This window comes from Xyrauchen texanus, chromosome 2, assembly GCF_025860055.1.
Source record: "Xyrauchen texanus isolate HMW12.3.18 chromosome 2, RBS_HiC_50CHRs, whole genome shotgun sequence".
Taxonomy (NCBI): domain Eukaryota; kingdom Metazoa; phylum Chordata; class Actinopteri; order Cypriniformes; family Catostomidae; genus Xyrauchen; species Xyrauchen texanus.
Window position 1 is genome coordinate 37,568,946 of NC_068277.1, and position 60,948 is coordinate 37,629,893.

At 40.5% G+C, this 60,948-nt stretch overlaps 2 protein-coding genes across 2 annotated transcripts; both read right to left on the minus strand.

The window, feature by feature from the left end:
- Nucleotides 1-34,601: 34,601 nt before the first annotated feature.
- LOC127661038 (CD59 glycoprotein-like) lies at nucleotides 34,602-37,624 on the minus strand. Its single transcript, XM_052151588.1, has 4 exons — nucleotides 37,562-37,624; nucleotides 35,702-35,776; nucleotides 35,484-35,585; nucleotides 34,602-35,369 (listed from the first exon to the last, which is right to left on the minus strand). The coding sequence occupies exons 2-4, from the start codon at nucleotides 35,754-35,756 to the stop codon at nucleotides 35,176-35,178; spliced, it is 351 nt and encodes a 116-aa protein (XP_052007548.1). The 5' UTR covers nucleotides 35,757-35,776; nucleotides 37,562-37,624; the 3' UTR covers nucleotides 34,602-35,175.
- Nucleotides 37,625-38,867: 1,243 nt separating this feature from the next.
- On the minus strand, nucleotides 38,868-60,614 carry fbxo3 (F-box protein 3). The gene is made up of 11 exons (XM_052151988.1): nucleotides 60,505-60,614; nucleotides 59,801-59,890; nucleotides 59,489-59,652; nucleotides 59,192-59,306; nucleotides 56,813-57,017; nucleotides 56,434-56,479; nucleotides 56,231-56,315; nucleotides 55,988-56,110; nucleotides 42,996-43,111; nucleotides 41,140-41,330; nucleotides 38,868-41,008 (listed from the first exon to the last, which is right to left on the minus strand). The coding sequence occupies exons 1-11, from the start codon at nucleotides 60,594-60,596 to the stop codon at nucleotides 40,880-40,882; spliced, it is 1,356 nt and encodes a 451-aa protein (XP_052007948.1). The 5' UTR covers nucleotides 60,597-60,614; the 3' UTR covers nucleotides 38,868-40,879.
- Between the last annotated feature and the right edge of the window lie 334 nt (nucleotides 60,615-60,948).

Sequence of the window (60,948 nt, forward strand, 5' to 3'; positions counted from 1 at the left end):
TCTGAATGTATGGCCAAAAAGGTAATATATGAGATTTGGGGGGCTCTTATTTTGGAAGACAACATCAGATTGTCTTGAAACATTGTAGTTCACACCTTGAGAAGGTGTCCTCCCACCTGAGGTAAAATTGGTCTGTGGAAGCTAGGACTTTTATTTTTATGATTTTCTGAATGTGTACACAAAACATCTAATATGTAAATTTTGGGGGCTCTTATTTTGGAATTCAACATCAGAATGTCCTGAAACATTGTAGTTCACACCTTGAGAAGGTGTCCTCCCCACCTGAGGTACAATTGGTCTGTGGAAGCTAGGACTTTTATTTTTATGTTTTTCTGAATGTGTACACAAAACATCTAATATGTAAGTTTTGGGGGCTCTTATTTTGGAATTCAACATCAGAATGTCCTGAAACATTGTAGTTCACACCTTGAGAAGGTGTCCTCCCCACCTGAGGTGAAATTGGTCTGTGGAAACTAGGACTTTTATTTTTATGATTTTCTGAATGTGTAAACAAAACATCTAATATTCGAGTTTGGGGGCTCTTATTTTGGAATTCAACATCAGAATGTCCTGAAACATTGTAGTTCACACCTTGAGAAGGTGTCCTCCCCATCTGAGGTGAAATTGGTCTGTGGAAACTAGGACTTTTATTTTTATGATGTTCTGAATGTGTAAACAAAACATCTAATATATCGAGTTTGGGGGCTCTTATTTTGGAATTCAACATCAGAATGTCCTGAAACATTGTAGTTCACACCTTGAGAAGGTGTCCTCCCCACCTGAGGTGAAATTGGTCTGTGGAAACTAGGACTTTTATTTTTATGATGTTCTGAATGTGTAAACAAAACATCTAATATTCGAGTTTGGGGGCTCTTATTTTGGAATTCAACATCAGAATGTCCTGAAACATTGTAGTTCACACCTTGAGAAGGTGTCCTCCCCATCTGAGGTGAAATTGGTCTGTGGAAACTAGGACTTTTATTTTTATGATTTTCTGAATGTATGGCCAAAAAAGGTAATATATGAGATTTGGGGGGCTCTTATTTTGGAAGACAACATCAGATTGTCTTGAAACATTGTAGTTCACACCTTGAGAAGGTGTCCTCCCCACCTGAGGTAAAATTGGTCTGTGGAAGCAAGGACTTTTATTTTTATGATTTTCTGAATGTGTACACAAAACATCTAATATGTAAATTTTGGGGGGCTCTTATTTTGGAATTCAACATCAGAATGTCCTGAAACATTGTAGTTCACATCTTGAGAAGGTGTCCTCCCCACCTGAGGTACAATTGGTCTGTGGAAGCTAGGACTTTTATTTTTATGTTTTTCTGAATGTGTACACAAAACATCTAATATGTAATTTTGGGGGGCTCTTATTTTGGAATTCAACATCAGAATGTCCTGAAACATTGTAGTTCACACCTTGAGAAAGTGTCCTCCCCATCTGAGGTGAAATTGGTCTGTGGAAACTAGGACTTTTATTTTTATGATTTTCTGAATGTGTAAACAAAACATCTAATATTCGAGTTTGGGGGGCTCTTATTTTGGAATTCAACATCAGAATGTCCTGAAACATTGTAGTTCACACCTTGAGAAGGTGTCCTCCCCATCTGAGGTGAAATTGGTCTGTGGAAACTAGGACTTTTATTTTTATGATTTTCTGAATGTATGGCCAAAAAAGGTAATATATGAGTTTTGTGGGGGCTCTTATTTTGGAAGACAACATCAGATTGTCTTGAAACATTGTAGTTCACACCTTGAGAAGGTGTCCTCCCCATATGAGGTGAAATTGGTCTGTGGAAGCTAGGACTTTTATTTTTATGATTTTCTGAATGTGTAAACAAAACATCTAATATTCGAGTTTGGGGGGCTCTTATTTTGGAATTCAACATCAGAATGTCTTGAAACATTGTAGTTCACACCTTGAGAAGGTGTCCTCCCCACCTGAGGTAAAATTGGTCTGTGGAAGCTAGGACTTTTATTTTTATGATTTTCTGAATGTATGGACAAAAAGGTAATATACTGAGTTTTGGGGGGCTCTTATTTTGGAATACAACATCAGAATGTCCTGAAACATTGTAGTTCACACCTTGAGAAGGTGTCCTCCCACCTGAGGTAAAATTGGTCTGTGGAAGCTAGGACTTTTATTTTTATGTTTTTCTGAATGTGTACACAAAAATCTAATATGTAAGTTTTGGGGGGCTCTTATTTTGGAATTCAACATCAGAATGTCCTGAAACATTGTAGTTCACACCTTGAGAAGGTGTCCTCCCCACCTGAGGTGAAATTGGTCTGTGGAAACTAGGACTTTTATTTTTATGATTTTCTGAATGTGTAAACAAAACATCTAATATTCGAGTTTGGGGGGCTCTTATTTTGGAATTCAACATCAGAATGTCCTGAAACATTGTAGTTCACACCTTGAGAAAGTGTCCTCCCCATCTGAGGTGAAATTGGTCTGTGGAAACTAGGACTTTTATTTTTATGATGTTCTGAATGTGTAAACAAAACATCTAATATTCGAGTTTGGGGGGCTCTTATTTTGGAATTCAACATCAGAATGTCCTGAAACATTGTAGTTCACACCTTGAGAAGGTGTCCTCCCCATCTGAGGTGAAATTGGTCTGTGGAAACTAGGACTTTTATTTTTATGATTTTCTGAATGTATGGCCAAAAAGGTAATATATGAGATTTGGGGGGCTCTTATTTTGGAAGACAACATCAGATTGTCTTGAAACATTGTAGTTCACACCTTGAGAAGGTGTCCTCCCCACCTGAGGTGAAATTGGTCTGTGGAAACTAGGACTTTTATTTTTATGATGTTCTGAATGTGTAAACAAAACATCTAATATTCGAGTTTGGGGGCTCTTATTTTGGAATTCAACATCAGAATGTCCTGAAACATTGTAGTTCACACCTTGAGAAGGTGTCCTCCCCATCTGAGGTGAAATTGGTCTGTGGAAACTAGGACTTTTATTTTTATGATTTTCTGAATGTATGGCCAAAAAGGTAATATATGAGATTTGGGGGGCTCTTATTTTGGAAGACAACATCAGATTGTCTTGAAACATTGTAGTTCACACCTTGAGAAGGTGTCCTCCCCACCTGAGGTGAAATTGGTCTGTGGAAACTAGGACTTTTATTTTTATGATGTTCTGAATGTGTAAACAAAACATCTAATATTCGAGTTTGGGGGCTCTTATTTTGGAATTCAACATCAGAATGTCCTGAAACATTGTAGTTCACACCTTGAGAAGGTGTCCTCCCCATCTGAGGTGAAATTGGTCTGTGGAAACTAGGACTTTTATTTTTATGATTTTCTGAATGTATGGCCAAAAAGGTAATATATGAGATTTGGGGGGCTCTTATTTTGGAAGACAACATCAGATTGTCTTGAAACATTGTAGTTCACACCTTGAGAAGGTGTCCTCCCCACCTGAGGTAAAATTGGTCTGTGGAAGCAAGGACTTTTATTTTTATGATTTTCTGAATGTGTACACAAAACATCTAATATGTAAATTTTGGGGGGCTCTTATTTTGGAATTCAACATCAGAATGTCCTGAAACATTGTAGTTCACACCTTGAGAAGGTGTCCTCCCCACCTGAGGTACAATTGGTCTGTGGAAGCTAGGACTTTTATTTTTATGTTTTTCTGAATGTGTACACAAAACATCTAATATGTAATTTTGGGGGGCTCTTATTTTGGAATTCAACATCAGAATGTCCTGAAACATTGTAGTTCACACCTTGAGAAGGTGTCCTCCCCACCTGAGGTGAAATTGGTCTGTGGAAACTAGGACTTTTATTTTTATGATTTTCTGAATGTGTAAACAAAACATCTAATATTCGAGTTTGGGGGGCTCTTATTTTGGAATTCAACATCAGAATGTCTTGAAACATTGTAGTTCACACCTTGAGAAGGTGTCCTCCCCACCTGAGGTAAAATTGGTCTGTGGAAGCTAGGACTTTTATTTTTATGATTTTCTGAATGTATGGACAAAAAAGGTAATATACGAGTTTTGGGGGGCTCTTATTTTGGAATACAACATCAGAATGTCCTGAAACATTGTAGTTCACACCTTGAGAAGGTGTCCTCCCCACCTGAGGTAAAATTGGTCTGTGGAAGCTAGGACTTTTATTTTTATGTTTTTCTGAATGTGTACACAAAAATCTAATATGTAAGTTTTGGGGGGCTCTTATTTTGGAATTCAACATCAGAATGTCCTGAAACATTGTAGTTCACACCTTGAGAAGGTGTCCTCCCCACCTGAGGTGAAATTGGTCTGTGGAAGCTAGGACTTTTATTTTTATGATTTTCTGAATGTGTAAACAAAACATCTAATATTCGAGTTTGGGGGGCTCTAATTTTGGAATTCAACATCAGAATGTCCTGAAACATTGTAGTTCACACCTTGCGAAAGTGTCCTCCCCATCTGAGGTGAAATTGGTCTGTGGAAACTAGGACTTTTATTTTTATGATTTTCTGAATGTGTAAACAAAACATCTAATATTCGAGTTTGGGGGGGCTCTTATTTTGGAATTCAACATCAGAATGTCTTGAAACATTGTAGTTCACACCTTGAGAAGGTGTCCTCCCCACCTGAGGTAAAATTGGTCTGTGGAAGCTAGGACTTTTATTTTTATGATTTTCTGAATGTGTAAACAAAACATCTAATATTCGAGTTTGGGGGGCTCTTATTTTAGAATTCAACATCAGAATGTCCTGAAACATTGTAGTTCACACCTTGAGAAAGTGTCCTCCCCATCTGAGGTGAAATTGGTCTGTGGAAACTAGGACTTTTATTTTTGTGATTTTCTGAATGTGTAAACAAAACATCTAATATTCGAGTTTGGGGGGCTCTTATTTTGGAATTCAACATCAGAATGTCCTGAAACATTGTAGTTCACACCTTGAGAAGGTGTCCTCCCCATCTGAGGTGAAATTGGTCTGTGGAAACTAGGACTTTTATTTTTATGATTTTCTGAATGTATGGCCAAAAAAGGTAATATATGAGTTTTGTGGGGGCTCTTATTTTGGAAGACAACATCAGATTGTCTTGAAACATTGTAGTTCACACCTTGAGAAGGTGTCCTCCCCATATGAGGTGAAATTGGTCTGTGGAAGCTAGGACTTTTATTTTTATGATTTTCTGAATGTGTACACAAAACATCTAATATGTAAGTTTTGGGGGGCTCTTATTTTGGAATTCAACATCAGAATGTCCTGAAACATTGTAGTTCACACCTTGAGAAGGTGTCCTCCCCATCTGAGGTGAAATTGGTCTGTTGAAGCTAGGACTTTTATTTTTATGATTTTCTGAATGTATGGACAAAAAAGGTAATATATGAGTTTTGGGGGGGGTTCTTCTTTTGGACTTCAATATATCATGTAGTGACAGGTTGTGAGGTGTGCTAAAATCTTTCTTTCTTTCGTTCTGTCTTCCTTTCTTTCTGACAGACAGACAGACAGAATAAATGAATGCATGTGAAATTGCCTTAGCAGGAATTAACTTGTTTTAGTTCTGACGGTCATACCGCAATAACCAGTGTATACGCGCACCACGAAATATAGGTGCGGCTAGTTTGACCGCTCATTTCGAAGTGGCGGCTGGCTTGACCGCAGTGACAAAAGCGGGGTTATAAAAGCAATGAGACATGAGAACATTGACTTGAATCTGAAGCGTTATAGAGAGAGAATGCCAAACGAACTGCAAGGTCTCGTTATGTGACTGATGAAAATGATAGAATAATAATAAAAAAAAAAGTACAATGCTCATAACTATAAAACCAACAAACAACATCGTATCAACGTAAAAGAACAGAACGACAGAAGTATGCCAATATCAAACAGCTACAAAGGATATAACTATTTCTTCTTTTCGTTGTAAAAAGCATGCTGAACGGTGTGTTGTTTACTCAAACCATATGTTTGTTTACTTCTGTAAGGGGTTAAACCGTTTCATTAGGCAATATGATGTTTATACACGTGTATTATTCGGTAGTCAATCTAAAAATATTTTATTTTAAGCCATAGTAAACAAAACTCATTACATTACATGGGGTCTTCAGATTTGAAAACACAACCCATTTAAAACAGAATGTCTAGTGTGTGCAAGCGTCACAGTTGAGACATACACGTTTGTGTGCGAGACTGCAGCGGGTGTTTAACACGTGCCATTATACTTGTTAGGGTTACCTTGTCTTGTTTCACCGTTGCCCTTTGTTCTGTTATGTATACCTTGTCTTGTTTCACCGTTGCCCTTTGTTCCGTTATGTATACCTTGTCTTGTTTCACCGTTGCCCTTTGTTTGTCATTTGTGTCACATTTGTAGTTCCGTAGTTTTCACTTTTGTCCCTCGTTTAGCTCCACAGTCTCCCTGTTAGCGTTCAGTGTTCTCCGTTCATTGTTTTCACCTGCCCTCGTTAATTTGCCATTGGTTTCTTTGTTTGTTCATTGGCCCCTTTGTCCTTTGTCCATGTATTTAAACCCTGTCTGTTTGTTCAGTCGCTGTCTATCGTTGAATGTTGTTAGCCTGGTATGTGTTCCCTGCCCGTTTTCTCAGTCTTGTGTTTATTTCCCCATTGAGGGTTTTTCTTTGTGTTTATTCATTTATCTGTTCAAATAAAGTAAGCTTGCATTTAGACCCGCTCTCCTCATCTGCCTTCGCTGCCTCCATTCGTAACAGAACGATAGACCACCAAATATGGATCTAGCAGCTTACTTTATGGAACTGACCCAGGTGGATTTGACCATCCGCGAATACTCCCACTTCTTTTCCACTGTTGCCATCCACCTCGGCTTTGACGACACATCCCTGAAGACCATCTACCGGCTCGGGCTACCAACACACCGGCAGAGGGAATTGCCGGACTCCGGAGACCTTACGTGGAGGGAGTATGTGAGTCTGGTCTTGAGGGAGCTCGCTGCCGGGGAGCCACCTCTCTCGATCCCGGTGTCCGCCGGAGGAAAAGAAGAAAGGCTTCTGCTCTCCAGTCTCCGCCTGCCACGGCCAGCGAGCCAGAGCCCTCGCCTGCCATGGCCAGCGAGCGAGAGCCCGCGCCTGCCACGGCCAGGGAGCCAGAGCCCGCGCCTGCCACGGCCAGCGAGCCAGCGCCTGTCGCCTGCCACGGCCAGCGAGCCAGCGCCTGTCGCCTGCCACGGCCAGCGAGCCAGCGCCTGTAGCCTCCGATGTCAGCGAGCCAGCGCCTGTAGCCTCCGATGTCAGCGAGCCAGCGCCTGTAGCCTCAGCCGTCAGCGAGCCAGTGCCTGTAGCCTCCGATGTCAGCGAGCCAGCGCCTGTCGCCTCCGATGTCAGCGAGCCAGCGCCTGTTGCCTCCGATGTCAGCGAGCCAGCGCCTGTAGCCTCCGATGTCAGCGAACCAGCACCTGTGGTCTTGTCCGTCCCGGCGCCAGTAACCATGACCGTCCAAGAGCCAGCACCTTCCGAGCTTTCCAGAGCTCCGCCTCCCGAGCTTTCCAGAGCTCCGCCTCCCGAGCTTTCCAGAGCTCCGCCTTCCGAGCCTCCCGAGCTTTCCAGAGCTCTGCCCCTCAAGTCACTCGAGTCTTCTAGGGCTCCACCTCTCAAGCCTCTCGAGCCTTCCAGGCCTCCGCCTCTAGAGCCTCCTATGGCACCACCTCCATCGGCTCCGCTGCCAGAGCCTTCCAGGTCTCCGCCTCTAGAGCCTCCTACGGCGCTACCTCCCTCGGCTAGGCCTCCTGAACCTGCCCCTGTCCGGTGGCCTCCTCCTGGGCCCCTGACCCTGTTCCTGGTCCCTGTCCTGTGGCCTCCTCCCAGGCTTCCTGACCCTGTTCCTGTCCTGTGGCCTCCTCCCAGGCCTCCTGACACGGTCCCTGTCCTGTGGCCTCCTCCCAGGCCTCCTGACCCGGTCCCTGTCATGTGGCCTCTTCCCAGGCCCCCTGACCTTGTCTCTGTCCTGTGGCCTCTTCCCAGGGCCCCTGACCTTGTCTCTGTCCTGTGGCCTCCTCCCAGGCCTCCTGACCTGGTCCCTGTCCTGTGGCCTCCTCCCAGGCTTCCTGACCCTGTTCCTGTCCTGTGGCCTCCTCCCAGGCCTCCTGACACGGTCCCTGTCCTGTGGCCTCCTCCCAGGCCTCCTGACCCGGTCCCTGTCATGTGGCCTCTTCCCAGGCCCCCTGACCCAGTCCTTGTCCTGTGGCCTCCTCCCAGACCATCCTGACCCGGTCCTCCAGTGGCCTCCTCCCAGGGCCCCTGACCTTGTTCCTGTCCTGTGGCCTCCTCCCAGGCCTCCTGACCCGGTCCCTGTCCTGTGGCCTCCTCCCAGGCCTCCTGACCCTGTTCCAGTCCTGTGGCCTCCTCCCAGGCCTCCTGCCCCGGTCCCTGTCCTGTGGCCGCCTCCCAGGCCTCCTGACCCGGTCCCTGTCCTGTGGCCTCCTCCCAGGCCTCCTGACCCGGTCCCTGTCCTGTGGCCTCTTCCCAGGCCCCCTGATCCTGTTCCCGTTCTGTGGCCTCCTCCCAGGCCTCCTGACCCTGTTCCCGTTCTGTGGCCTCCTCCCAGGCCTCCTGACCCGGTCCCTGTCCTGTGGCCTCTTCCCAGGCCCCCTGACCCTGTTCCCGTCCTGTGGCCTCTTCCCAGGCCCCCTGACCCTGTTCCCGTCCTGTGGCCTCCTCCCAGGCCTCCTGACCCTGTTCCAGTTCTGTGGCCTCCTCCCAGACCTCCTGCACCTGTCCTTGCCCTACGGCCAGGTCCCAAGCCTCCTGAACCTATCCTTGCCCTGTGGCCAGCTCCCAGACCTCCTGAACCGGCCCTTGCCCCATGGCCATCTCCTAGGCCACCAAAACCGGCCTCTGTCCTGTGGCCATGTCCCAGGTCCCCTGAACCGGCCCTTGGCCCATGGCCATCTCCCAGTCCACCTAAACCGGCCTCTGTCCTGTGGCCTGCTCCTAGGCCCCCTGAGCCGGCCCTTGCTTTATGGCCAGCCCCCGGGCCATCTAAACCTGTCCGTGCCCATCGATACCTCCCTGGTCCCCCAAACCTGTCCCTTTGTGCCCCCAGGGACTGCCTAATTGGCCCCATGGACTGTCTCATTTCCCTTTGCACCCTTGTGGACCGTCTCATTGCCCCTCGTTGCCCACTTGGACTGCCTGTCTGCCCCTCGTTGCCCCTTTGGACTGCCTGTCTGCCCCTCGTTGCCCCCTTGGACTTCCTGCCTGCCCATTATGCCCCCCTTGGACTTCCTGCCTGCCCATTATGCCCCCCTTGGACTTCCTGCCTGCCCTTTGTGCCCCCCAGTCAGTGGACACATTTGTGTTTTTTTTTGTTATGTGATGTTACTGTTGATCGTCTGGAATCCGATCCTTGAAGGGGGGCTCTGTTAGGTTACCTTGTCTTGTTTCACCGTTGCCCTTTGTACTGTTATGTATACCTTGTCTTGTTTCACCGTTGCCCTTTGTTCTGTTATGTATATCTGAGTGGTGGTGGTGTAGTGGTCTAAACCACATAACTGGTAAACTGGTAATCAGAAGATCACTGGTTCGATCCCCACAGCCACCACCATTGTGTCCTTGAGCAAGGCACTTAACTCCAGGTTGCTCTGGGGGGACTGTCCCTGTAATAAGTGCACTGTAAGTCGCTTTGGATAAAAGCATCTGCCAAATGCATAAATGTAAATGTAAATACCTTGTCTTGTTTCACCGTTGCCCTTTGTTTGTCATTTGTGTCACTTTTGTAGTTCCGTAGTTTGTTTAGCTCCACAGTCTCCCTCTTAGTTCTTAGTAATTTGTTAGTCTCGTGTTCTCCGTTCATTGTTTTCACCTGCCCTCGTTAATTTGCCATTGGTTTCTGTTTATCCCCTTGTTATCTTGTTTGAGTTCTGTTTGTTCATTGGCCCCTTTGTCCTTTGTCCATGTATTTAAACCCTGTCTGTTTGTTCAGTCGCTGTCTATCGTTGAATGTTGTTAGCCTGGTATGTGTTCCCTGCCCGTTTTCTCAGTCTTGTTTATTTCCCCATTGAGGGTTTTTCTTTGTGTTTATTCATTTATCTGTTCAAATAAAGTAAGCTTGCATTTAGACCCGCTCTCCTCGTCTGCCTTCGCTGCCTCCGTTCGTAACAATACTCGTTTAAAATGGCATTTATTTTCAAAAACAGTATTTTAGACATCAGTATGTTATTAAAACGGAAAGTTTTTTTTTTTTTTTATAGAATTCTGACTACATTTTTATTTTAACTATGAGATAAAATGCAGCAAACCACACATCCATTTAAATATGAACAAATAGTTTAACAAAAATAAAAGTTTTGTGTTTTGAATTATATTACTAAACACGATAAAGCATTTCACATAGTTTAAATGTATATTTAACATGTGTTGTCTTGCATTTTTACTTTTGACAAAGAGAAGTGTTTTTAAACATTAGATTGTCTAACATATCTCTAGCATTACCCCTTTAAAGATGCTGAACAAAAAAACATAAAATGTATTTAAAACTTGTATTTAAACAAAGAGCATTTTAAAGAAATACCATACATTAATTGTAAAATGTAACAAAGATTCTAAAATTTTCCACCCAAAGTCTTTCAATCGATACTGAGCTCTTACATGAAGTCAGAGGTCTGGGGTGGGAGGTTTTTCAGAATAGGCACCCCCCCCAGACATTCACTTCATATGCAGCACATATTATCATTAGCATAAATTTCAAACAGGCCCCACCTGAAAGAGGATTGATTTAATATGCATTCATAGTTGGACTTGCATTTGCAACTTTTTGTCCCCCCTTTGTCTCTTCTATGCATAAGGTATAAATGTATAGTCGGAACAATTACTGGAATGCAATATGATGATTCACCTGCAATACATAGAGAGAGTGTATATTACCAAGCATAATTTCTCCACTGCAATCCAAATGCAATTCACAACTGCCGTAGACCACTATCTTAAAATGTTTAATCTTTTTCCTATTTCATACCAGGTTCCAATGGTAAAGGATGTTTTGTTCCAGAAGTATGTGTGCAGATGGTGTTAGCATATTCATGAAGTAATTATTTCACTTTACATTAGAGAACAGCAGTTCCACATGCAGACTATAGATTGTAGCCTGCTCTGGTTCATGGCCAATAGTGCATAGCACATGTCTCTCATCTTTACTGTTTTTTTTTTTGGTGAATGACATCACAAAGAGCGTAGTGCTCTGAGGACCCCATCAATGGGTGGCAGTCATGATCCGTGGGTTCTTTCCTGTGAATCAGCCAGGGAAAATTAACCTTCAACTTGCCTTCTTTTGCATTTTGTATGTTTTCTTGTGAGGGATTTTGTACTCTATTCTCAAAAGTGTGGAAAGGTGGGTGACGTGGCCTTTGCTTGTTTGTGTGAGCCACTAGTCCTCTTGTATAATCATAAATTGTAACATTTGGAGTGTTTTCAAGACAGGAGAAGGTCTGCAAATTCATAAGGACTCTCCGCATCTCAAGTTAAACTTGACTGAATAAACAATGCCACAAGGACATGTGATCACACATATGCCACCTAAAGGACAGAAAACATTAGGGAAAATTTAGTTTTGTTCAAAAAATTCTGAAAGATCAGTGAAAACTTTCCATCTATACATAAACTAGGAGGTAATTACTGAATTGCCACATTACATGTGACACATGTCCATTTTACAGTGCCGCTACGGCATGACACACCTTTGAAACATTTAGCATTGAAATGCAAGAGGGTTATGCAATCCAATTAAGTCATGCAGGCAAGAAAGCAAGCCAGAGGTTACTCTGTTTGACATTTTCCTCAAGCAATTTGTGGACAAGATCCTTTTTGGAACCAGCTTCACAAACTCCAATCGGATCAAACGTACACATTTGTGAATAGGTTTGAGGAAAAAAGAATTATGGCACAGATAAGTCCTCAAGATACAAACTAAAAGGGTAAACCAATCTTTGTGGAGAGCCCTTGTAGAGACCAGTATGCTATGAAGTCAACAGTGTAATAATAGCAGCATGTGGTACACCAAAAACCTTCTGAAAAACTTAAACCACCACTTACTCTTGAAGTGAAGCAGCTCATCAGCAAGCCTTTCCTCAGTCAGAGGCACATCACCATCCTTCACTACAGAAGGATGAACCTTTGTATTTTCTGTATTTACTACTGCTGATGATTGTCTTGTTTTAGGACCTATCCATGGGGACTAGTAATGGTAACTTGGTAAAAGTGTTTTCTTTGCCACTTTAAGAATACAAAAAACCTAGCCATTTAACTCAACACACTAAAAATATATTATGTAAGACAGAAATTTGTATGAAACTACTTTGGTAAAACCATCTGCTTATCATGCCATCGATACTGCATCCCAAAATGTCTCAATGTAGACATGACCATCATAAGTTGGTGACTGGATTTCACACACTGTTGATGTAAAGTAACTGACTTCAAAGCAATAAACTCTTGTTAATTATTTCAACATTAAAGAATTGTAAAAGGAAAAAAGGCAACCAAAATCCTTTATACTTCCCTGGGATGCTCAATACCCCTTTATGAAGGTCTATCACGGTGCTTGTACTGTATCCACAGGAGTAAATGTAATCCAAATCACACAAAGCCTCAAAATGCACATATGCATTTATGATCAAATTACTTTTGGGCAAGGACTCTCCCTCAGTTACTGCAATTATCGGCATAACCCTACTTACTGCTGCAACAAAAAAGCCAAAAAATGTAAAATAAAAAAAGCAACAGAGAGACTTAATTATAATACTACTAATAAAAAATAGATCTTCTCCCCCCAAAAATCAGTTTCTAGTCATTTAAAGACCAACCCAAGCTCATATTCTCTAGTCTATTAAGTTGCAGTAAAAAACATTGTGGAGCGGAGGGGGGCGGGTCCGGGCTAGAATGTCGTACGCCCGGTCCCCAATCGGCCTGATGGGGCGCGCGAGGGATAAAGGCGGCCGGAGACGACGGTTCGAGAGAGAGAGAATTACGGGCATGTCCGACATGTGTGTGTTTATGTGTTTTGGTTTTGAGTTTAATTAAATATTATTTATATTGACAAGGCGGTTCTCGCCTCCTCCTTGCCCATCTTAACCCCCTTACATTGGTGCCGAAAACCGGGAAGGAGGAGGGATGCCCGTCACAGAGTCCTCGACACTACCGTCCACCCAGGGGAGCGCCACTACCATCTGTCGGGTGACGGAGTAACCCGACCGCCCGGACGCGGGGAACGGCCGCCGTCCGCGGGGCGAGTGGGGACTGGATTCCCCGACCTCCTGGGGCGATGGAGCCGCTGCCAGGGGCAGAGGAGTGCCCTGCCGTCCCCCAGAAATGCGGAGGGGTCGAGGTTAGACCGCCGTCCGTGAGGGGAGGAGGGAAGTAACTCCCCGATCGCCTGGAGCGGTAGGGCCGCTACCAGGGGTGGAGGAATGTCCCCAGGTGCCGCCAGAAAAGCGGAGGAGCGTTCTGTCCGCTGAGGGTCGGAGATTTGACTCCGGTTCGAGCGGAGAGGAGCGGCTGTCGTCTGCCGGAGAGTGTGGCGTAGTGTTGGAGGACCACGCAACTGTACATCAGAGAACCGGTGAGTGAGCTTCTTCTCTCTCTCCTCTCTCTCTTTCTCTGTCGCACCGTGTTGGCCTTTTCCTTCGCCTATTTTTTGTTGTTGTTGTTTTCCCCTCCTGTCTCCTCCCAGGTCGAGTAAGGCGGGGATGACCTGACGGGGCGCAAAGCACGCCCCTCCCCAGGAAAAGAGAGGGGGGGTGTAGGTCATGCCGGTGGCACCCCAGCCTGGGGTAATGCCGGGAGGAGTGTGGAGCGGAGGGGGGCGGGGCTGGGCTAGAATGTCGTACGCCCGGTCCCCAATCGGCCTGATGGGGCGCACGAGGGATAAAGGCGGCCGGTGACGACGGTTCGAGAGAGAGAGAGAATTACGGGCATGTCCATCATGTGTGTGTTTATGTGTTTTGGTTTTGAGTTTAATTAAATATTATTATATTGACAAGCCGGTTCTTGCCTCCTCCTTGCCCATCTTAACCCCCTTACAAAAATGTATACTTGAAATAGTTAAATTAAATTGTCTAGTTGCAAATAAAATAAAATATTCTCCCTCTGATATTGTACATGTAAAGAATTTCACAAAACCATACACGAATGTAGCGACTGGGTAATATTGTCGTTGAAGTTGTGTAAACCATCACACCATTCTTGGTATCTGTGTGTGAGGTTGCATTTATGGCAAACTCAAAATATATCAAATTTCAAAGCATAAGTGTATTATTTAAATAGCATAAATACATAATAGCATAAATGGTAAACAAAAGGCAATGACAAACACAAAAGGCAATCACAAAAAAAAATACCATAAATAATCATAAATACATAAATCACAACAGAACAAAACTAATACAACAGAAAAAATTATTATTAAAGTGTGTGTGTGTGTGTGTGTGTGTGTGTGTGTGTGTGTGTGTGTGTGTGTGTGTGTGTGTGTGAGAGAGAGAGAGTTAGGTAAAGGTAGGTCAGAAGAATCAAGGAATTACCTGGCACTTCCACTTTATACCTTTAATTTTCCATCACACCTTGACCATGGAGCTCTTAGGCAGTTGCAGATCCTACGAACTCATGTCACCCCACTTTTATTCAAGAAGTGCTATGAATGGCTATGATATCCAGGCCTCACTCTCTAGTGATGAGCAATGTCAAATTAGTCCCTTTGTTGTTTCTTCCTCTACTCCAATAACGTTCCTTATCCACATCACAGTACAAAGCAGCAAACTATCTTTCTCCTTACACAGCTTGGCACACCTCAACTTCACCTCAAACCAGTCTCAAATCTCTTGTTTCTCTTTGTCCTGAACGACCATCTTCCTTGTTACCTTTATAGTTGCCTTTATTGTTGACACCTAATAATCTAACGAGCAGCCATTTTAGTTCCTTATTGGATTTTAGGATCACAGTTTCTTTGTACCGCTGCTACAGGGTGTCTATAAAGTAAATTAATCCAACCAATAAACAAACTCCCGACATTCCCAAAATCTTGAAAAGATAATCTCATTCTACCATATCAAAGGCCTTTTCGTCGTCAAGTGAGATGGCAGCGACCGGAGACTGATCATTCGCCACTGACCACATGATATTGATGAGACACCTAATCAGAAGACACCTGATATTGATGAGACACCTAAACCTTATCAGAAGAGCTGCAGCCCCGAATAAACCCCACCTGATCTATGTGTATAAGAGATGTCATAACTTTACTTAATCGGTTAGCCAGAATTTTTGACAATATTTTTACATCTAGCTGGATCAGGGAAATTGGATGGTAACTTTTACACACACTTGGATCTTTGTCCATTTTAAGAATCGGATCCAGGCTTGTGTCATGGTTTCCATTCTTTTGTGATTCCGTATAAACTTCTAACAAAAGTGGAGCCAGTTCTGTAGCATGAGATCTAAAACATTCAGTGGCAGAACCATCTGGCCCCAGAGCCTTGCCAGTAGGCAAGGCCTTAATTACCTCGTCAAGCTCCTTGAATTTAAAGAAGAATTCTTTAAAGGTATTATTAAAAATCAATGGCCAAGGTAAACATTTTATCACCAGCAGATTTCACTAAGGGAATGGTAGAAAAAGAGTTAAAAGCTTCCTTGCTTTGTCCCCCAACTCAAAGTATGACTGTCTTGCCATGAATAGCCAAAACTTTGCTTTCCGCCACAAAATAGTATTATATCTGTATTTCAACTGGGTCAGTTCTCTGAAGCCATCAGACGACATTCGGCACTTCAGCTCTGCCGCAGCACTTTTAATATTCCCTTCCATCTCCACGAGTTCTCGTGCTTTGGATTTTTTGGTGAATGAGGCATACTGTGTGATCTGACCCTTAAGAACTGCCTTAAGTGTCTCCAAAGCCACACCCTCAGAAGATGCTGAGGGCCAGTTTGTCTCCATATAGATATCGATTTCAAAAGGGATACATTAAAGCGCCAACTATATGATTTATTTTTCTCCATATGTGGCAACACCTCTAAACTTACCAGGGTGTGATCTGAGACCAAGATATTTCCAATTGAGAAATCCACAAAAGATTAAATGAGGGATAAATCTTATGGACTGATGAAAAAAATGTATAGTACCTACCAGATGGGTTAAAATGTCACCAAATATCTGCAAGACCAATATTTTTACACATCCTGTGAAGTGTCAGTGTTGCTTTAGTGGGCTTACACACTTTTGCTTCACAATGATCTGAAGGACTGAGTCCATCAAAAGATTAAAGTCTCCTCCCAATATTATATCATGAGGGGTGCCAGTGGCTTGCAACATCCCTTCAAGATCTATAAAAAAGCCCTGACCATAAGTGTTAGGTGCATAAATATTAGCCAAAATCAACCTTTTCCCCTGAATTTCTGCTAAAACAATAATGATTCTTCCTAATTTATCTTTAATCTGTTTGAGATATTTGAATTGCAGATGTTTACTTATCAGTGTAATGACTCCCCTGCTTTTACTTGAGCCAGCACTATAGAAAACATGCCCACCAAATATCTTCCCAAATTTTTCAGCTTCCTGCAAGGAAAGTTGAGCTGCTTGAGGAAACACTATATCATATTTCTTACTCTTAAGAAAATAAATAACCTTCCTTCTTTTATGGGGTGCCCCAACACATTCACATTCCACGAGGAGAGAGACAATCCACTCATATTAACATTTGACATATTAGAACATTTTTATTTTGTGTCAAAAATAAAATTATAAAGACCATATTTCAACATTAGTGCAACAATCAAACCACAAACTTCCCCCCGAAACAAACAAACAGAATAAAGAAAAACGTGTGCATTAAACCCATGCACAACAGAACCAACTGGCGTCCATCCCTCTAAACTCAAACAGTCCATGGACAGAATTACACAACAGAAGATAATATATAAAACAAACTCCAGCCAATATGTAGAATAAACACAGAGAACCTGTAGATTCATACACATAACTGTCCTGAAGGTGTGTTCCTCTACAAAACAAACTCCAGCCACTAGCATAACCAGCACAAAAAGAAACAAAAAGGCGCTCAGTTTCCTCTGATGGTCAAGTGAATGATCAGTGAGCCAGTCCACTTGGCTGCAGCGTGAGTACCACAAAATAACTTACTCAGTCCATTGACTTTATGAAGGACATTGCTTGTTGGGGACATGTAAATATTTTACGGCCATCCTTTGCATCTATTTTCAATTTGGCTGGGAACATTAGTGCAAAAGTGATCTTCCATTGATGTAAGAGTTTCTTGCATTCCTTGAATCGATCACATTTCTCTCTTGTCAAATTCGCAAAGTCTGGGAACAAGAAAATGTTGTGGTTCTTCCAAGAAAGCCTTCCTTTACACCTCACCTTGCGTAACACAAGATCTTTATTGGATGGTCTCAGAAATTTGGCCAGAATTGATTGGGGCCTGTCTTCATCAGCGGATCAACGAGCCGGAACCCTGTAAGCTCACTTGATTTCAAGCTTATGGCCTGTTATGTCCAGAAGGCTCGTAAAGAGCCTGTCCAGGAATTTCACCATATCCCTAACTTCTTTGTCCTCAGGAATTCCGACAATTCAGACGTTATTCCACTGGTTACGATTCTCCAAGTCCTCCAACTTGGTCGCTAACGGATGAGCAGCTGATTCCCTCTCCAATGACTCCAGATAATTGATCCATTTCTCGACATCCTCCACTCTTGTAACCACCTCATTGAATTTCGTCTCCATGGCAGTGATTGATCGATGTAATACAGCAAGATCCTCCAAATTAGCAACGACTTTCATCAGCATTGCCAACATGTTTAACAATTCTGGCTGAATTACCTTCACTTCTCTGGCCAAATTGCTCTGGGCCTCTGGGGGGGGGGGGGTCAGCTTGAGCATGTAAGTGTTTTTAATGTCTCCAGAGCCCAAGGATTTGGTATTCTTAGACATATTGTCTTCCTAGAACAGTTAAGGATCAGGGTGTATCAAATCTCAATGGTTTATGACCTAAAAAGTATTAAAACTAGCAAAGTGCGCAGAGCTCGCCGTTCACACGTCCGTACCTTGCATTGCGTCACGTGATGCCGGTAAAATCAGTCTTGACCCCATTTATCCAGCACACTTCCTCTTTGAACTGTTGCCCTCTGGCCACCGCTACAGAGCACTGAGCACCAGAACTGTCTGGCACAGGAACAATTTTTTCCCTCAGGCCATCCACCTCATGAACAGTTAAAACTGCCCCCAAATACTCTCCTTTTGTCAACACAACCATGTGCAATTTCCAGTCCATCCATTCCTACTTACAGTGCATCCGGAAAGTATTCACAGCGCTTCACTTTTTCCACATTTTGTTATGTTACAGCCTTATTCCAAAATGGATTAAATTCATTATTTTCCTCAAAATTCTACAAACAATACCCCATAATGACAACGTGAAAGAAGTTTGTTTGAAATCTTTGCCAATTTATTAAAAATAAAAAATGAAATAAATCACACATACATAAGTATTCACAGCATTTGCTCAATACTTTGTTGAAGCACCTTTGGCACAAATTACAGCCTCAAGTCTTTTTGTGTATGATGCTACAAGTGTGGCACACATATTTTTAGGCAGTTTCTCCCATTCTTCTTTGCAGGACCTCTCAAGCTCCATCAGGTTTGATGGGGAGCATCGGTGCACAGCCATTTTCAGATCTCTCCAGAGATGTTCAATCGGGTTTAAGTCTGGGCTCTGGCAGGGCCACTCAAGAACATTCAAAGTTGTCCCGTAGCCACTCCTTTGTTATCTTGGCTGTGTGCTCTGGGTTGTTGTCCTGTTGGAAGACAAAACTTCACCCCGGTCTGAGGTCCAGAGCGCTCTGGAGCAGGTTTTCATCAAGGATGTCTCTGTACATTGCTACATTCATCTTTCTCTCGATCCTGACTAGTCTCCCAGTTCCTGCCCCTGAAAAACATTCCCACAGCCTGATGCTGCCACCACCATGCTTCACTGTAGGGATGGTATTGGCCAGGTGATTTACATTTACATTTATGCATTTGGCAGACGCTTTTGTCCAAAGCGACTTATAGTGCAATTATTACAGGGACAATTCCCCTGGAGCAACCTGGATTTAAGTAGCCTTTCTCGAGTACACAATGGTGATGGCTGTGGGGATCGAACCAGCGACCTTCCGATTACCAGTTAGGTGCTTTAGCCCACTACGCCACCACCACTCGTTTGAGCAGTGCCTGGTTTCCTCCAGACAATGTGCTTGCCATTCAGGCCAAAGAGTTCAATCTTTGTTTCATCAGACCAGAGAATTTTGTTTCTCATGGTCAGAGTCCTTCAGGTACCTTTTGGCAAACTCCAGGCGGGCTGTCATGTGCCTTTTACTGAGGAGTGGCTTCTGTCTGGCCACTCTACCATACAGGCCTGATTGGTGGAGTGCTCCAGAGATGGTTGTTCTTCTGGAAGGTTCTCTCTCCACAGAGAAACGCTGGAGAGAGAACCTTCCAGAATGGACTCTGTCAGAGTGACCATTGGGTTCTTGGTCACCTCCCTGACTAAGGCCCTTCTCCCCCGATCGCTCAGTTTGGCTGGGCGGCCAGCTCTAGTAAGAGTCCTGGTGGTTCCAAACTTCTTCCATTTATGGATGATGGATGCCACTGTGCTCATTGGGACCTTCAATGCTGCAGAAATTTTTCTGTACCCTTCCCCAGATCTGTAACGGAGGTCCACTGACAATTCCTTGGACTTCATGGCTTAGTTTGTTCTCTGACATGCACCGTTAACTGTGGGACCTTATATAGACAGGTGTGTGCCTTTCCAAATCATGTCCAATCAACTGAATTTACCACAGGTGGACTCCAATCAAGTTGTAGAAACATCTCAAGGATGATCGGTGGAAACAGGATGCACCTGAGCTAAATTTTTAGTGTCATGGCAAAGGCTGTGAATACTTATGTACATGTGAATTTTTTTCATTTTGCAAAGATTTCAAACAAACTTATTTCACGTTGTCATTATGGGGTATTGTTTGTAGAATTTTGAGGAAAATAATGAATTTAATCCATTTTGGAATAAGGCTGTAATATAACAAAATGTAGAAAAAGTGAAGCGCTGTGAATACTTTCCGGATGCACTGTATATCCATATATCATTTATATTCTATAACATATCCTACCTCTTCTACATGACTGTATATCTGTATATAAAATATTCAAACAACATTATTGCTCTATTGTATATTTCTTTTTTTTTTATCTATCTTATTTTGTAATTTTTGGTCATTATACTGTATGTATATGTTTAAATGTATATGTTTGTATCTATATACTGTACATATGGTTGCATTCTCTGGAAGCTTCTATCACCATAACAAATTCCTTGTGTGTGTAAGCATACTTGGCAATAAAGCTAATTCTTATTCTGATTCTGAATAAAGACATATTTGGTGTGCTAGTGTGCTTTTATTAAACTTCAAGTGAAATATATTCATGGCATCCCTGCCAGCAAATCCTAATAAGAAGGGGTTTGGGTGACATTCACACGTTTCTGATATATCTACAGTATATTGTGGAGTGATTTAGTTTTTATATTTGAAAGTAATTAGATCATTATTGATATTGTATTAATATCTTAGTTCAATATATAATTATTTTATGTTTATTTATTCATACATGTTTTATGGCCAGTGTGGGGAAATTATTGGGAAAAAATGTAAGTGTCTTTAAATAAATGCAAGACTACCAAATATATATTCCTTGCAATAAATAATTTTCATAAATAGTTTATTTTGTACATTTCTAAAATTGTTTTTGTTGAAGTGCACTTTAAATTGGAGTGAGATATTCTGGGGGGAGTGACTGTCGCTTTGCTTACAGCTGACTGGTCCAGAATCTAGATGAGCTCTCTGATTGGGAACATAACCTGCCCTGGAGCAGGTTAGCCGATTAGCGTATGTATGGGAGGAACCCTGATGAAAAAGCCTATCAACTTTACTAGTACCACAAATTTAAATTAAGTAAGTATAAATTTATCTAGCTAGCTGATTAATCCTGCTTTATGACGTAGGCCACGGCTGTGTCTAGAAGGAAACCGTCCGGATGCCAAAGTATGAAGTAATACAATTTAAGTATGTTTCAGTTCCTGGATGGTACAGGTTTATATGGTAATATTTAGTTATGAGAATATAATAGATAAAGAGTGTAATGAATGTACAAGACCTTATATAGGGTACAATGGGGATAAAGGCACTTTTGATTTGATTTTCTCCCAAAACACCAAAAAGCAACAAAAACTACCATAGTACATTCCTTGGCATCTGTTTGTCACTATACATTGCAAAATATTCCTAATCCATGCCTATGGGGTGCCGTAATAAAAATTGTTTTAAAAACTGGATACATTTAGTCAGAATTAAAAACAAAATCTGCTCAATTTGGCCAGAATTATGTAAATAAGCATTTCTTTTATTGTGCAACAAAGCCTTAAATATTTTTTTATCTAAATATAAACGTTAAATGTAAATGTTAAAACTAAATGTAAACCTCAAAAATAAATATAAAATATAATGTTAAATATAAATCCAACATGTAAATGATTAATATCAATTCTAAATATAAATCTTAAGTGTAAATGTTAAACCTAAATCTACAACTCAAAAATAAATGTTAAATATAAATATAGATGTTAAATATGCATCCAACTTAGAAATTATTGATATAAATTCTAAATCTTAAATCTAAATCCAAATTTATAAGTATATTTAGGCCTAAATTTAAATATAAAACTTAAATATAAATGTTAAATATAAATATAAATCTTGAGCTAAATAGTTAGAGCACATAGAAATTAACAACCCCCTGTGCTGTCTTTACTGATGTCATTAAAGCAGTGTGACAGGGTAGAAGCAGACAGCAGTGGCAGATGACCCTGAGTTCCAAACGGGATAAATCCACCTTCAAAGGGCACTTAGGGGGAACGATCTTAGCCGCCATGTTGAAGGGTCAATCCAAACCTAAGGGCTCATAAATAGCTGCGTCAAATGGCCCTTCATATCGAGCATTTCTGTAGTGTTCAACTGATGGGACACTTCGCTGCGAACCTATAAATCTACAGGTTTGCCAAGTTTAAAGTAAATTAAACCAGCTGCAATTACAATCACAATCTGGTTCTATCACTGATCTATATATGCTCTAAATTCACACAAAATAAGCTCAATTGTTTGTGCTGTAAATAACTTTGTTTGTGCTGCTTCACTTTTTTAGATATTAAAATAATATTTATAGGTCATTCTGAGGTCTCTCAGCCTCCCCCTCGTGCTCTAAATTCACCCAAAATAAGCTCAATCGTTTGTGCTGTAAAAATTTAGTTTGTTCTGCTTCTGATTTTTAGATATTAAAATAATATTTATAGGTCATTCTGAGGTTACTCAGCCCCAAATTCACCCCAAATAGCCTTGTTGGTTTGTGCATCGTTTGTGCCGGTAAAAGTTTTGTTTGTGCTGCTTCAGTTTTTAAAGTATTAGATATTGAATTATAGGCGAATTTTAAATTCTGATATTTATTGAATACAATACTGTCAGAATAAAATAGATCACTTAATGGTCACAAAAATCAAATATAGGATAGTAGCAGTCTCAGTCATTCTGATTACTATAGGCTATTAATTAGGGTACTATATTATATGTTTCTAAAATAGGTCTATCTTGTTTTGTGTGTAGTCAGTACGATTTATGACAGTGAGCATTTTATTTGGTGTTTTTTTTTTCAATCTCTCACGAAGATGTTGGATGAAGATGTTTTAATTCAACAACAACTCCTTATCAATGTGTTTGTATTGGTGTTCAGACACCAGTAGATCAATATTCATCCGGTGTCTGTCGGACTCTTTTTCTGTCACTCTGGGTACGAGAACAAAAGCGCTAATCGCGATGTGAACACACTTTTCGAGTTGAATTTCCGAAGAATTTCTGGCAAGACTAATCATCACATCATTTGTTCAATAAACAATTATCTTTACTTCATTCACTGGTGTTTCCTGATTGAACTTTTTATTTATTTACATGGCGTATCATCTGCTACACTTCACTGCCACCACTATAGGGTCAAGTGACACTTCTGTTCAAGATGCTCTTGTGGAAGTTAGTGTAGAGTTAGTAGAGGAAAAAGTCAATATAAATCAAGTCAAGTCAAGTCAAGTCAAGTGGTTTTTATTGTCGTTTCAACCATATACAGTTAGTACAGTACACAGCAAAACGAGACAACGTTCCTCCAGGACCATGGTGCTACATAAAAACAACAAAGGACCAACACAGGACCACATGAGACAACACAACGAAATAAAATACCTATATAAAAAAACCTACATATACCTATATAAAGTGCACGTGCAAACATGTGCAAAAAGTACAGGACAGTACAACAAATTTCTGACAATGAACAGGACAATAGACAGTGCAGCGCCGACCAGTACTCAGTAGTGCAAAAAGATGACAGTTTCTAAAAATGTAAACATAACATACTATGAGATAGTGTTCTATGCACATAGCAGTTATTGAGGTAGCAGACAGTTATAAAGTGACAGTAATTAAAGTGCAACTCAGGACACGTGTTTGTGTGTGTCAAACCAGTCTCTGAGTATTGAGGAGTCTGATGGCTTGGGGGAAGAAGCTGTTACACAGTCTGGCCGTGAGGGCCGAATGCTGGTACCTCTTGCCAGGCGGGAGGAGGTAAAGAGTTTGTGTGAGGGGTGTGTGGGGTCGTCCACAATGCTGGTTGCTTTGCGGATACAGTGTTTTTTGTAAATGTCTTTGATGGAGGGAAGAGAGACCCCAATGATCTTCTCAGCTGTCCTCACTATCCTCTGCAGGGCTTTGCGGTCCGAAACGGTGCAAGTCCCAAACCAGGCAGTGATGCAGCTGCTCAGGATGCTCTCAATAGTCCCTCTATAGAATGTAGTGAGGATGGGGGTTGGGAGATGTGCTTTCCTCAGCCTTCGAATAAAGTAGAGATGCTGCTGGGCTTTCTTGATGATAGAGCTGGTGTTGAGGGACCAGGTGAGGTTCTCCGCCAAGTGAACACCAAGGAATTTGGTGCTTTTGACGATCTCCACAGAGGAGCCGTCAATGTTCAGCGGAGTGTGTTCACCTTGTGCTCTCCTAAAGTCAACAACCATCTCTTTTGTTTTGTCGACATTCAGGGACAGGTTGTTGGCTCTACACCAGTTCATCAGCCGCTGCACCTCCTCTCTGTATGCTGACTCGTCGTTCTTGCTGATGAGACCCACCACGGTCGTGTCATCGGCGAACTTGATGATGTGATTCGAGCTGTGCATTGCTGCACAGTCGTGAGTCAGCAGAGTGAACAGCAGTGGACTGAGCACACAGCCCTGGGGGGCCCCAGTGCTCAGTGTGGTGGCAGTGGAGATGCTGTTCCCGATCCGGACTGACTGAGGTCTCCCAGTCAGGAAGTCCAGGATCCAGTTGCAGAGGGAGGTGTCCAGGCCCAGCAGGTTCAGCTTTCCAATCAGGTGCTGGGGAATGATTGTGTTGAATGCTGAGCTGAAATCTATGAACAGCATTCGAACGTATGAGTCCTTATTGTCTAGGTGGGTGAGGGCCAGATGGAGGGTTGTGGTGATGGCATCGTCCGTTGAGCGGTTTGAGCGATACGCAAACTGCAGTGGGTCTAGTGAGGGGGCAGCTGGGTCTTAATCTGCCTCATGACGAGCCTCTCGAAGCACTTCATGATGATGGGTGTAAGTGCGACGGGACGGTAGTCGTTGAGGCAGGACACTGAAGACTTCTTTGGCATGGGGATGATGGTGGTGGCCTTGAAGCACGTTGGAGCGACGGCGCTGCTCAGAGAGATGTTGAAGATGTCGGTAAGAACATCTGCTAGCTGGTATGCACATCCTCTGAGCACTCTGCCAGGAATGTTGTCTGGTCCAGCAGCCTTCCGTGGGTTGACTCTACGTAGAGTTTTCCTCACATTTGCCGTGGTAAGACAGAGCACCTGGTCGATTGGGAGGAGGGGTGGACTTCCTCGCCATCACGTCGTTCTGCACTTCAAACCGGCGTAGAAGTCGTTCAGCGCATCTGGAAGTGAGGCATCTTTGTCACAGGCAACTGATGTTGTCCTGTAGTTGGTGATGGCCTGGATGCCCTGCCACATGCGCCGCGTGTCACCGCTGTCCTGGAAGTGACTGTGGATTCTCTGGGCGTGTGCACGCTTTGCCTCTCTGATTGCCCGTGACAGTTTGGCCCTAGCTGTTCTTAGGGCTGCCTTATCGCCTGCTCTGAAGGCGGAGTCTCGAGACCTCAGCAGCGTGCGCACCTCCGCAGTCATCCACGGCTTCTGGTTGGAGCGTGTGGTGATGGTCTTGGAGAAAGTGACATCATCAATGCACTTGCTGATGTAGCTGGTCACTGATGCTGTGTATTCCTCCAAGTTGGTAGAATCGCCATATGTTGCAGCCTCCCTGAACATGTGCCAGTCAGTACACTCAAAACAGTCCTGAAGAGCAGAGATGGCTCCTGCTGGCCAGGTTTTCACCTGCTTCTGAAGCGGTTTTGTGCGTCTGACGGCGGTCTGTATGCTGGAATTAACATAACAGAGATGTGGTCTGAGTAGCCGAGGTGGGGGCGGGGCTCCGCCCGTGCAGCGCCTGGGATGTTTGTGTAAACAAGATCAAGCGCGTTCGCCCCTCTCGTTGCAAAGTCCACATACTGATGGAATTTAGGGAGCACTGTCTTGAGATTTGCATGGTTGAAATCTCCGGCGACAATAAACAGTCCGTCGGGGTGAGCGTTCTGCAGTTCGCTCATAGCCCTATACAGTTCACAGAGCGCTTCCTTAGCGTTAGCGCTGGGGGGAATGTAAACTCCGGTTATGCAAACAGTGGTGAACAGTAACTAGAGACTAGCATAGAGTTCTTGCACCATTCCGTGTTGATGTAAACACACAAGCCACCACCGCGAGTCTTACCGCAGAGAGCTGTATTTCTGTCGGCACGAAACGAGGCGAGCCCATCTAGCTGAATGGCGGCATCCGGAACTCTGTCGCTGAGCCACGTCTCCGTGAAAACAAAGACGCAGCAGTCTCTAAACTCATGCTGCGTAGCCTGCTGGAGTCGGATATAGTCCAGTTTATTGTCCAGGGAGCAAATATTTGAGAGCAGGATAGACGGGAGAGCCGGCCGGCTAGGGTTTGTTTTTAGCCTAGCATGGACCCCCGCCCTCTTTCCGCTTCGCTTTCGCGACACCGCTTACGACGTCCTCTCCCGGCCACCGGCATCAGGCGACGCCGAGGGCTGGAGGCCTGGTCTCCGCAGCAAGCCGAGTATGCGTAGCGCCTCCTGCAGGTCATCACGCAGCTTGGTTTTTGCATGAGTCTTATATTTCAGTAGTGTCTGGCGATGGTAGACACGAACACCGGTTGCTCCGATGTCCATGTGTTGCAAAAGTCGGGCTTTTTTAACAAAAATAGCACCATTGTGGATCCGGAGTGGCCGCTGCGTGCTACCGCGCTGCCATCTTGGATCAACAATCAAAATCAAACTACAAAAGTCATTACTAAATCAAATGTCTGGCCAATGTAAGTACAATGTTTTAACACTGTCAGTTACAATATTATTTGTTTACTTCAAGAATAATGGTACAACATTCAAGAGAGCTAAGATGTTTATTGAACAGAAAACTCATTGCTAATATGCTAATTATATAGCATATGCTAATTGCTAATTACATGTGAACCATGTTAGTTTTTTTAATACATTGTGCATCTAGGTGTCAACATTACCATATCGGTCCTAATATAAGATACATTATCCTTGTATATTATTACTATATTATTCTTATATTCAGACCAATACAGTAATGAAAACGATAATGATAAAGTTTATACTGAACATTAAATTTTTTGAGTCAGGATTAATTAAATCGGTAATTATGCTTTGCTTATGCCAGATGCCCAAGAAACCAGCAGTTGACAGAGATTCCATTTTCACAATCCTTCAAAAGAGGCCATAGCCCAAAATGGCAACATAGCTGCTCCTAATCAGAGCATATGGACAGAGCTTAGTAAGCAGCTAGAAAACAAGATCACTGCAAAGACTCTATACACTTTTGTTAAATTAAATTGACACAACATCTGGACTGCTTTAGGGTTTACTCATGAATGTGATCATGAAACAAATGGCAGTAGTGATGACACTGATTTTGAGCCAGGGTCCCTTTCACCCAGATCAAAAGATTGCTGGACTTTTGATCTTGAAGTTCCATTTCAGAAATGGATTGAATTCATGCAAATGGTTAAATACAACAAGTTCTCTAAAACACAAAAAATAAAATTTTACACAATTTTGAAGCCTGGCATCAGGACACATGTGATAAATCAACACATTTGGCAAGAAGTGAAATGCCCCTGCACATTTTCCTTTAAAAAAGCCAAGGTTTATCCATAAGCCACAGAGAAATACATAGAAATCAGAGGCCAATGGTTCTCAAGTGCTTAATTAAAAACACTGAGTGCAGATAGCCAAAGAACTGTGTGAGGGTAGAATGGAGCCCCATGTATGGAGGGCATCAGAGGCAACAAAGCTGATGGATTTTGGAGATCCTAAGCCAAGTCATCTGCCTAATTTGGCCACCCTGCACAAAGCAAGGCAAGAGAGAAATTATTTAGAATCAGGTGACAAGGATCCCATTGTGTCACTGTAGATGTTCAAATACAGTGCGCCTCACAGTGGTAGGATTAAAGACATTGGACTGGACAAGTTTTTCTGTCACTATTGAGTCAAACACAAATGTTTATGTACAAGTCATTCTCAAAGACTAACCCCACTGTGAGTTTTGATGCAACTGGCTCAGTAGTGAGGAAAATACAGAGACAAAATGGCAAGTCTGGACATATATTCAATGTTAATGCAATAACACATTGGCTGACAGAATGCATACGAGCAGGTGCACCAACTCCAAAAGAGGTTGTGAGTGACTTTTCTCTGGCTTTGCTTGGAGCTCTGGTCAAGGCTTTTACTATTCATCCTGATCTAAAGACCAACATGAATGAGTGTTGTGGTGTCTTCCTCGGTAAACAGTCAGCAAAAGTGCCACCTTGTTTTGTTTGGGTTGATGTTGCACACTGCATCAAGATGATCTGCCAGCGGGACTGCTTGAAGAAAAAAAACACATCGCATTAATGATGCCTTTGTGAGGTCAATGGCACAGCTTCTCATGTCACAATGCATGGACGATGCAAAAGAGCTACTAAGCAGTATAACCATTGTGGCTCTCAGCGAAGCAGAGGACAATGACAGCTCTGGAGCCCCCCTCATATCAGAAAAGTGCAAGAAATACCTGAAAGAAAAAATTGCAGAAGAGTGTCATCATTCCAGATGTAGAGGGTGAGGACCTGGAAGTGGATCCATGTGACCAAACACAGACAACACCTATGACAATTACAACAGACATATGGGAGGAGAGCAGGTCACTAGCCATAGGTAATGGGGATCATGATAATATGCACTTGCTAGCTGAGAGCGTGGATCTCTTTCCAACGAGTGACGAGGGAATGCTGCGTTATATGCCTTACGGAAACTTGGATGTCTGCGGAGATCCCAGACTCCGCCATCGAACGGTGCCTGTTTCTCCGTGCACCGAGCGGACAAACGAAAGATCTCTCAGGAAAAAGCAGAGGTGGTGGTGTATGTTTTATGATCAACAAATCATGGTGTGATCAGAGGAACGTACATTTTATCGGAATTTCTCATGCTTCTGTGTCGACCATTCTGGCTACTGAGGGAATTCACAGCGGTCATTATCACTGCTGTGTACATCCCCCCACAAGCCGACACAGACCGGGCACTCAAGGAACTGTGTGGGAGTATAAGCAAGCAGGAAACCACACACCCTGAAGCTGCATTCAATGTAACCGGGGACTTTAACAAAGCCAATTTGAAATCAAATCGCACCAAAATACCACCAACACATAAGCTTCAACACACGAGGGGACAGGGTTTTGGACCATTGCTATTCTCCTTTCCGGGATGGCAACAAATCCTTCCCCCGCCTACCATTTTGCAAATCAGACCACTCTTCCGTTCTGCTTCTGCCCGCTTACAGGCAGAAACTGAAACAGGAAGCACCCACTCTCAGAACGATCCAGTGCTGGTCAGAACAATCAGACTCTATGCTACAAGACTGTTTTGATCACGCGGACTGGGAGATGTTCCGGTCCGCCTCTGAACGTGTTTCATCAGGAAGTACGTAGAGGACGTTGTTCCAACCAAAACAAAATGGATCTACCCCAACCAGAAACCATCGGTTAACGGCGATGATCACGCTGCACTTAATGTGCGGACATCCGCTTTAAATTCCAGGAACGTAGAGGAGCATAAACAAGCCAGTTATGCCCTCCGTAGCAGCCAAACGCCAGTACAGGCACAAAATTGAAGGACAGTTCAACACCACCGACTCTAGAAGTATGTGGCAGGGAATTAACAACCTCATGGACTACAAAGGGTATAAAAACTCCGCCGTGAACACCGCTGCCTCTCTCCCGGATGAGCTTAATAAACTTTTTCCTCGTTTCGAGGAAAATAACACCGTGCTCGTGGAGAGAGCACTCATGGCCGACACTAAAGAGGATGGTTCACTCTCCGTCTCTGTTACGGATGTAACACGATCCTTCCTACGGGTGAACATCTGGACCCGGAATGCCGCGGGTCCAGACGGCATTCCGGGCCACGTCATCAGAGCATGCGCGAACCAACTGGCTGCTGTTTTTACGGACATTTTCAACCTGTCCCTCTCCTTGTCTGTAGTCCCCACATGCTTCAAAACATCCACCATTGTGCCTGTACAAAAGCAATCAAAAATCACTTGTTTAAATGACTGGCGTCCTGTTGCTCTGACCCCAATCATCAGCATATGCTTTGAGAGGCTAATCAGAGATCATATCTTCTCTGTGATGCCCACCTCTTTGGACCCATTGCAGTTTGCCTACCGCAACAACTGCTCCACTGATAATGCCATTGCATCTACAATACACACTGCTCTCTCCCATCTGGAAAAAAGGAACACATATGTGAGAATGCTGTTTGTATACTACAGCTCAGCATTCAACACCATAGTGCCCTCCAAACTTGATGTGAAACTTAAACAGCTCACTGTGCAGCTGGATCCTGGACTTCCTGTCAGGCAGACGTCAGGTGGTTAGAATGGGCAGCAACATCTCCTCATCACTGCCCCTCAACACTGGAGGCCTGCAGGGCTGTGTTCTCAGCCCACTCCTGTATTCCCTGTACACACATGACTGTGTGGCAACACATAGCTCCAATGCCATCATTAAGTTTGCAGACGATACGACGGTGGTAGGTCTGATCACTGACAATGATGAAACAGCCTACAGAGAGGAGGTGCACACTCTGACACGCTGGAGTCAGGAGCACGACCTCTCCCTCAACGTCAGTAAGACCAAGGAGCTTGTAGTGGACTTCAGGAGGAAAGAAAAAGGACACAGTCCCATCACCTTCAATGGAGCACCGGTGGAGAGAGTCAGCAGCTTCAAGTTCCTCGGTATCCACATCACTGAGGAACTCACATGGTCTGTCCACACTGAGGCCGTTGTGAAGATGGCGCACCAGCGCCTCTTCTTCCTGAGACGGCTGAGGAAGTTTGGAATGAACCATCACATCCTCATACGGTTCTACACCAGCACTGTAGAGAGCATCCTGTCTGGCTGCATCACCGCCTGGTATGGCAATACCACCACCCTCAACTGCAAAGACCTGCAACTGCGAACTGCCAGACACATCATCGGAGGTGAGCTTCCCTCCCTCCAGGACATATATAACAGGCTGTGTGTGAAAAAAGCTCAGAGGATCATCAGAGACTCCAGACACCTGAGTCATGGTCTGTTCTCACTGCTACCATCAGGCATGCGGTATTGCAGCATCAGGACCCGCACCAGCCGACTACATGACAGCTTCTTCCCACAAGCAATCAGACTTTTTAACACTTGATCTCTCACGATCAATATATCAGCACTGCACTTATATCTAACACTGGACTGTCATAATTATATTCTCCTCAATACAACTACTGTATATATATTTTGTATATACTCTTTATTTTTAAGCATGTGTATTCTATATTGTGTGTATTGTTTACTGCTCATTGTATATTATTATTGTGTTGTGTAAGTATGTGTACATTTGATATGTAAATTGTGTTGTGTAAATATGTTGTTTATCGTAATTGGTATATGTCTTGTCACTGTCATGACTGCTATGTTGCTCGGAACTGCACACAAGGATTTCACCTACTGTTGCACTTGTGTACATGGTCGTGTGACAATAAAGTGATTTGATTTGATTTGAAAACTGGAGAGGCCTAGCAGTTCCAACCAAAAAGAGGAAGAGGAATTCATACCTCTCTCCTTGTCCTGAATGGCTCTATGCAGATCCATATGTGAGGGGGAAAAGACTGAAAGTGGAGCTGTTGAAAAATGGAAATAATCAACAGCTTGTTAAACTCAGGAAATCAAGAATCTCTTTGCTGAACACGGGCATTTGATGCTTTAAGTCAATGCTTATGTTGTGCTTTCTGCGATAGTGTCATTTTGAAAATATTGTTTGCGGTGAGGATTCCAACAACCTCCTCCAGCTAGTGAAATCCATCAACACAAAGGGTCTGAATGCACAGCTCTACACACAAAGGGCAGAGCTACTGAATTAAATATTCAAAGCTGTCTGATTGAAGTCTGGTGCTCTCCAAATCAATGCACAGTGCCACATCTCCACTATCATTGAAATTTCAACGACAAAAAGTGCATGTGTTACCTTCACAAAACAGTGCTCCTCACAGTATTGTGGTCTCAGCACACAAGTCACCCGTGAAATTACATTTGTTTGTACTTCTGTTGCTGTACTGCAGGCTTCTGGTATGGCTCATCTTCAGACCGCAGTGGAAGAAGGTCTTACCCTTCCGGAGTCCCCCTGCCTCAGGCCAATACAAAGTCTGTCACAGTGTCCCTCTGCATTCAAGACAAAACTTCAGGAAAAGTGCTCTGTGCAGGGAAAGTTTCTCACAGTTACAGTCTGGGATAACTTCTGTGGATTGACACTGACCTGGGAAGCAACTCCACAGAATTTCCTTTGTGTGAATTTCCCTCCAATCTGATGCTCCAAGGAGAGAGATTTACTTTAAGGGCAATCATTGCTTTCAAAAGAGTCTTAACCAAGGATGCTCTTGGACATTATGTGGCCTACTGCAGGAGGTCTCCATGTGTCTGGGAGATGTATGACGATCTGAGAAGTGGAGTGTCAGGAGCGTCATAAAAAAACAAAATATGCCAACATGCTGTATTATACACAAAAGACTGATTGCATTTTTTACATTTAATTTCACAAATACAAGTATTTTTGTTATGCCACACACCCTTGTTTTCCTACTCCTGTTTGGAGAAGTAGTAGCTGCTTTTCTGGAAGTCGGGCTTGATGTTGTTTGCACTCAAGTCTATTATTCTATGTGGTATTTTTGGTTTGAAGACAGATAGTGGCTTGTCAGTATTAAGTGTTTTTAAGTTCAAGTTTTTAAAGGTCCTTTATATGTGTTAATGGATGTTCGATACTACACAGTAATTACATTTCAAAATTAAAATAATTTTAGCTTCTTAATTCATTGAGTCACGAGTTTCCACATACAGTACATATTAGTACTAGTCAAAAGTTTAAGTCATTAAGATTTTTTAATGTTTCTGAAAGAAGTCTCTTCTGCTCATCAAGGCTGCATTCATTTGGTCAAAAATACAGTAAAACAGTAATATTGTGAAATATTATTCCAATTTAAAACAGTTGTATTCTATCTGAATATATAGTAAACTGTAATTTATTCCTGTGATCAAAGCTGAATTTTCAGCATCATTACTTCAGTCTTCAGTGTCAAAAGATCCTTCAGAAATAATTCTAATATGGAAAACCATTCAAAGGTTTGGTTTAAGTAATATATATATATATATATATATATATATATATATATATATATATATATATATATATATATATATATATATATATATATATATAATACTTTTATTCAGCAAGGATGCATTAAATTAATCAAAAGAGACAGTAAAAAACATTTATATTGTAAAAAATATTTCTATTTCAAATATATGCTGTTCTTTTTACCTTTCTATTCATCAAAGAATCCACACAAAAATGTATCGCAGTTTCCACAAAAATATAAATCATACAAAAATAGTTTTAAACATTGATAAAAAATAAGAACCATTCTTAATTATTGAGCACAAATAATAATTGATAATAGTTGAGCACAAAATCAAAATTTTACTATGATTTCTGAAGGATCATGTGACATTGAAGACTGGAGTTTTTTCAATTATGCCAGACAAATTACAAACAATGAACATGACAATAGTCATTCCAACACATAGTATAAAATAGAGCATATATAGACTACAAATAGAATAAATAATGTACAGTATAATCTATATGTATGTGCCTATTATGGGTAAAGGGCTGTCCACAAAAGGTGCTAAAACTGTGGATGTTTTTCTATATAAATGTTCAGTAAGATCAAACAATGTATGGATACAATCACTGACTCATAAAGAAGAAGGAAGAATTTTTTTTATGAACCCACCAAAATATATACATAAGATAAAGGAGACAAATAATCAAAAAGATAAAAAATAAATATATTTTTAACATATAATATATATATATATATACCATTTTTATTAATAACGCATATTAACTCAACGCATTTATTGCTATAGGGGCCTACACTTCCAGAGTGAGGAAAAGGGCTGGTAAAATCACTCTGGACCCCCCTCACCCTGCCCACTACCTTTTTGAACTGTTGCCTTCTGGGCGACGATTCAGAGCTCTGAGCACCAGAACCGTCAGTCACAGGAACAGTTTTTTCCCTCAGGCTATCCATCTCATAAACAGTTAAAGCCGCCCCGTTGAGAAATAATGTGCAATACACAGTTTAAGTCAATTTGTATTATCTAACATATCCTCTTCTGCCATTACATACAATGGGGGAAAAAAAAACATTTTGCACTGTACATAACATACTGTATTTTTGTACTATATATATATATATATATATATATATATATAACGGATTTGTTTGAGATTTGCACTACGTGTATATGAATGTGTGTATGTACGTATATATATAATTATATATTTTCTGTCACCAAGACAAATTCCTTGTATGTACAAGCATACTTGGCAATAAAGCTGATTCTAATTCTATTTGTTGTCATGTGACGGAGTCATGTGATCTATCCAACCAAAACAATCAAGATGGCGGCCTGTGTTATAGCGGCGCTTTTGTACTTGATACTCACTTTGATAGCGTTGTTAAAAAATTTAATGTTACTTTGTACAGCTATCACATCCTTCTAAGGCAAAGGGAAGTTTCCTCGGAATTTGTGTCCGGCGAAGGAACATTGGGTTTCAGACGTACATGCAACAGGGATTTTCCGCATGCGCAGTAACATGATTTAAGCGTTTTCATACGTTTCAGTGTGGACGAGCAACTTTTGGAAAATGCTTGAAACGCTAGTGTGGACGGAGAACGTGGTGCATGGTGAATAATCGTCATAGAAAAAAACAGAATTCTCAGTGAAATGGCATGTTCCATTTATTGATCATAATGGTTCAGTAGATTTATCTGGTTATAGTGGTAACAAGAAGCTGATCAGTACACTACAAGTCCATACTGTTTTGCACACAATGTTGTTCAAAAGATTGTAAGTTTTAAAAAGACTTTCAGAAAAAAGCAGAGGAATAGCGTATATAAAGAGCATTTTTAATAGTACAGTGGTATGACACTTTATCCATTTAACAACTAAGCACCTCAAAACCAAATTCATTCTTTTTTGATGTGCTGTGTAACACCAAGGATTATCCTTGAAAAAAAATCAACATACTGTACACAATGAAAGCATTAATTTAACACAATCTATTATCAGACCGTTTCCTTTTCATTGTTAAGTGCAAAAAAAATAATATTTTTTTTACAAGCCTTAGCAGCGCCCGCACACAGTTTAAATTTACAGTTGAGATTTAAGCTGTGAATGCTACTATAACCACTTAACTCAAGCGAGAGAATGTCTGCATTCTCAATGCATCATATCAATACCAGCATTATAAGGAACAACACAGAAGCACTTTGTTTGTGAGCTAGAAATTAGAGCACACACCACCAGAAGAGTGCCAGTGAGAGAAGTATTCCCACCACAGAGTGGCCGGTCACTGAGGCTGCGTTGCACAGGTCAGAGGTACAGCAGGAGAACTTGAAGCTGGAAAGTTTGGGAAATTTCTGGGAAACTGTGTTGAAATCACAATCTGAGTATTTTATACACTGCCTGTATGTGTCGCCACCTAAAAGAGAGGGAACAAGGAGAGAGTTGGTTGGGTTGGGTCATTTTTTACATCTTTTTTAGATTACAGAAACCACTTTTTTTTTTTTTTTTAAGTGCGAGTGAGCTGGGTCACCTCTCTCATAGACTGACACACAGGCATCATCATAATAACAGTCTCGGATTTTAGTGCATGTGCCCATGTAGTCCTTACAGTTGTAACATTTAATGGCAGAGCCTTGAGAGTGAGAGAGAGAGAGAGATTTTCACCAGAAAATTATGTAAAGAGGGACAAAAACATATCTTCTGAAGACTAAACAGGATCTGTGGCAATTAAGAGAAATAAATACATACCAAGCCCCAGTAGAGCCAGACAGAACACCACACTCACTCCAACAGAAGCTTTCATAATTCCCTCAGTTTACCAGTCTAATCATGATCAAGAGAAAAATAAATCTTAGTACAGTTTGGATTTGTCTGAAAGTGACTACCAGGGTGTCTTCATTCTAAAATCTGTCACAAAGATGAACTTATTCTCAAACCCTCATAGTCAGAATTGCATTAGATCATAAGTGAATTAAATTGCTCAAGGGGTAGTTTTAGACTTGATGCAGATTTATGAGATTGACACAAGTGGAGGATAATGGAATAACAATGAATTCCTGAAACAGTGTTAATGTTTTCCGCCCCCTTTAAAGGGAGAGTTCACCCAAAAATTTTAATTATTTTATCATTTACACCCTCATCCCAGATGTGCATGACGTTCTTTCTTCTGCTGAACACAAACAAAGATTTTTAGAAGAATATTTCAGCTCTGTAGGTCCATAAAATGCAAGTGAATGGTGGCCAGATCTTTGAAGCTCTACAAAAGCACATTAAGGCAGCACAAAATAATCCATACGACTCCAGTGGTTTAATCCATGTCTACAAAAGAGGTTAAAGAAACAGGTAATTTTTTTTTATGTCCTTTTTTACTATATCTGCATTTTGACTTTCTTTTTCAAAAATTTTTGTGAATTTTTTGACAATTCACATTCTTTGTGTATATCACCATCTACTGGGCAGGGAATTGATCTGTTTCACACCCGCACATATATCACTTTAGAAGCTATGGATTACATCATACAGATTACTTTTATGCTGCCTTTATGTGGTTTTTAGAGCTTAGAAGTTTTGGTCACCATTCACTTGTATGGACTTACAGAGCTGGAATATTCTTCTAAAAAAACAAAAATTTCTCTGCATAACTTGGCACAACTTTGTTGCTTGGCACAAAGTTGTTGCAGTAAGACACTGTCTGTCCAACAAATGCTTAATCCTAGTATGAAAAAGGAAATGCTTGCGCTTATGTAAATAAAATCCTGGTATGAACAGAAAATGCTTACAGTTAAAGTAAGGATTTTTTTTTAGTAAGGACAAAACCTTTAGCCACTTCTTTGGTGAATAGTAAAGTTCTAACCATGACCAAACTGTAGACATTTTGACTGAGTGATTTTTCTGCAACACAAAGTTGATGATGATTTTAAATGAGCTGCGCGACTTATATTTCAACTAACACAGTTTATCCATCCTCTGAGTATTCTTAAATTTGTTTTATATAGTAGCCTACTATTATTATTACTACAACTATTGTCATTATATTGTTAACGTTCTGTATTACAGTCATTAAGCTTTAGACATTATTTGATTGAATTGTTGCATTTCCTTTCAACTATACAATACTAAACATACCAACATTATGTCATCATCATCTTGAGTTTGCCCCAAATAGCTAAAATTTTAATAAATAAAGATTTATAAATTGTTAAATTATTTTCAAAACAGGGCAGATTTTACCAGATATTTCTCAGGATGGGGATATTTTTGGAATTCAATTACTGAGACACACACTTTTAAGTCTTTGCAGCAATAATTATGATAATTAAAAAAAGCTATTGAACAATTCCACTGTTTTTGCGCCAAAAAAAGATACAGTTTAATTAACACATTTCGGCCACACTGTGGGGCATGTTTTCAAAATGCAACTTTTTAAAACTAAACTGGGTGTTTACTATTAAAGTAAAAATCAAACAATAAATCTGAATTTACAATGGCTTATCAGTAAAAACACAAATTAAACACAAAACTATTCAGGAAACATTAACTGGATTGATGTTATTTATTTATGCATTAATAAATTATCATTATTTTCCTGATAGTCCTCTGTAGTCTTACCCTGATGTGAAGAAGGAATCCAGCTGCAGAGGCATCCAAAGCAGTCTGAAAAATTAAGAGCTCATTGAGGCCACTCACTCTTTTCTAGCCACGCCCCCAATGCTCTTCAATAAGTCTTTTGTGACCCTTTCATGGTGTCCTGATTATATTTTGAGCAATCATTCAACATACCTACCAACAATCCTAACAGTTATTTCTTACATATCAATATTATATTAAACTAAATAGAATAGATGTTATTGCTTTGAGAATTCATACAAAAGTGATTAATAATACATTTCTTAATCACAGTGCCTACATGATATTAGACTGAGTTTAGATTTACATTTACATTTATTCATTTGGCAGACGCTTTTATCCAAAGCGACTTACAAAAGAGGAAAACATAAGCGAATCATCTTAGGGAGACAGTGGTACAAAAAGTGCCATACTACAAAGTTTCATTATCATCAGAATAGTATACAAAACAGATTTAAGTGCAACAAGAATTTTTTTTTAAATTTGTAATTTTTTTGTGACTGGTTACGTGCTTTTGGAAAAGATGTGTTTTTGAAGATAGAGAGTGAGTCTATCACTTCCCAACTCACGGATTGAGTTGGGAAGGTCATTCCATCAATGTGGTATGATGAAACTGAAAGTCCGGGAAAGTGTTTTGGTGAGTTTGTAATGTTAAAGATTAATGAGGGATTAACTAAACTAAACTACTTAGTTACTATCAGCAGGCACTTTTAATTCACAGTAATTTACTGTACATCATCTTCCTGAAAGTGTACCATTCATTGGTATAATGGTGATAAAGAAAGATTGTGATGTCTATAGCTCTCCAATTCCAAGTTCATTCGTGTGCAATGTGCAAACTTCTCTGTTAGAAGAAATTTTTTTTTTTATCATTAACCTATGACCTGACCACACATCTAGCTCATGCACTGGCAGCCTTGGGCTTAGTGCAAGTGTCAGTACTGGACAAGGACAAGTGCCCACTTTGTTGTGGCACACGATTTATATGATTAAAATAACTCAGCACAACTATGCATACAAAGGCATTAATGATACAATGCAGGGAAAGGAAACAATTTTTTTTTTTATATATATATATAAAAAAATAAACAAGAATAAGAGAAAAACAAAAAAACAGAATTAAAATAAATTATATGCATTATATATATTGCTGTAACCACTTTAGACATAGAGGGGGAAATTTCTACCCTAATATTCAGATTAGGTGTCAGCCGATATCATTTTTTAAAATATATTTACATATATACAATTTAGCTGCCATGACTATGTAATGTCAACAAACACTAAAATTAGTGTAAAAATTATTGAAACAATTTTACAGCTCAAATAAAGAGTTTTAACATAATATATATTAATATGTGCTTATAGAAAAATTATAAGCTTCACATTTCTTCCTTTAAATCCTCCAAAAATTGGCCCCATTCACATCCATTGTAAGTGCCTCATTGGAACCTCGATTTTTACTTGTTTGTTTTTATGAAAAGGAGGGATGAATTGAAATATATATATTTTTAATGATCAACATTATGCAACAAATGCTGTTGATTGAGCTTAAATTGAATTGAACCCGGGATATTCCTTTAAGTTTTTTTGTAACAAATCTTTTTAACAAATGAAAATGAAAGAGAAGTGGAATAAGAGGAGATGTGGGCCAAAAACAAACAGCACAACAAAGAAACATCAGTGGAACTACAAAAAGTCTTCTTCAACGCATCGCCATGACAACTGATACCATCAGGGTGAGGCTGGGTTAGAATTTGGGTCAGAATGAGAGAAATGACTACGTTTTGTGTTGCGAGAACAATAAGTGGTTTCAAATCTGAATGAGACAAAAGCATTGTGGCTGGCTGACTAAAAATATTCAAACAAAGATCAACAGTGCCTTTGTATTTAGATAGTAGAAAACATCCTGTGCACAGAGGAAAATTAAACATATCACATACAAATGAAATATGGCATTGACACACCATTACCTTTTTATTTAAAAAAAACACACAAATACAAAATAACAAAATAAATTCAACATAAACTCTTGAAAAATCCCACTGCACCGCATTATTTTACAAAGATGATTACAATATAACTGCAGTCATTAACATAATCTAAATCATACATGCCTTTAGGTGAGATAAGCAGACAATGCCATAATTAGGAAGGGTAAAGGGGATAAAGCAAAAAAAACCTAATATCTTTCTGTATTTCATTCTGAGTGAAGGACTGAGCCCATTACAACAGACATTTTTGTCATAATCCTTTACCTATTAAACCAACCCATTTACAAGGTTTATAAGAAACAAGTGAGAAAAATAAGACACGATAATGCACACACTTAAATTATCTTGCTATTTGCACCAGTCTGCATAACCTCCAGCCCTTAATATGATCGCAGCTAAAAAGAGAATCCTTTACAAGGACACATAAGTGAGGACAGTCAAGATGGACTGGCTGATCTTCAGTTTACATCCATGTGGATGAATCTAGAAAAGGGCATCAGCAACCAGTGCAGAAATATACAGCAACTGATAAAAGTTTAATGATTGCATGGACAGATTAGTTATAGCCCAGGCTGTGCATGGCCTGGCTTAGGTCTATGTGTTTTTCACTCATCTCTGAATGCATCAGTTTCACATCTGAAACCCTCTGTACAGATAACACAAGTACAAACAAATCTACATAAACACATACGTGCTTCACAATACCTGAGGCCTTGTGGAGGAAATGAGACCATATGAATGGATCAATTTATTGTCACTTTTCTGTGCAGTACACAATCGGACATAATATCTGTATCTATATATATATATATATATATATATATACACACACACACACACACACACACACACTCTGGGTATACCCAAATCAGCATGTATGTAGTTTTCTCTATTAGAAAACAGTATAACAGTAGTGTCATACTCTCTAATCATTCTCTTGAGGGTTCTGTAATTGTGTGGTCTTCTGTAAGCTGCAGATTATTGTGAAACCAATGCAAGTAGAGCCATCTACTCTCACTCATACAATAAACTACTTTGCTTTCACTCAATAACAAAACACACTTGCAGACTCAAACACACATACAATGATCTCACAGGCGTGCGCACACACAGCACAACTAGACACATGCCCACGCAAACTGGAGAGAAAGCTCGAGGTAACAGGCACAAAGGCGCTGTACAATAAACAATGGCTGCCTAAAAGCTTTGTTTGTCCTCTAGCTCTCCCGTTTGCGTGAATGTGCCTGTGTTTGTGTCTGTGTGTTAGTATCTGTGGTGGGTGTTTGCCAGGGCCAACAAAAGTGTATCAGACACGCCGAGGGCAGCATCCTCCTGGGTCAGCCATGTTCATGCCATGCATTTCTCCCTCCTCATAGTCATTGTTGTCAGATGAGTTCTCAGCAATATAAGGAGCAGACACCTCACTAACTGAGCTCTAAAAGAGAAAGAAATACACAATGAGGGATTACAAATTACTATGGGCTACTACATAAGTCCAAGTTTACACATATTATCATACTGTATATAATTTTTTTATATAACAGAAAGACATAAATAGTGACTTACCGACCGCACCACAGACTCACGGAATGGTGGACAAACCATGTGGAATCGAGGGATTAAAACATCAAACACTTCCTCTTCGTTCTTGAGACGGTGGAATGTGTAGTGGCCTTCCATGTACTCGGATGTGGTGGAAAACGTGGTGCAACTGGCGTACTCGTGAACTTTACCAGGTGTCATCGTTGGAAACTCACCTGCACGTACATCATATGCTAAAATACTGTTCTAATAAACATTCTGTTAGAATTTACTCACCCATATTACAGGTTTTTATGAAGAACACAAATGGATATGTTTAAATGAATAACCCACTCTGTCTTTTAAAACTTAAAAAAGGATCCAAAAGTACCATAAAAGTAGTTATTGCAACTTATGCATCATTTCAAGTCTTCAGAAGGCATCCCATAAGTTTTTAGAAACAACATAAAATTTAGGAAGCTCGTTCATAGTTCCTGTGAGAACTTTGTTTCTAAACAGCAGCTGTTCTTCATTTTGGACATCAGGTTGTTTCTCACAAAAATTACTAAAAGAACAGACCATTTTGGTCCTTTTTTAAGCTTTAAGATGAGTTGCAAATCAACTGCCCTTCTACTGTAAAGATGGAGCAGGATATTAATGTCATGTCTTGTCCTGTCTTGTCATGTTATGTCTCACTTCTGTTCTTTCCCTCTACTCTGTCTCCCTCTGTTGGTCGTTCTATGTTACTTCCCTCTCCTTTACTCCGCTCCCAGCTGTTTCTTATTTTCCCTGAGTTCCTCGTTAATCCTCTGCCCACCTGTTCCCTCTTTCCTCTGATTAACTCTCTATTTCTCTCCTCGCTCTCGCTACATTCTCTGTCGGATTCTCCACTCAGTTATACTACCCCTTAGGAGCAACTACTGCCCTGTCTGTCTCTGTCCAGAGTCCTGTCCTGCTGGCGTATACTATTGTTATACTGTTCTCCACTAAGGACCTTCTCCGATCTCTGTGCCCAGTTACCTGACGCCACGAGCTAGTGGCACTCTACAGCTACCCGCTGGCTGTTATCGCTTCTCCACTCACCCTGTCTACTACCTGTGGACCACCACCGCTCGAAGGGAGCGTTTGTTTGCTGTTTTTGTTATCGTCCTCTCTGCGGACTGTTTTACTTGTATTCCTCTCAAGGAGAAGACCCTGTGTTGACTTTTTACTGAGCTTCATTAAAGACTCTGTTTGTTTCTTACATCGCGTTTGGGTCCTCACTTACCTTCGTAACAATTAAAGCTGAAGTATTTAACATTTTCAGTGTTAGACTACTTCCTTCTATCACAGCTTAATATGCAGAGACAACAATAAGCAAGCCATTAATAGGTTAGTTTTCTCAAAAACTGTAAACAATGTCTCTTTGGGGCTATAAAATTCCTGTTTTCGTTTAAAGTGACCTTATTAGACAACCAACAATGTTACTCAACCAATGGTGAGAGTTGGGGGAGGGGTGATCTCTTTGTTTGATCAAAGGCCGAAGAGGGGTGAAGAGGGGTACAGAATTCTGTTTTGAAAACATTGTTTATTTTTGCAATTCCATTCGGTGGCACCATGTCACAGAAATAACATACTTCATCTTTAATGAAAACATCTATTGTGTTCCACATAAGAAAGTCATATGGAACAACAAGAGGATGAGTAAAATGTGAAATTATGTGAAATACATTTTGGGTGAACAATTCCTTTACAAAGCTAAATGAGTTTCATGTTGTTTTATGAAGTGAAATTGTAAAAAAAACAAAAAAAAAAACATTAAATAAAATACTGTCAGATTGTAGAATGTCCTCATTAAAAAATGTATGTCTTTTTCCATAGTTAGTGTTTATTTACTCTAAGTTAACAGGGATGGGACTTACCCACAACGCCGGGGCCACGGACCTCCTCCACATTTCCATTTGCATTTGTGATCTTCCAGTACCGACTGTCTAGCTGGCATGCATTCTCTGGCAGCGCTGACTTTTCCATCTCAATCCTGATGCATAAGGAACAGGTCAGAGGTAGTGGGTTTATTTCATTGTATCAGGGATGTACCGATACTGGTATTGGAATCGGGTCAGAGAATGCGAACACGTTCTTGTACTCCTATTCGTAAAAATGCTGTAATAACAAAAAAATATACTGTCTTACATATGAATGCCCTTGCATAAATATTCAGCACACAAATTAAAATCATGATATGTCCTAGTGTGATTATTAAACCGCAAAGACTGCTATTAAATTAAATTAATATACAGTCCATATATGCGGCACGAAGTCGGCGACTCATACACTGAAATTAACACACCAGGAGCATCAAGCATGCTCGTGTGTAGTAGATGACAGAAAGCAGAGTGCACATTTACTTTACAGCATGCAGCACATACAGACTATATATATATTTTTATTTAAAACACAGCCTTTTGCGGTTTACTAATCAAACTGGATCATGTAGCAACCTGCTTTTCCGGTGGTGTGGAGCTGTCATAAAAGACATACAGTACAAATTGTAGGGTTGCAGTCGGGTTTCTGCAAAAAGAAAAGCTCCATTTAAATGGAAAAATTACAGAAATATATCACTACCGTATATTTATGTAATATTCACTGTAATCATAATAAAAAATAAATAATAATTGTATTATATTTAAGCAATATCAAATATCTGTGGTGCTCTGTTGTGCAAATAACTCAAGGTTGCTTTGTGGATTGTGCTAAAAAAGTACTTCATATGATTCAAATTACTCAATGTTATATTGAAAATTAATTGTTCTATTTTAAATTTTTTATGAATTTATTTATTTAGTATGGCTAGGTATCACCGACCATTTCATGATTTGTATCGCAACACACACAATATCATTATTGGATCACGACTGATACTGTGCCAAATGCACGAGAGACCCAAAGTGTCAGTGAGAGAAATGTAATTCTCTCTTGCACCTCATAGAAGCTGTTCTTACTGCACTGCAAAATGCCAGTCTCAGACTTTGAGCCTATTTATTATTAAATTGATGGACATGATTTGAATCAGTGTCAGAAATTAACTTTTCCATTGAGGGGCAACATTTGACCCCTAAATTTGATTTCCAGGGGCATTTTTTCCCCTTTGTTAGGGCATTTTAAATATATTAAATTATACAGTATGTCATCCAATATGTTAAATACCAAATTGCATAAACTCATTAACATAAATGTGTTAAATTAATTAGACTACATATTAATATTATATACTGTATACATTAAATATAATTAAATAGTAATATGCAATAATGAATGTCTACATCCTATTCTTTCCTATAAATTAAGATCAACTTATATTTCTGTGTTAATATGTAACTACACATAGAATACAACAATCACAACTACATCAGATTTTTTTTTAAATACATTCATCACACCTTTTGCCCTGACATTTTTTAATTTCTAGGTCATGTTTGTCACTTTCATTGGCTTAACCTTGTGACCCCCTTTATATCTGACCCTATTATGAATTCATGAATAGTCTAACAAAAGTTTAGATACAGGGATCTAAACACTTGATACAATATAGTAGTTTTCAATCAATGTATCGCTGAGGCCGATAAATCGGCCAATATTCAGGATTTTTAAATGATTTACACTAGCTGATAAATTTGTGTTTGGCTGGTTCGTGGGGCACAGAGAATCTTTTTTTATTGTTACATGCAATCGTGTTACTACAATAATAGATCGACATACAACATTTTAATTAAATTGGCATACATATTAGACGCGCAGGAGCTCATGTAGTCGCATGTTTCATTCTCTCTCTCCTCAACAGTTCCAGATAAAATGTAACTCTCTTGTCTTATGATAAAAAGGCAAATATCAGTAAGACTTCTATCACAGACCATCTTCAGATAGTACTCAAGTATAAACTCAAGCAAAAAAAAGAAAAATTTCTTTTTCAGGACACTGTATTTTAAAGATAAATTTGTAAAAATCCAAATAACTTTACAGATCTTTATTGTAAAGTGTTTAAACAATGTTTCCAAGCTTGTTCAATGAACCATAAATGATTAATGAACATGCACCTGTGGAACGGTCGTTAAGACACTAGCAGCTTACAGACGGTAGGAAATTAAGTTTTAAAAACTTTTTAGACCTTTCTACTGAGAACACCAAAAGAAAGATGCCCAGGGTCCCTGCTCATCTGCATGAACGTGCCTTAGGCATGCTGCATGGAGGCATGAGGACTGCAGATGTGGCCAGGGCAATAAATTGCAACGTCCGTACTGTGAGACGCCGCTACAAGACAGCTCTACAGAGAGACAGGAAGGACAGCTGATCGTCCTCGCAGTGGCAGATCACATGTAACAACATCTGCACAGGATTGGTACATCCGAATATCACACCTGCGGGACAGGTACAGGATGGCAACAACAACTGCCTGAGTTACACCAGGAATGCACAATCCCACCATCAGTGCTCAGACTGTCCGCAATAGGCTGAGAGAGGCTGGACTGAGGGCTTGTAGGCCTGTTGTAAGGCTGGTCCGTACCAGATATCACCGGCAACAACATCGCCTATGGGCACAAACCCACCTTCGCTGGACCAGACAGGACTGGCAAAAAGGGCTTTTCACTGGGAAGTCAAATTTTTTCCTCACCAATGGTGATGGTCAGACTCAAGTTTATCGTCGAAGGAATGAGCGTTACACCGAGGCCTGTACTCTGGAGTGGGATCGATTTGGAGGGTGAGGGACCGTCATGGTCTAGGGTGGTGGGTCACAGCATCATTGGACTGAGCTTGTTGTCATTGCAGACAATCTCAAAGCTGTGCCTTACAAGGAAGACATCCTCCTCCCTCGTGTGGTACCCTTCCTGCAGGATCATCCTGACATGACCCTCCAGCATGACAATGCCACCAGCCATACTGCTCATTCTGTGCACGAAGACAGGAATGTCAGTGTTCTGCCATAGCCAGCGAAGAGCCCAATTGAGTATGTCTGGGATCTGTTGGATTGGAGGGTGAGGGCTAGGGCCATTCCCCCCAGAAATGTCCAGGAACTTGCAAGTGCCTTAGTGGAAGAGTGGGGTAACATCTCACAGCAAGAACTGGCAAATCTGGTGCAGTCCATGAGGAGGAGATGCAATGCAGTACTTAATGCAGCTGGTGACCACTCCACATACTGACTCTTACTTTTGATTTTGGCCCCCCCTCTCTGTTCATGGACACATTATTCAATTTCTGTTAGTCACATGTCTGTCTGTCTTAGTTGTTGAATATTTTTATATTCATGCAAATATTTACACGTTAAGTTTGTTAAAATTAAAAGCAGCTGCATCCTTTCACTTTCTTCTTTTTTGCTGAGTTTATGTGGATACTTTGTTTAAACAGATGTAATTCATGAACTTCACCAAAATTTTGCAAATCCAGCATTATCTTCCTGTGTAGTCATGGCCGTAACTACCATTGAGGTTGTGTCCTCTGTATTTTTTTCTTGAAGTGTCGTTTCATTGTGAAGTGAAAATAGCCGACGAGACAATTATCCTTGCATCAACGGACCGTCACGTGTCACGTCAAAACGAAAGTAGTCGGCTGTAGTGGAGTGTTTCCTAAACCAATTAAAGAACGCAACGCAGTGTCTCGCACAGCTCACATAAACATCAATACCCGCAAATCCATTGTTCAAAATAAACTTGATGCCATGTTAAATTCTGCATGTGATTTTCATTCAAATGACTGAAAATGAAAAGGCTGCAACAAACTAAATTATCTTTTGGAAAGACAGCAGAAGATGAGCAGACAAAGAGAAGGAGGGAAGGTGAGAAAGTTAATGGTTATGCAGCAAATAGCCTACAATATGAGATGCAATAGGGCTACCAATGAGATTCAAACCTATAACCTACTGAAATGCTGAAATTGCAGCTAGCTAATCTGCACTGACAATTAAGCTAAATATTATATGGATAATTAATGTGTTGTGAAGTGATGGATATTATCCTTTTAATAAGCATGGCCCAAACGTAACCTATTGTTGAATGATATTATGGTCAGTTATTGGTCAGTTATTTAGACTTGTTTTATTATTATTATTAATATTATTATTATTTTAAATTCAACAGAGGAGACAAGAGAGAGAAGTCAGGCAGTTGAGGAGGAGAAAGAGTTAGGAGAAAAGAGGGAAATAATAGGTGAAGGGCCCTCCCAAGACAGTCAAGATGTGACACTCACTGTTCAAGCTTTGCAGCAATGACCCTGCAATTTATAAATGCAGAAGCCACTACTCTGATGAGGAGAGGCAGAGCATCCTTCAAAACAAATGGAGCAGGGACCAGTATATATATCTATCTATCCCCAAAGGCAATTTGGGAAAAGGCTGTTGAGGTATAGTGTGGAGTGGGAAAATAAATACCCCTGGCTACGGTACTCTCCATCTGAGGATGCAGCATATTGTTGTGTGTGTACTGTTCAAAAGTCAGAAAGGGTCAAACACCACATTCCAGAGGGATGGATTTAGGGACTGGAAAAACACTCTTGGTGAGAAAAGGGAAATAATCTCAAATCATGGCAACACTCCAGGACATATGGCAGCTTCTGGGTTGGCAGAACATTTCTAGTATTTTTGACCTCGGTATTTGAAAAATCCTGGTTACAGCCTTGTGTGTAGCGCTCATATATATTCCTCTAAAGCATGTATTCTATCAGCTTGGATCAAAACTCTGTTCCTCTGACTCCGACGTGTTGTATGATGGTCAGTCCGTGACACTTCCGGGACATGTATACTGAAAGCTGTCAGGAGATGGCTGCTCGATGGATTGGCACTTGTGTGTGAGTATCTTCAAAGTAACTTCATATTCATCATATTTACTGTAGGTTAAAATAGTTTGATTTGGTGGTTTGTGAAAAGATGCGATTGCTAAAGCATATGCACATGCCATCCGTGAATGTTGGACTACTGGGGGCACTGTTGTTATTTCCTTCTTACTAATATATTAACAATTTCTTTATGTGCAAAGAAATGATTGAAATTGGATGACCAAACAGAAACTGCAATCTACCATTTGAAACACAATCTTGGTTTTTTTAATTCTAATAATTTTTTTACTAAATTAAAGTTTTGTGCGACATTTTGAGTAAATATAGTGCTAAATTAAAGTTAATTATTTTTTAGCAATTTTATGTACATTTTATATACTATATTAAAGAGTGTGATATTTTGGCATTATATCCACCTATCTAGATGTCTCTCTAGCTACCGGCTTCGACCACTACAATATTCAGTAGCGAGAAGTATTGTGAATTGGCAAAGCCCTATTATTTAGACATCCTTTTGATGATAAAATGTAATTAAGTTGTTGAATACTTAATCATAAAAGTAAAATAAAGGATTTAATAGGGCCTAACATGTTAACATAAAGAGATGCTTCTGTTCACTAAATGCACTTGCCCCTAACATTTGCAAAATAATCCTTATTGAAAGACAGCCTTGCCCTTTACATATTAGTGTGTGTGTGAAATGTTTTATTTTTTTGACAATGAGAGAGCAAACAATTACTTTATTTTTGTGATACTCCCTTTTAAGTTACAGTTGCTGAAACCAATAAAATTAGCAGGACAGCTCTCTTGGTTTTGTTTATTGTGGTTATTTTTATATGAATAATTTTGTAAAAGCTAAGTGACTCTGATGTCTTTGTATTTTAAAATGGCAACTTTACCAAAACACAAACAAAATGAATAAATAAATAAAAACAGGGATCGTATCGTCAAGTACCGAAATGCAATCAGTGGTACTCATACTCGTTTCCAAAAAATGGCATCTGAACATCCCTATCTACACTGTTTCATTCTATGTGTCTTAGCTCTGCATTGTGTCATAGCTACATTACAACAAGCTGCATCTGTTTCGATAAAAAAATTTTTATTGATTCATAAAGATAACAAAGAAAAACAAAACATATATACTATGGATCAACATTTAACTCCCACTACTACCTCTCCCCAATCAACAACACCACACAATGAACATCCCCGTGGTCACACATGCGTACACACATAAAAAATGTATAATAATAATAATAATAATAATAATAACAATAATCATCATACACATCTAAAACTACGCCTCTCTCTACACAGCCCCTCCACGAGAGTCCAAAAAAGAAAGGGAAATAACTACCCCAGATCCCCAGTTTTCTACACGACACCTCCTCGAAAGCTGCCACCCTCCCCATCTCCGTGTACCACTCCCTAAATGAAGGAGCTCCAGCCAACTTCCATCCCCTTAAATCAATCTGTCTGCCTGTCATAACACTGGTCAGGATCCAATTTTTTATGTACTTATCCCCTATATCTATGACCGCCCCATCACCCAAAACACAGAGTCTGGGGGAAAATGAAACCTGAGTACCCAACACGTCACACATAAAACTCTGAACCTTCAATCAAAATTCCTGGATCTCAACACACCACTAAAAAACATGGGTTGTGTCTCCATCCTCCGATTGGCATCGCAGTAGGTGGGTGTGTCTTTAAGGCCAAGCCTATACAATCTAGAGGGTGTCCAATAGAATCTATGTAATATCTTGAATTGCATAAGGCGCACCCATGTATCTCTGGATGCAGATTTGACATTTTAGAATCCTAGTCCACACTCCCTCCTCCAATACCAAGTTCTTTCTCCTATAATCTCTTGATAGAAGTTAAAGCTCCGTCCCCCAGACTCGGAATTAACAGGGAGTAATACACTGATGCCTTGTGACCTTTTCCAAAAGCAGTAATCACCACTCCTAGAGTATCTGCTGATTTAGGGGGGTGTATACTACTCCCACAAATAGCAGAGAGCAGATGGCGCAGCTGTAAATACCTAAAGAACTGAGATCCCATTTGGGAATCCCAAAATGTTGAACCAAATTTTCAAATTTTCATAGAACACTCCATTCTCATTTAAGTCACTGAGTGTATTAACCTCCCTCACAATCCACTATGACCAGTAGAAAGGGGACTTATTAATACATAATATGGGTTCTGCCATATACTTGAGGCAACATTTAAATAAATGTCCAATTTAAACACGATGGACACTTTTGTCTATACCGAGTGCAAATGCGAGATAACGGGGTGTAACTTAACTTCTACGATTAGTTTGAAAGAAAAGCTCTGCAATGGTGAAAACGGGGCAAGAACTTCCTGTTCAATACAAAACTAGGGAGGGGCTCTCTCAGGTGGAAGCGACCAAATGTTTGAGACCGAATGCATAATAAAACGAAATCTTGGGTAGGCCTAGCCCACCTTTGTCAATCGGCAATGTAATTTATTGAAATTTAATCCAGGACGCTTACCGTTCCAAATGAAGTACTTTGCTATAATATCAAATTGCTTGAAATAAGAGAGATGGACATCTACTGGGAGAGATTGTAGCAGGTAGTTGAATTTTGGAATATTAACCTTCCCAATCATCGATAAATGTAATGAAGCCCACCTGTCCACATCTCTCGAAAACCTTTTTATTAAGGGGTCAAAATTAACTCACAACTCACTAAATCACACAAATTTGCTGGGAATAAAATATCCAAACACTTAATGCCCTGTTTGGGACACTGGAAGACGCCCGGTTGAAAAGCAGTCGCTGGGCAGAACGCTGTGAGAGCCAAAGCTTCGGATTTAGACCAATTGACTCATGAGTCCTGAGAATTTAGAAAAGGAATTATTAATTCTGTGAAGGCAAGACATAGATCTAGTTGGGTCGGAGACGAATAATAAAATATCATCTGCATAAAGCAAAAGCTTATGCGCCACACCTCCTGCCACCACCCATGGAAAATTAGCTTACCTTCTTATCGCCGCTGCTAATGGTTCCAGGGCAAGACAGAATAATAATGGGGAAAGAGGGAAACCCTGCAGGGTGCCCCAATCCAGAGTAAAATAATCTGAAATTAATCAATTTGTTTGTACCACCGCTACCGGGTGTCTATAAAGTAACTGAATCCATCCAATAAAAGTATTCCCAAACCATATATTTCCAAAAAAATGGCAGCGACAGGAGTCTGATCATTCGCCACTGACCACATGATACTGATTAAATGCCTAATGTTATCAGAAGAGCTGCAGCCCACGAATTGTAGATGCTTACTTATTAGTGTAATGTCTACCCTGCTATTACTTGAGCCAGCACTTAAGAAAACAGACCCCATGTCTTTCCAAATTTTTCTCGAAGAAAAATCAGGCATGAAAACTGGTCATGGGTAAAAAAAGGTGAAAAGGATACACCTGCAAAACATCCAATCCAATCAACTTTATTTATATAGCACATTTTAAAACTCAACAAGTTACCAAAGTGCTGCACAAAGAATAAATAGAAAATATAATAACACATAAAATACATAAAATATAGGGGCCATTTTAATGTGTGGAGACAAGTCATTTCACAAAACACACAGCGCAAGAGGGGTCCGTTTTTATTTTTCGCCTGAACCAGACTCTCAAGGGCCCGTTTTCTCTGTTTAGCAGCATGTCTCAGCCTTGCCCACTTCTCCTCTTCAGCTGCCTGTTTTGAGATCCTGAGCACTACTGGATCCTTAGCAGCCACAATTGAGTCTCTTCTCAAGCAGACCCTGCTGCTGCTAGTGTTTGTTATTGGTTCCTGCTGAACGGATGTTCTTGCAGAGTGTGCGATCCACCTCCCCATATTTGACATCATCTCGTCTGAAGAACTCAATTGCCGTCTTCTCCCTTGATTGGAGGGTGTACTTGACGGTCTGAATGGCTATTGCAATGTTACACATTATGGGTAAATATATTTTCTTATGGCATTTGCCTTGTACCATAATAGCGAACATAAATTCAGGCCAGTGTCATAATATGAGTGCACAGAACCGTATCCGCAGGCGTAAAACAGTCCTCACGAGGAAGCATTTCTGCTCCGGGCACGCACAGAACATTATCTACAGTGCATTTCTGCTCCGGGTGCATGCGGCTGTGACGAGTGTGTTTTCAGACATATTATGAGGGGGAAAAAAAACATTGTCTAATATTCGGACCAATACAGTAGAATATAATTATTAAATTAAAACCTGTATCTTTCTGGCCATGTAAAAAATAATAAAGTGCATTTTTTATTTATCACCATCATATTCAACATGTAAAACGGAGGTCAGGCTCATTTCTATAAAAGCTAGCAGATAGGAGCTTGCTCCGGCTTGCATTAGCTTACATGTTGTATAGATAACGTGCAACAAGAGAAAGATACCGACACGTTTTATCCTGTTGTTGACGTTAGCCTACATTACATCCGGGTTGCTGCCACTCATCTCCATAAATGAATAATTATCTTAGCTAACATTATTGGTTAATAACAGTGGGTTAAATAATGACATTGGCAAAATCACTGTAAATGACAGGACAGTTAACATTGTAAGCTAACTTACTCAGGTAAGTACAGTTCGTGCGGCAGTGTGTCCAGTTATCAGACTCGCGGTGTGGCAGATTTAAAAGAAAAACCTACCCTACTCCGACTCGGATTGGCTGTCAGGTTTCTGCATTAGGAGTGATGATTGGTTAGGCAGAGCCTAAAGTTGCGAAGTTTATGGTAACTATGCAGATATAGCGGGTAAATGCTGGCCACGGCCACCCCCCCCCCGCCCGAATATTTTCTCATCGGATCTGCACAAATCACATAGGTGACCCATTTTGGTTTGAAAACGCCGAATTTCGCTGAAAGGTGAGGGGTTTTCATGCCTGATATATACATATTTATATATATATTTATTTTTTATATATATATATACACACTCACCTAAAGGATTATTAGGAACACCTGTTCAATTTCTCATTAATGCAATTATCTAATCAACCAATCACATGGCAGTTGCTTCAATGCATTTAGGGGTGTGGTCCTGGTCAAGACAATCTCCTGAACTCCAAACTGAATGTCAGAATGGGAAAGAAAGGTGATTTAAGCAATTTTGAGCGTGGCATGGTTGTTGGTGCCAGATGGGCCGGTCTGAGTATTTCACAATCTGCTCAGTTACTGGGATTTTCACGCACAACCATTTCTAGGGTTTACAAAGAATGGTGTGAAAAGGGAAAAACATCCAGTATGCGGCAGTCCTGTGGGCGAAAATGCCTTGTTGATGCTAGAGGTCAGAGGAGAATGGGCCGACTGATTCAAGCTGATAGAAATGCAACTTTGCCTGAAATAACCACTCGTTACAACCGAGGTATGCAGCAAAGCATTTGTGAAGTCACAACACGCACAACCTTGAGGCGGATGGGCTACAACAGCAGAAGACCCCACCGGGTACCACTCATCTCCACTACAAATAGGAAAAAGAGGCTACAATTTACAAGAGCTCACCAAAATTGGACAGTTGAAAACTGGAAAAATGTTGCCTGGTCTGATGAGTCTCGATTTCTGTTGAGACATTCAGATGGTAGAGTCAGAATTTGGCGTAAACAGAATGAGAACATGGATCCATCATGCCTTGTTACCACTGTGCAGGCTGGTGGTGGTGGTGTAATGGTGTGGGGGATGTTTTCTTGGCACACTTTAGGCCCCTTAGTGCCAATTGGGCATCGTTTAAATGCCACGGCCTACCCCAGCATTGTTTCTGACCATGTCCATCCCTTTATGGCCACCATGTACCCATCCTCTGATGGCTACTTCCAGCAGGATAATGCACCATGTCACAAAGCTTGAATCATTTCAAATTGGTTTCTTGAACATGACAATGAGTTCACTGTACTAAAATGGCCCCCACAGTTACCAGATCTCAACCCAATAGAGCATCTTTGGGATGTGGTGGAACGGGAGCTTCGTGCCCTGGATGTGCATCCCACAAATCTCCATCAACTGCAAGATGCTATCCTATCAATATGGGCCAACATTTCTAAAGAATGCTTTCAGCACCTTGTTGAATCAATGCCACGTAGAATTAAGGCAGTTCTGAAGGTGAAAGGGGTCAAACACAGTATTAGTATGGTGTTCCTAATAATCCTTTAGGTGAGTGTATATATATATATATATATATATATATATATATATAATATACAAATATTTGCTGAGAAAGCCCCTCATATAACAATAATTAAATATATAATTATGAAATAATTATACATAGTTATATTTAAATATTTAAAAATTATATATATATAAAATATTCAGATAATTATAATGCATTACATTCTTGTAGCAGAAGAGTTAATCATTGATAAGACAATAGAAAAGCGGTTTTAGAATACAATGTAAATGTTTACTACCATATTATTGATCATAAGTCAATCATTGGCACACAGTTCACAGCAATACATTTCACAAGTGAATTTGTCAATCAGTTTAGGGACCCATCAATCTACACCTGCGTCAGACATGCTTGTGTAGCATCTCGGGTGCATTGCATCATAAACATAAAATTTTTAGGTCACTGTATCAAGTTAAATATAGTTCAATACTTAAAACACATCTTGAGATCCCTTAGTTCAAATTTGCGCTCCATCAAGTGTTTTGAACGCAAGAACATAACGCATGTTTGTGCTGTGTGCTGGATGGTTGTTTTCTTCACTGTATAAACTGCACGTTACCACACAGTTGAAGTTTCACTTACTGCCTTCTGGAGTAAACAGGTGGTACTACAAGCTTGCATTTCTCAGGAATCTTCCATATTACGGTCCATGGGCATGCGATTAATTGCGTAAAATATTTTTGTGTGTTATTTTTTTATCAAATTAATCGCACTGACTTAACACGTTAAATCGATATCCCTAATATATATATAAAACCTTCCTTCTTTTTATGGGGTGAAAACAAACTCCAGCCACTTGGCGGAACCAGCACAAAAATAAACAAAAAAAGGCACTCAGTTTCCTTGGACGGTCAAGTGAATGTTGAGTAGGACCCTTTGGCTGTAACGCGAGTACCAAAAAATAACTTAATAACACGAGATCTTTATTGGATGATCTCAGAAATTTGGCCAGAATTGATCGGGGTTGTCTCCCTCAGCGGATCGCCGAGCCGGATCCCTGTGAGCTCGCTTGATTTCCAGCTTATGGCCTGTTATGTCGAGCAGACTTGGGAAGGGCCCGTCCAGGAATTTCACCATATCACAATCTTCTTCGTCCTCAACAATTCCAACAATTCAGACGTTTTCCGCCGATTACGATTCTCCAAATCCTCCAACTTCTCCTTGAAACGTTCCAAATCCACCTTGGTCACTAGCGGATAAGCAGCTAATTCCTTCTCCGATGACTCCAGATAATCCGTTTCTCGACATCCCCCAATTTTGTAACCACCTCAGTGAATTTCGCCTCCATGGCAGTGATTGATCGATGTATTACAGCAAGATCCTCAAAGTCAGCAATGACCTTCATCAGCATTGCTGACACGTTCAACAATTCTCTCTGAATTTCCTTCTCTTCAATGGCCAAATCGTCTCCCGGGCTTGCAGCCTGCTGCTCAGGGGCATCAGCTTGAGCACGTAAGTGTCTTTTAACGTCTCCAGAGCCCAAAGATTTTGAATTCTTTGACATATTGACTTCCTAGAACAGTTAAGGATTTATGACATAAAAATGATTAAAACTAGCAAAGTGCGCAGAGCTCGCCGTTCACACGTCCGAACATTTGACTCACCAAAACTGCATCTTAATGAGTATACAAATTGCATTACAGATCTATACTTTTTGGCAAGTCAGCAGTATGGAAAAGAATTAGAAGAGTGTAAGCAAAGCACATGTCTTTATTATCTTTTGAAGAGAAACATTTACTGGCAAAATGTTAATACAACATTTTGTTACGTTTACGTAAAAATATCCAACAGCATCTGTGTGGGGTGCTTTTTAAAGGATTGGAAAAATATTGATGCAGAACTCTCCAAATCTAAGTTTCAGCCTGATTAACGTGTGTGAATGTATGTAGTACCTGATTCTATAAGTGAAGAAAAAGTGTGGTGGATGGACTGAACTGAGTTCTGGCAGGAAGGAGGTAGACACGGATATAGTGATGTCACCAGTGGTTGCTACACAACGCTTGTCATGCACATACCTAAAAAACACAAAGAGGGATCAAATGTAAATTGGCACATAGTTGGCATTCATTATATGCTATTGCGATGTCAGATGCTCACAAACGTTTGTAAATAACAAAAGATAGTACATAGACAACCTAAATATCTGGTCCCGAATGATGGGGTACTCTCCTGTTACGACATTATCGACATAAGTAGTAAACCACTCAGTAAAGTTAGAGCCTGAGAGAATGGGAAGGAGAGAGAGAGAGAGAGAGAGAAAAAAAAAAAAGAGTTAAACTCATCTCAACTGGTCCTTAGAACTGAAATGCATTGAATACAGCCTTTTGGTCTCTGTTACCTGTAATGAACATGTCAATAGCAGATGGATCTTGTGCCAGCTGATCCTGTGAAGAAAAAGCATAAAACAGAATGAGCAAGTGATACACAAGACAAGAGCACCACTCATTGGTTACACAGCAGCAATGCAAGAATAATCGCACTGTTTAATCTAGCTCTGGAGCGCCCCATATGCACAAGCAGAATCCCTATATGATGTGAACTGCTCCAGCTCTTATCCGTAAAAACACAGTTTGACCCAGTATGTGAGAAGTTTTTACAGTGTTAATGTGGAGGCTCTTCTTCAACATTTTGTATTTTATTTTATATTTTCTACTACATAACCTCTGGTTGCTTCCAAAATCATATTAGAGGCCGTGGCCTGTGTGTGGTGATCTCACCGGGCATTGATAGAAGATCTCACTGCGTGATCGTCCCTCTGTGCTCTCCAGAGCCATGTATTGGCTGAGGCCAGTATGGAAACAAAAAGTGAGGGGAAGACATTGTCTCATGCCTTTCCTCTGCTGAAATCCCCCTGATGCGGTCTCAATATCCAACAGGTCTTCTGAGCGATAGTGATTGGACAAAGCCATGCTGCCCATCAACCTGTGGAGGGTAGGAGTGGTGCAAAGTGTGTTTTTAGGACCAACCATTTACATTACATTTACATTGATGCATTTGGAAGAAGCATTTATCCAAAGCAGTTTGTGTGTTCCCTGGGAATCTAAACCATTTCTTGGTGTTGCTAGCACCATGCTCTACCAGTTGAGCAACAGGAACACCAATCACACTAAGGGAAGCTTGTCCGCTAACTTATATAAATGTTAATAAAGTTATTAGTCATGTCGCTTAAAAAAAAAATGCTAATCTTGATTTAAAGTTCTACATGCAAATCAATAAACCAATAATGCAAGAAAACTATGATTCCATTATATTTTGAAACTATTATGGTTTTGTTACACCGTCAGCTATGCACACACTCCCGACCAAATGCTGAAAAGGGTGGTTGCTTGCAAAGCGAAATTGGGTTAAACATCTAGGTGCACTGATCAGGTTTTGCTTAAACTGTATATGACCTTTCCACACCCTTTTTACACTTCCATGCGTTACATGAGTTTTTACTGATCAGATTGCTATCCGATTGAAAAAGCTCATTCCATTTACACTTGGCCACTTCAATGAGTCTCGGACAAACGTATATAATGTATGGGCATGCTGGGTTTTACCCCTCGGGGCTTGTCATAGAGAAGACGCGTCATGCACATCAGCTGTGCTCATGTCAGTGTTTAGTTTGTTTCATCATCGATCTGCATCAAATAAATTAGGAAAAAGTTCTGTTTCTCCTTCAATATGCAATCATCTATTTCTTTGTTATTATTATTTACTGCATGACGCAATCCTTATGCAAATATTTGATAACAGTTGTTATGTTTCACTTTTTTCCTATGCTGAAGTAGCCCTGCTTGGGAGGGGTAAAGTTTACATATGTGACTTGAAAAGCCAGATGCATTTACACTTGACAATTTTAGTCTAGAATGCGTCTCAGACCACCTCCTGAAGTGGTTTGAGTGATTGTATTGCAATTTGTCTCGAATGCATTTAGGAGGGCATTTTCACCTGGGTAGGGTTGCACCAGTTGTGCGTAAGTTCTAACGTAAGTTGGGACGTAAAGTTCACACCAAGGGCTTAGTAACTACTAGTAAGTTTGTAACCAAGTCAGTGCTTAATTTGGTTGCAACACCTGTTCTTAAGGCAAGACTTAACTAGTAGGTTGTAAGCTCTCCGTTAAGTAATTTGAAGTCACATAATATGATGTTTACCTGTATTGATCCAATAAACAGCCTTCAAATTTGTACACAGAAGTGTTAAAAACAGTGAACTTCAACCTTGATGTTCAAACGTTTTTTGTTCACGTAACTGTCAGCTGTAATAAATTATATTCCCATTAAAACACGATACGTAATAAAAGTAGATTTGATAAATAGTACACTTGCCCTGTGTATATAACAATATATATGAACTGTATCTAAAACAAATAAGGGGTGATAAATAAATGCTAATATAACAGGCTGGAAAAATAGACATTTATTCATTTTAATATCCTATATATATATATTGAATGTGTTTAAACTTGACTCCGGACGACACACCCTGAAAACTGCACCTTTTGATCGGTTTCATGCTGAAGAGCCACTTGTTTTTTCTCTCCAGTAAATGTCTGCTTTTTTTATTCCAACTGTTACTCCTGATGGGAGGCTTCCCTAAATATTTAGTTTGTAACCCTACGTATATTCTACCCAAGTCTAATTGTACAATGCTCAAATATTTAGTAGAGCGTAGATTGTGACTTAGTGCACATTTACGCCACAACTAGGTTAAGTTTTAACTTACGCAGAGCTGGTGCAACCGGCCCCTGGTATTTTCATTATTGGATAGCTATCCGATCACTCAAAATACATGAAGTGGCCAGGTGTAAAAAGGCTCTTAGGCATTTATATGACCTTTCATGTTGCATGTGTAAGAATAACTGGTTTCAGTTAGCGTGTTTACATGCACATTTTTACACCTGTTATGCTTAATACAATGACAACATGTGTGGAAACGCATTAAACTGCTTTCCTTTATCTGTACAAGGTCATAAAAGACGTAAGAATAAACCGATCGACACAAGTAGATACAACTATTTCAAATGTCATGTAAAAAATGTTTCAATGTTTAGGCTGAGAAGACTGAATATAATGAGCCACTTGGTGACTTACAAAAAGAGAGACAAGTCTTACCCAGGAACGACCAATTTCTGCCCATTATGTATCCTATAGGAGCAACGGTAGTCAATAGGAAGCTTGCAACCAATCTGAGCCTCAATGGTGTCTAGCTCCTCCTCCTTCACTCCCTCTACACAAAGGGAAAAAAAACACTCAATTTTATTTTAAAAGATAATCCCCCACTGCTATAAGTGGCAAGTACTCATATTATAAAAATGAACACCTCTAAACAGCAACAATGTTAATGGACTTTTCCATGATGCAACATGTAGATTTTCAAAGCATGGATGATTGAGAAATCGTATGGCAAACCTTTCAGTGAAGCTATCATTCGAGGGCATTTCTGAATCAGGTAGTTCTTCAGGTCATCCCATGATTTCTTGAGAGTACTGTAGTAGTCAATGTAATTGCCCAGATCAGCGTAATACTCCCAAAACAGCTCCTTCCATGTCAGGCCTCTCTGTGCTTTATCTGACCTAAAAACAGAAAGGCAACTGACTCATAAACACTAAAAGATTATTAGATGAACACCTCATTTTGATAACATTACAGTACATCTAAGAATGCAAGACACAGGATAGAAAGGTAAAGGAATGCTTCTAAGGCCATAAAGAGTGAACTTACTCCATAAGGAGCCAGTACTTCTGACAAAGCCTCTTCCATAGTGGGTTATGTCCTGTCAGCTCATTGAGTCGACGACTTACAAAACTGCAGCTGAGAACAGACAACATTATAAACATCACAAACAACCATCCAGGCACTTCTGGCTGCAAACTTTACATGGGATAAAATCTTTTGGTGGATTTCTTAATTAATGAAAGTGGTAAACGTTATAACTGTGAGTCTAGAGGGAATTAGAAGTAGTGTGTAAAACTTCACGTGACTCTCACCTCTCTATTACCAGGCCAAAACATTTTTCATCAAAGCAACATTCACTAGAAAAAGCACGAACAGCTGCTGTCAGGACATACATAGTTGTTGTTAACTGTTATCTATTTACTGCGGCTGCGTTAGCCACTTACCGCATAGTCAATTCTGTCAACTTTCATGAAGTAATCCACTTAAATTTTCCAACATAACTTTATCTTTTATCTTTAATAAATCTTACCAATGCCTGTCTTATTATAGTGATTTAAAACTGACATTTTCGCAGTAGAAATCACGTCTGTATATCCAACTCAATCAACCACTTGCTTGAGTAATGTAATAACAAGCTATCCTGTTAGCACTGCCAGCTAACTGTGCAGCGGATATTCTTTTTCAAGCTCATGCACAAACTCGTTTCCTATTCCAAGAAATGACGGAATAGCTCGAGCGAAGATGTCTACCTGATCAGATCCCTGAAGTCCAGAAATGACAGCACCAGCATTAAAGGATCCGACGGTAAGTTGTCCAAGCTTAGCGTTACGGACGTTGCCATCTTGGTACCGAATTCAGAGCCGAAACCCCGCCCCGTTCACTGCGATGACAAGAGGGCGTGTCCGCACGCTGCTCTGTTATCAAATAATGCGCACATGTTGAGGTCGCAACACGCGCCAGTGAAAGTCAGCGATATATTTTGGCAAGAAAAATAGTAAACACTTTGCAATTTCCTGCATTTATGTATAAATTTATCTTAAAATCTGGTTTGATCTTCATCTAATTTACAAAAGTGAACAAACACATTCTGTTAACCAATAACACAAATGTTTGTAAAGTTCTTCAAATTGAATACATCATTCAAACCTTCACAGTGTAGGTTGGTAAAAGTATGTGAACCCCTGAACTAATGA

Bases quoted from the DNA above. Each gene is read 5' to 3' on its own strand.
- LOC127661038 (XM_052151588.1), bottom strand. From the start codon at position 35,756: ATGAAAGCTTCTGTTGGAGTGAGTGTGGTGTTCTGTCTGGCTCTACTG. The intron at 35,586-35,701 runs GTATGTATTTAT...CTCACTCTCAAG, and splicing joins TCTGGCTCTACTGGGGCTTG to GCTCTGCCATTAAATGTTAC. The intron at 35,370-35,483 runs GTGACCCAGCTC...CCTCTCTTTTAG, and splicing joins TGTGTCAGTCTATGAGAGAG to GTGGCGACACATACAGGCAG.
- fbxo3 (XM_052151988.1), bottom strand. From the start codon at position 60,596: ATGGCAACGTCCGTAACGCTAAGCTTGGACAACTTACCGTCGGATCCT. The intron at 59,653-59,800 runs GTAAGTTCACTC...TTCTGTTTTTAG, and splicing joins AAGTACTGGCTCCTTATGGA to GTCAGATAAAGCACAGAGAG. The intron at 41,009-41,139 runs GTAAGTCACTAT...TTTCTCTTTTAG, and splicing joins GTGAGTCTGTGGTGCGGTCG to AGCTCAGTTAGTGAGGTGTC.